Source organism: Oncorhynchus clarkii, chromosome 2, assembly GCF_045791955.1.
Source record: "Oncorhynchus clarkii lewisi isolate Uvic-CL-2024 chromosome 2, UVic_Ocla_1.0, whole genome shotgun sequence".
Classification (NCBI taxonomy): Eukaryota; Metazoa; Chordata; class Actinopteri; order Salmoniformes; family Salmonidae; genus Oncorhynchus; species Oncorhynchus clarkii.
Window position 1 is genome coordinate 26,222,900 of NC_092148.1, and position 71,756 is coordinate 26,294,655.

The 71,756-nt window shown below is 41.1% G+C and overlaps 4 protein-coding genes and 2 long non-coding RNA genes across 10 annotated transcripts; 2 read left to right on the forward strand and 4 right to left on the reverse strand.

Moving 5' to 3' along the window:
* Positions 1 to 20,343: 20,343 nt before the first annotated feature.
* LOC139380582 (protein rapunzel-like) lies at positions 20,344 to 24,221 on the reverse strand. The gene is made up of 3 exons (XM_071123395.1): positions 24,056 to 24,221; positions 22,059 to 22,555; positions 20,344 to 21,871 (listed from the first exon to the last, which is right to left on the reverse strand). Exons 2-3 carry the CDS (start codon positions 22,550 to 22,552, stop codon positions 21,181 to 21,183), a joined length of 1,185 nt encoding a protein of 394 aa, XP_070979496.1. The 5' UTR covers positions 22,553 to 22,555; positions 24,056 to 24,221; the 3' UTR covers positions 20,344 to 21,180.
* A 293-nt stretch (positions 24,222 to 24,514) lies between these two features.
* Positions 24,515 to 41,786, forward strand: LOC139365273 (uncharacterized). Its single transcript, XR_011626569.1, has 4 exons — positions 24,515 to 24,594; positions 25,314 to 25,431; positions 40,666 to 40,733; positions 41,585 to 41,786. It is a non-coding gene; the product is annotated as an uncharacterized lncRNA (long non-coding RNA).
* LOC139365245 (rapunzel) lies at positions 30,627 to 43,489 on the reverse strand. Of its 3 annotated transcripts, none has more exons than XM_071102751.1 (4): positions 43,107 to 43,489; positions 41,992 to 42,136; positions 38,318 to 38,374; positions 30,627 to 34,024 (listed from the first exon to the last, which is right to left on the reverse strand). In XM_071102751.1, exon 4 carries the CDS (start codon positions 33,928 to 33,930, stop codon positions 33,247 to 33,249), a length of 684 nt encoding a protein of 227 aa, XP_070958852.1. In that variant the 5' UTR covers positions 33,931 to 34,024; positions 38,318 to 38,374; positions 41,992 to 42,136; positions 43,107 to 43,489; the 3' UTR covers positions 30,627 to 33,246. The 3 variants fall into 3 exon arrangements, with proteins under 3 accessions (XP_070958852.1, XP_070958861.1, XP_070958869.1); XM_071102760.1 differs by having other exon boundaries at positions 41,992 to 42,071; positions 43,107 to 43,241; XM_071102768.1 differs by lacking the exons at positions 38,318 to 38,374; positions 43,107 to 43,489 and having other exon boundaries at positions 41,992 to 42,059.
* Positions 35,090 to 35,934, reverse strand: LOC139365263 (protein rapunzel-like). The gene has a single exon (XM_071102776.1). It carries the CDS (start codon positions 35,854 to 35,856, stop codon positions 35,182 to 35,184), a length of 675 nt encoding a protein of 224 aa, XP_070958877.1. The 5' UTR covers positions 35,857 to 35,934; the 3' UTR covers positions 35,090 to 35,181.
* LOC139365279 (uncharacterized) lies at positions 42,489 to 44,345 on the forward strand. Its single transcript, XR_011626571.1, has 3 exons — positions 42,489 to 42,625; positions 42,707 to 42,760; positions 44,213 to 44,345. It is a non-coding gene; the product is annotated as an uncharacterized lncRNA (long non-coding RNA).
* Positions 44,346 to 49,744: 5,399 nt separating this feature from the next.
* On the reverse strand, positions 49,745 to 59,543 carry LOC139365210 (uncharacterized). 3 transcript variants are annotated; one of them, XM_071102699.1, is made up of 10 exons: positions 56,959 to 57,682; positions 56,243 to 56,530; positions 55,937 to 56,033; positions 54,060 to 54,981; positions 53,847 to 53,916; positions 53,418 to 53,592; positions 52,410 to 52,559; positions 50,865 to 51,075; positions 50,571 to 50,736; positions 49,745 to 50,122 (listed from the first exon to the last, which is right to left on the reverse strand). In XM_071102699.1, coding segments are annotated over exons 1-8 (2,022 nt in total). In that variant the 5' UTR covers positions 57,278 to 57,682; the 3' UTR covers positions 49,745 to 50,122; positions 50,571 to 50,736; positions 50,865 to 51,074. The 3 variants fall into 3 exon arrangements, with proteins under 3 accessions (XP_070958800.1, XP_070958810.1, XP_070958790.1); XM_071102709.1 differs by lacking the exons at positions 49,745 to 50,122; positions 50,571 to 50,736; positions 50,865 to 51,075 and adding exons at positions 58,334 to 58,397; positions 58,478 to 58,895; positions 58,994 to 59,543 and having other exon boundaries at positions 51,672 to 52,559; positions 57,633 to 58,103; XM_071102689.1 differs by lacking the exons at positions 49,745 to 50,122; positions 50,571 to 50,736; positions 50,865 to 51,075 and having other exon boundaries at positions 51,672 to 52,559.
* Positions 59,544 to 71,756: the final 12,213 nt, after the last annotated feature.

Here is a 71,756-nt window from a genome sequence, read left to right on the forward strand (position 1 = left end):
ACCCTGGGATACAGTTTTATTTTTCAGCAAGACAATTGCACACATTTTAATGCCAAAGGCACACCAGAATGGCTATCCAAGAGGTGCTGCTGAGTGGTCTAGTCTCAGTCTCAGAACTTGAGCAATTTTGACAAAAACAATGGATATATGTTGCCCTAAGAGTTGTGCAAATTTGATGGAATCTTACTCCAAGTGATTCACAGCTGTAATGGCTGCCAAAGGTGCTTCCACCAAGTATTAACTAAGGGGGGGGGGGATGGAGACTTATTCAATTCTAATAATTCAGTTTATTTTGTATTTGTTTTGAAACATTTCTATAACTTTTTTCACTTTGAAAATGTGGAGTAGATTGTGTAGATCTGTAGGGAAAAAAATCAGGTGTGCTTCTAGATACGAATGAAATACTTTATTAGATTTAATTTTAAGGCAGATAAATGTGAACTTCCTATTGCATGTTTCAAATATTTGTAAATTATATTATACTAATACAATTGCTCAGAGAAATACATTTTGTTTAACAAGTCTCAAAAGATATGGAAAGAAATATTGTGAGGATAGCTACACTGATCCTTTTTCAAATTATATTATTGATTGTATAGTTTTTTTTTAAATCAAGGGTACAAATAATATGTATCATCATATCATAATCATCATCATCATCATTATCTTGAGATAAACCAAGTTAAAATGATACTATTGTGAATTCCTCAATATGCATAAAATCAACCTCATACAAGTGATATTTAACGTTCAATCTTTATTGATAGTGCTGCAATACACAACCAGGCAACTAAAGAACAACATAACAAAAAAACAGGCTATGATGTTTAAATGAGTGGCATATATTTTCAGAAAGCCATAAAGTGGTAAATATATTCCCATCTATTCATTTTAACAGTACAGAACTATTTAACAGCCATACATCTCAGTTGTAACAACATGAGAGACAGGGACTGGTACCACAGAAAAGCCATTCCATTGAATATAGGGTTATGAATCACAGATATGGAGAGCTCTCTTGGATCTGTGAGTATAGACATCAGTAACACTGGAAATCTGAGTAGTGGGGTTTATAGCACAGAAGAAAGAGATCAAATCAAACAGCAGTCCTTTAGAGCACAAGAACAAATGAAGTAAAGAACAGGAAACATAACTTTGTGAACCCTTTCTTAGGCAAGACACAGTAAGGGGACACGGAACATAGACCACAGTGTAAGATGAAACAATATTGGTTAGTCATGAGAGGATACTGTTCAAAATCAAAACTACTATGGCAAACTAAGATATATAAAATCCACAAAATCCTCAAATTTACTTTTGGTGTAAATTGCTTCAAAATATGCCAAATATATAATAGATTACGTAAAATAAATATGTGCAGAGCAAAGACAATTCCCCAGAAATCGAATTATGTCGTTATAAGAAACACAAATAATTGTTGTAATACTTCGTCTCTGAGATACAATAAAACACATGAGATAACTTTGGATATTTGTTTTAAGTACACTTTCGGTAAAATTAGATTTTCTAGTGTTTTATTTATCAATACATTTATCCTATTTCCACTCAAATTGTAAATAATAGTTCATTTAGGTGCAGATATTTAGTTACAAATTACCTACAGTAATAAGTAAAGGAATACAGACAGAAATACTCCTCAGTTTCACCAGCTGTCCAGGTGGCTGGTCTCAGACAATCCCGCAGATGAAGAAGCTGGATGTGGATGTCCTATGCTGCCGTTGTTACATGTGGTCTGCAGTTGTGAGGCCGGGTTGGATGTACTGCCAAATTCTCTAAAACGATGTTGCAGGTGGCTCATGCTAGAGAAATTAACATTAAATTCTCTGGCAACAGCTCTGGTGGACATTCCTGAAGTTGGCATGCCAATTGCACACTCCTTCAAAACTTGAGACATCTGAGGCCTTGTGTTGTGTGACAAAACTTCACATTTTAGAGTGGCCTTATATTGTCCCCAGCACATGGTGCACCTGTGTAATGATAATGCTTTGAATCATCTTCTTGATATGCCACACCTGACAGGTGGATGGATAATTTGGGCAAAGGAGAAATTCTCACTAACAGGGATGTAAACAAATTTGTGCACAAAATTTAAGTGAAATAAGATTTTTGTGCATATGGAAATGTCTACTCATGAGAAATGTGAAATGTGACCAACACTTTATAAACAAACACAGATAGGGCTATCTCCTGTATACCCCCTCTACCTTGTCACAATACAACTGATTGGCTCAAACGCATTACGAAGGAAAGAAATTCCACAAATGCACTTTTAACAAGGCACACCTGCATACCAGGTGACTGTCTCATAAAGCTGGTTGAGAGAATGCCAAGAGTTAGCAAAGCTGTCGTCAAGGCAAAGGGTGGCTATTTGAAGAATCTCAAATATAAAATATATTTGGATTTGTCTAACACTTTTTTGGTTACTACATGATTCTATTGATATCTTCACTGTTATTCTACAATGTAGAAAATAGTACAAATAGAGAAAAACCCTTGAATGAGTAGGTGTTCTAACACTTTTGACTGGTAGTGTAGCTGCAATCCAATTTATTCTGAGTGACGCCAACTTCCATGGAAATCTTTCATTAATGTTCTACTGGAATGAGGAGTGACAAAGTGAAAAAATAATGTTGAAATTATGATGCCAGATGATTCAATTGCACACACAAAGAGTTACTGAGATAAGGGTGTTCATGCTTGCTGTTTTAAGACAGCCTCTAAAAACAGTACAACATCTGTTATGCAACTGATTCTCAGCAAAGGGGTGCACAGACGAGGAGTAGCAACAGCCCAAATAATATTGTACACATTGCAGTCGGTGGCAATTTTAGCATATAAATCTTGGTGGGGCAAACTCAACAATTGTTTTCTAGCTGCATGCCAGCAAAGCCACTGCACAACACAACACTGAACAATACATTAATTGCATTATAATGGTGACAAACGGTGCCCACAAACTGTTATGGCCCACATAACGCTGTCCCGACAGCGAAGCTTTCCTTTCAGCACCATGGAATGAATCCTTACCACCGCTACACCTGGCTATCAGCAGAGCCTCATCTGGCAGCAAAGCAGTTTATTCAGCCTCGTTGCTGCCTTTTTAAAACCTAAGCTGATATGACTGACTTGCTTAATCAAATGTGGTTTCTACTGACTCCTTGTGGTTTTGTGTAAGTGGATAAGAACCGCATTCTCCTTCAATAATAATGAACGCCAACATGACTTTTAACTTTTGAACCATACACAAACAATATTAAGTTCATGTTCAGTAAATTCATCATGTTTGTTCTTATATCATTAACACTTAGCCCTATAGTATAAGCTGAGGTAGTATAAGCAAGTACAAACAAACGAGCTGCGACGAGGTAGGCCTATTCTTTCAGGACTTTCAAAATGGACAATGACAGAAATTCAGATAGATGTTAGTTCAGATACAGTGCATTCGGAAAGTATTCAGACCTCTTGACTTTTCCTACATTTTGTTACGTTACAGCCTTATTCTAAAATGGATTAAATGAATTGTTTTCCTCGTCAATCTACACACAATACCCCATGATTACGAAGAAAAAACAGATTTGTAGAAATGTTTGCAAATGTATTAAAAATAAAAAACAGAAATACCTTATTTACATAAGTATTCAGACCCTTTGCTGTGAGACTCGAAATTGACCTCAGGTGCATCCTGTTTCTATTGATCATTCTTGAGATGTTTCTACATGTATTGCCTTACCTCGCCTTCTGGATGGTAACGGGGTGAACAGTCAGTGGCTCGGGTTGTTGTTGTCCTTGTTTGCCCCCGGTGATGCGTTGTGCAGACCGCACCACCCTCTGGAGAGCCTTGCGGTTGTGGGCAGTGCAGTTGACGTACCAGGTGGTGATACAGGCCGACAGGCCACCCTTTGCCTTGATGACAGCTTTGCACACTGTTGGCATTCTCTCAATTGTGCATATGTAAAAGTTTGTGAGGGTTTTAGGTGACAAGCCTAATTTCTTCAGTCTCCTGAGGTTGAAGTGGCGCTGTTGCGCCTTCTTCTCCACACTGTCTATGTGGGTGGACAATTTCTTCAACCTCATGGCTTGGTTTTTGCTCTGACATGCACTGTCAACTGTGGGACCTTATATAGACAGGTGTGTGCCTTTCCAAATCATGTCCAATCAATTGAATTTGCACACAGGTGGACTCCAATCAAGTTGTAGAAACATCTCAAGAATGATCAATGGAAACAGGATGCACCTGAGCTCAATTTCGAGTCTCATAGCAAATACTATCATAGCAAATATAAATAAGGTATTTCTGTTTTTTATATTTAATACATTTCTAAAAAATCTCTAAAAACCTGTTCTCACTTTGTCATTATGAGATATTGTGTGTAGATTGCTGAGGATTTTTATTTATTTAATACATTTTAGAATAAGGCTGTAAAGTAACAAAATGTGGAAATAGTCAAGGGGTCTGAATACTTTCCGACGGCACTGTAACTAAATCGGTTGACCGATATTATCAGCCGATATTAGCCTTTCACATAAATATTTGTAACGGTCTTTATTCCACCAACAAAGCACTGATATTATATATACTGAACAAAAATATAAAAGCAACATGCAACAATTTCTAATATTTTACTGAGTTACGGTTCATATGAGCAAATCAGTCAATTTAAATAAATTAATTAGGGCCTAAGCTAGGGATTTAATTAATTAGGGCCTAATCTAGGGATTTCAAATGGTGTGACCACCATTTGCCTAATGCAGCTCGACACATCCCCTTCACATAGAGTTGTACAGGCTGTTGATTGTGGCCTGTGGATGTTGTTCCACTGCTCTTCAATGGCTGTGCGACGTTGCTGGATATTGGCGGGAACTGGAACACACAGCCGTACATCGCGATCCAGAGCATTCCAAACATGCTCAATGGGTGACTTGTCTGGTGAGTATGCAGGCCATGTAAGGACATTTTCAGCTTCCAGGAATTGTGTACAGATTCTTGCGACATGGGGCAGTGCAATATCATGCTGATTATATGAGATGCGAGATATATGAGACTACTGTAAGTTGGGTCACAGCCAGAAACTGTAGGTGCATCAACATCATATGTCTGCATCATCAACATATGTGGGTGCTAATATGAGCATAAACTGTGATATCACAATATACTATCACTTCATGGCATGGTATACTGAGAACTGCTTAATTATTAGGTCACTTATGCATCACTCTTAGATAAATAAGTATATATTGTTTTCCATATCCAACTCCTCTGAGACACCCTCGGAGGTTTCCTTATTTCCTTAAACGAAAAGTTATCAAAAAACGGTTGTCATAACATTTTGAAGGTTAGAAAGATTAAAAGTGGTCAATAGCATTGATGAAGTCTTCTATTTCCTCAATGCTAATGACCACACTTGATATTTCTGACCTTGGCTTATAGATTCAGTACCTTCAGAAAGTACTGAGAAAAACAGCCTGAATTTAAATGGACTACATTTATATTTTGTGTCACTGATCTATACACAGTACTTTTTTTGTAGATATTAGAAATTAAATTAATACACATAAAATGTCTTGAGTCCAGAAGTATGAATTTCCATTGTTATGGCAAGACTAAATTTGTTAGGGTGCAAAAATGTGCATAAGAAATCGCAAAATAAGATGCATGGACTCATCTCGTGTTCAATAAGGGTCAACATGATTGTTTAATGACTACCCCATCTCTCTACCCAACACATAAAATGATCTGTAAAGTCCCTCAATTGAGTAGTGCATTTCAAGTGCAGATTCAACCACAAAGACCAGGGAGGTTTTTCGATTCCTCGCATAGGAATGGCATCGTTTGTCGATGTGTAAACATTTTAAAAGCAGACGCTGAATATCCCTTTGAGCATGGTGAAGTTATTAATTAGGTTTTGGATGGCAACAAAGGAGTGGCTCAAGAAGAAGCACATTAAGGTCCTGCAGTGGCCTAGCCAGTCTCCAGACCTTAATCCCATAGAAAATCTGTGGAGGGAGCTGAAAATTCGAGTTGCCAAACGTCAGCCTCGAAACCTTAATGACTGATCTGCAAAGAGGAGTGGGACAAAATCCCTCCTGAGATGTGAGCAAACCTGGTGGCCAACTACAAGAAACGTCTGACCTCTGTGATTGCCAATAAGGGTTTTGCCACCAAGTACTAAGTCATGTTTTTCAGAGCGGTCAAATACTTATTTCCCTCATTAAAATGCAAATCAATTTATAACATTTTTGACATGAATTTTTCTGGATTTTTTTGTTGTTATTCTGTCTCTCACTGTTCAAATAAACCTACCATTAAAATTATAGACTGATAATTTCTTTGTCATTGGGCAAACGTACAAAATCAGCAGGGGATCAAATACTTTTTTCCCTCACTGTAGAGTACCCAGAAAGACTCACAGCTGTAATCACCGCCAAAGGTGCTCCTAGAAATGATTGACTTAGGGCTTGGAATACTTATGTCTGTATTTTATTTTCAATAAATTAGCAAACATATCTAAAAACATGTCTTTACTTTGTTGTTATGGGGTATTTTGTGTAGATGGGTGGGGAAAATCCCTTTTTGGGAAAAACCCTTTTGAATTCAGGCTGTAACACAACAAAATGTTGAATAAGTCAAGGTGTATGAATATTTTCCGAAGGCACTGTATAGGGTTTCCTCCTTGCAACAAGATGTCACTTTAGTTCACTGGAGAAAGAAACTGTGAAGAATCCAAAACAGCACGTACCATTTTGCCAGAGGGGGATAAAACTGGTGCTTGGCTGTGTTTGGGCAAGAAATAGACACTATTTTTTGCATAATGTTAATATACATGATGTCCTTGGTCTATAAGGTGTTTGTCTTGAATATGGTTGGGTGAGGAAAAACATTGGAAGTCTTTCATGTCATGATGAGAGTTGTGTGAATTTCAGACTACACCCTGATTGACAGAATAGTCAGGTTTTTGGATTATTGTTGCTACGGACTTCACTGGTAATACATTTGTAGGAAATTTCGAAAGATTACACAGTCTTTTATTAAAAGACTAAACAAACAAAAAGGCATTTGACAAACACATGAAAATACACTTCTAGGTAATAACTGCTTTATTTTGATATAAAAGGAAGCCATACTTTATTCCACATGACCACAGGGTTGAGATACTTGGAATGAGGGATGGTTATTCAAACAAAGCGTTGTTACCGTTCAGAGGACTTTGCATCAGTTATCCCAGATCCCAATGGAGGAGAAATGTGGGTTGGATTGACAGTTCCCGAGAAATAGGGTTGAGCCTTAACAATAAAAGTGCTTCTCAGGCATAGGGGGTGCTATTAGACGTGAGATACATCCAGCTTGGGTCACAGCCAGATACAGTAGGTGCATCAACATCACATGCCTGTATCATCAACATATAGCATGTGAGTGCTAATATGAGCATAAACTATGATATTAGAGTTTAATATTACTTCATGGCATGGTGGACTGAGAGCTGCTTAGTTATTAGGTCAGTTATGCCATGTACAGGTGTGGTATCTTAATTTGATCACTGTTGTCAATGAGAATTTTCCTGCGGTGCATGAAATTCAAATGAGCCTTAATTTACATAAATTCCCTGAAAACCCCAAATGTTTTTCCTCTCTCGCTTGCTCAAACACTACAGTACTTGACAAAATAAATGTCATTTTACTACAACCTTCAAATGTGTAAAAATTTATCCGAAATGCAGCCATATACATTAACTTCTGTCGTTTTTTATAGCTTTGTAAGACAAGATAGATATGACATATATGACATACATGTGTATCTGAAATACAGCTGTAGGCTACACCTAAAGTATAGCTTAGTGTAGTCTATCAAAACCAATTTCCAGTTAGAAATTATCCCTTTCTTTTATGAAAAATCAAACCCACCTGTCGAGGTTTATTTTACTCCTGAGACTAGTCAAATTAAGATGCTACACCTCACTGGGCACAAACATGTTGTTGAATCAATGTTGTTTTTACATAATTTGTTAACATATTGTCAAATCAAATGTTATTCATCACATGAACCGAATTGTTGACTTTATAGTGAAATGCTTACTTACATGCCCTTTCCCAACAATACAAAACTATTGTTTTGAGGGTGAAATTTCAACTACAGGATTATGTCATAATTTTATTAGATACAGTACAGCTAAGCAGCAGGCTGTTAGCCAGGCTGCCAGCCTGCCAGCTTAGTGGAGTCAGCTCCTAGCACAGTCAGTGTAGTCAGCTCATTGAGACTGTGTCTGTGCCTCTATCTAGGTCGGGCAAAACATCACGGTTTTCGCCATAGCAATCTCACTGGATTAAAGACCTCCTCCATTCCTGTCCTGAAAGAGACATCTCAAAATAAGACTACTTAATGTTAGTTCCTTCACTTACAAGGCAGTCATAGTCAATGAACTAATCACATATCAAAACATTGATGTGATTGGACTGACTGAAACATGTCTCAAGCTTGATGAATTTACTGTGTTAAAGGAAGCTTCTCCTGCTGGCTACATTAGTGACCATATCCTCCACGCACCCCGCAAAGGTGGAGGTGTTGCTCACATTTATGACAGCAAATTTAAAGAAAAAAAATGACTGCATTTTCATCTTTTTAGCTTCTAGTCATGAAATCTATGCAGCCTACTCAATCACGTTGTATAGCTACTGTTTACAGGCCACCTGGGCCATCTCATGACGTTGGCCTGGGGGTAGGTTTATGACAGTCATAAATACCTCTTCCCCCCTTTTTCCTCTCTCTACCCTACTGATGTGACATTTGAAAATCCCTTGGTTAACATAGAGATTCTGGGAACATCAGAAGGTGGGGGGAAATGAACTATATTCTGGTAAACTGACCAATTGAACATATGCGGTGGTACTTAATGAATATGATGTCAGTTCGGTTGTCATCTGAGACATTCTCATCAATGATAGCATGACATAAACTCTACAGTGGAAAGTCTGCACATTGCAGTTATCGGTTTCACATGGAATTGTTGTTCAGTTTAAATGTTTGAATATAAAATATTTGGTGAAGAGATGAAATGTAATTTTAGCTTCCAAATGAGAGATTTGGGTTTTCATAAGGTTAGGGCTCTGCTAAATCAGTGGCCCGCCCCTGTGAAGAGAGATGGGTTATAAAACTTTTCAAACACACCCTTCTCGCTCCACTATATAAAGCCTTGACGAAAATGTAACCTCCTGTTCCAAGTATGTGAGGTCTGCAGCCTCTGCGTTAAAAGGGCAAATAACTATCTGTTCCGAGGATGTTAGGATGACGGTCCGATATCAGAATGGTTCAGATGTCAACTACAGAACTAAGCCAACCTCAGCATGAGCTTTGGTTGCGAATGGTATGAACTTTGAACTCTTATTCACTACAGAAGTGATACCTCCTAGCATTTGAGTTAGCAACAGCAGCTGCAAACGTGGGCTAGGAAAGAACAGACAGAATATCACACCTACCACACAACAACGTTACTACAACATATTCAATTTACCAGGAGAGACATTTTTCAAAGGACACAGCCTTTCATCTACCACCAACCTACTGAAGCGCAGAGTAAATATTTATTGCATTTTCCTTTTCCAAATGGGCAGTAATTTAGAATGCATAAGATACTGTATTTACGGTAGAGACATCGCTTCTCCCTTTGTTCCTCAGTCTTCCCACTCTTTCACTCAAACCCAGCCCCTTTTCTTTGTTTAACCAGCTGTCATATCTGTTCCTAGGGACATTTTGCTAGAGACATTTTCCTTTATGAAGTAATTTGTAATCAAGGTATGATTCATTCTGTGTATATGTAATTCTGTGTGATTAGTTAGGTATTGAGTAAATAAATAATTAAACCCAATTTTGTATTGCTGATTCAACTTGTTAGCCAGGGTTCGTGAACATAACCAAGAATTTACAACTTTCAGATGAGACTGAATTAAGGTGACGATTAATATTGACTGGTATTGATGTAAAATATTACTAGGTCTATAGTAGTTTATTCGGAAGATAACAGCTCTATAAATATTATTTTGTGGTGCCCCGACTCTCTAGTTAATTACATTTACATGATTAGCTCAATCAGGTAATATTAATTACGGAGAAAGGATTTTATAGAATAGCATGTCATATCACTTAATCTGGCATAACCAAAGACACGACAGCCATATACAGCGTTCCTCACAGTTCCCTGAATTCCTGTCGGACCTCTTTGTCATTGCAGATATTCACATTTGTGGGGACTTCAACATTCACATTGAGAAGTCCACAGACCCACTCCAAAAGGCCTTAGAAGCCATCATCGACTCAGTGGGTTTTGTCCAACATGTCTCGGGACCTGTGCATTGCCGCAATTATACCCGGTATCTAGTTGTGTCCCGTGGAATAGGTATTGTGGATCTAAATATTTTCGGATCACCATCTTAGCACGTTTGCTATTGCAACAAATAATTTGCTTAGACCCCACACAAGGGTTATCAAAAGCCAAGCTATACATTCTCATACAACCCAAAGATTCCTAAATTCCCTCCCAGACTCCCTCTGCCTACTCAAAGACTTCATGGTACAAAAATATGTTGCCTACCAAACCGAGGATCTAAAGTTAACCTTGTATAATACCCTAGAAGCAGTCGCACCTCTAAAAACCAAAACATTTCTCACAAGAAACCAGCTCCTTGGTATACAGAAAATATCCGCGTCCTGAAGCAAGCTTCCAGAAAATTGGAACAGAAATGGCGCTCCACCAAATTGGAAGTAATCTGACTAGCTTAGAAATAACGTATTGTGAAATATTGAAGAGCCCTCACTGCTGCTTAATCATTCATTTTCCAACCTGACTGAGTATAATTAAAAGCAATCCAAAGCTAACTAAAAACAGCATTCCCCAAGTGAGGATATCCTTCGCTTCAGCAGTGATGAATTAATGAACTTCTGCGACGATAACATCATTCATTAGAAAGCAAATACAGACTCCTCTTTGAATATGCGTTCTTATCTGCCGAAAATATATCAGTATGTCTCTGTGGATGGTTTGTCCTCTAACAAATCAATGGTAAGTTTCGGTGTTCCTCAAGGTTCTGTTTAAGGACCACTGTTGTTTTCACTATATGTATTCTACCTCTTGGTGATGTCATTTAGTAACCCAATGTCAACTTTCACTGCTATGCAGACGACACAGTTGTACAAAACATGGTGAAGCCCCAAAATTGCCTACTCTGGAAGCATGTGTTTCAGACAAGGAAGTGGATGGTGGCAATTGTGGATGGTGGCAAACACCGCTGAAACTGGTGCCCCCCCTGGTTGCAATAGGGACAGAGTCCCAGCTGTCTCTGGCAACGCCACTCTGCCGCAGAGAGGTGTGTGGCCCCTGCCTCCATGGGTTCAGGCTCTGCCTCAGGATAGCCAAAGGAGGGAGGTGAGTGGGTAGGTGCACACTGGCGCTCCCAAATAAGGTTATTCAGACAGATGGCCATCGAGATGAGAGCGTTCAAGGAAATGTTGTCTTCTCGACATGCCAACTCCGTCTTGACCTCCTCGTCAAGGAGGAGAGTGTGGAGCGCCGGCTCATTCCATCCACTGGAAGCTACCACAATCCAAAAGGTGAGAGCGTACTCCGCAGCGGTCTGGGCACCGTGCCAGAGCTGGAAAAGTTGCTCACCTCCCTGTCTGCCCTTCGGATGATGGTCGAAGACCACCCTGAACAAAGCCATGAACCTCTCATAGGAACCCAGCTCCTCCTCTCCTCTCTCCCAGACAGCCGTAGCCCACTCCAATGGCTGTCCGGTCAGCAGGGAAATGACCGTGGCAACCTTGGACCTCTCAGTGGTGGGGGCGCCCATCTGATAGGTGAAATAGAGGAAGCACTGGAGTAGCAAGCCACGGCATTTCGATGGAGTTCCGTCATATTTCTCTGGAAGGGACAGTCGTCATCGCTGACCTGGGCGGACGGCTGGGTATGCTGGGGGGCTGGCTCACTGTGAGGCCCTCTGATAGGGGAATGGGTAACCTCGCTGGTGGTGTCGAAGTGGTGGAAAATGCAGAGGACGTCCTCCATGGCCGTCACCAGTTTCGCCAGCAGGTCTTGGTGCTGATAGAGTAGATGACCCGTCTGGAAGAGGGTTGAATATTCTTCGGCTTCCATATTGTTGAGGTGTTATTCTGTAACGTATACGCCGGGAGTCAGGAAACAGGTGCAGAATGTGAGTTGAATAATGAACCGAAACAGATGAACAAACATGAGACGTGTACTGAACATGACAGAAAACAATAACACCTAGTGACCGATGACAACTGAGGGCTAAATAAAGTGGGAGTAATCAAGGAGAGAATGACAACCAGGTGTGTGTAATGATGGTGAACAGGTGTGCGCAATAATGTAGTCAGGACTGGTGGTTAGTAGACCAGCGATGTCAAGAGCCGGAGGGAGGGAACAGCTCTAGAGCCTGACAGCTCTACACTCTGGCTACCCAGATAAAGTACTAAATAAACTTCAGTTAGATCCAAATACGACTGCAAGAATCTTCACCCAGCAGTGCTATTTGCGGAGTTAGCTCCAGATTCCTTTTGCAATTTTTCAGCCATTCCTGAATTTGCAACCAAAACAAGCTATATATGGACAGTCCCAAAACAAATGATCTAATGATTCTCTTTGAAGCAAAATAGTCTCTTTGAAGCATGCAGAGCTGCAGAGCTGGGATGGTTGTATCCCCCACATACAGTTGAAGTCAGAAGTTTATATACACCTTAGCCAAATACATTTAAACTCAGTTTTTCACAATCTGAGATCTGCATGGAGGAATGGGCCAAAATACCAGCAACAGTGTGTGAAAACCTTGTGAAGACTTACAGAAAACGTTTGACCTCTGTCATTGCCAACAAAGGGTATATAACAAAGTATTGAGATAAACTTTTGTTATTGACCAAATAATTATTTTCCACCATAATTTGCAAATAAATTCGTTAAAAATCCTACAATGTGATTTTCTGGATTTTTTTTCTCATTTTGTCTGTTATAGTTGAAGTGTACCTATGATGAAAATTACAGGCCTCTCTCATCTTTTTAAGTGGGAGAACTTGCACAATTGGTGGCTGACTAAATACTTTTTTGCCCTCTGTAATTATTCAGACCTTTTACTCAGTACTTTGTTGAAGCACCTTCGGCAGGGATTACAGCATTGGGTCTTCTTGGGTATTACGCTACAAGCTTGGCACACCTGTATTTGGGGAGTTTCTCCAATTCTTCTCTGCATATCCTCTCAAGCTCTGGCAGGTTGGATGGGAAGCGTCGCTGCACAGCTATTTTCAGTTCTCTCTGAGACTTGTCCCAAAGCCACTCCTGCACTGTATTGGGTATGTGCATAGGGTTGTTGTCCTGTTGGAAAGTGAACCTTCGCCCCAGTCTGAGGTCCTGAGTGCTCTGGAGGAGGGTTTCATCAAGCTTCTCTCTGTTCTTTGCTCTGTTCATCTTTCCCTCGATCCTGACTAGTCTCCCAGTCCCTACCACTGAAAAACACCCCCACAGCATAATGCTGCCACCATGCTTCCCTGTAGGGACGGTGCCAGGTTTCCTCCAGACGGGACCCTTGGAATTCAGGCCAAAGAGTTCAATCTTGGTTTCATCAGAGAATCTTGTTTCTCATGGTCAGAGTCCTTTAGGTTCCTTATGGCAAACTCCAAGCAGGCTGCCATGTGCCTTTTCCTGAGGAGGGGCTTCCGTCTGGACACTCTACCATAAAGGTCTGATTGGTGGTGTACTGCAGAGATGGTTGTCCTTCTGGAAGATTCTCCCATCTCCACAGAGGAGCTCTGGAGCTCTGTCAGAGTGAAAATCAGGTTCTTGGTCACCTCCCTGACCAAGGCCCTTCTCCCCGGATTGCTCAGTTTGGCCCGGGCAGCCAGCTAGGAAGAGTCTTGGTGGTTCCAAACTTCTTCCATTTAAGAATGATGAAAGCCACTGTGTTCTTGGGGACCTTCAATGCTGCAGACATTTTTTGGTACCCTTCTCCAGATCTGAGACTCGACACAATCCTGTCTCGGAGCTTTACGGTCAATTCCTTCGACCTCCTGGAATTTGCTCTGACATGATGGCACTGGAGAACATGGCTGACGTTTTACTGTTAAGATTATCCTACCAACGGGACTTTAAAAACGGTAACATCTTCTGTTTCACCGAGACGTGTCTGAACGAAGAAACGGACAATATAGGCAGGATTTTCCATACAACGACAGAACAGAGACGCTAAATCTGGTAAGACGAGGGGTGGGGGTGTGTTTCTTTTTGTCAATAACAGCTGGTGCGCGATGTCTAACATCAAAGAAGTCTTGAGGTATTGCTCACCTGAGGTAGAGTACCTTATGATAAGCTGTCGACCACACTATCTACCAAGAATGTTCTCATAGCCGTCTATTTACCACCGCAAAGCGATGCTGGCACTAAGACCGCTCTCAACCAACTCTATAAGGCCATAAGCGAAGAAGAAAATGCTAACCCAGAAGCGGCGCTCCTAGTGGCCAGGGACTTTAATGCAGGCAAACTTACATCAGTTTAACCACATTTTTGGTCGTAGTGAATGGATTACTGTACCGTCATAACAGGGTTGACCTTTGGGTTGCTGAGCCAGCCCCTACTCAGAACCCTGATGGTCATAGGGGTCGTGAGGAGCCAGGGGATAACAGTACGCCCGCTCCCTCGCCCATCAATACTCCCCTCAGACAGTCAGATGACATGCCTGTGCGTGATCCCGCAGTCTTCACAGAAAAGCCCCCTGTCTTTTCACGGTGTGGGCTGCTGTCCCAGCCACCTAAAATACTTTATCTGTAGGTTTCCTCCTATAGATTCCTGACATAATTGTTTTTTAATAAATGGGAAAAGTGAACAGACTATCAAAATGTGTTGTTCATTTTATACCTGAAAAAAAACTAAACTGTTCATGTTGGATATTATTACTAGGTTTGCTTTGTTAGTGAATTGACATCTCCTGTCCTATTTTATAAAAGGGAAGATGTTATGGGTGTAAGTTGGCACGTTTTGCCATCTGTTGGTAAATGTTCATTGCTGCAACAGAAGTGTTTTTACCAGTGTGCTTGATGTACCCGGATGTACTACAATGTGCTGAACAAGACTGGTTACTCGCTTCATTGACTCCTTCTCGTCATTTAACATCCAAACAAATGCTGCTATGGCAATTAACTATTTGATAATGATTAACGTCACTAACAAACACAATTTCTCACTCTCACTTTCCCTCTTTGTCATGTGTTGTTAAGTACAATAGGCTAATCATCCATAAATGCTGCGCTCTAACATAACTTTGACCAATCTGAGTCATAACCCACTGGCCACACACTGGTTGAATCAACGTTGTTTCCAAGCCATTTCAATTAATTTACACTGAACCAATGTGGAATAGATGTTGAATTGATGTCAGAGCCCAGTGAGAAGCCACTGATCTGTATACACACAGCCGCCCTACTGGTGAGGGATGCTTGTTTGTCTCCATCACAGAGACAGGCCCAAGCCTTGAGTCAGTCCCACAGATCGATACAAACTCAGGTTAGATCAGAGGAAACAGATAAAGGATCAGAGGCTGGGATAGGTCAGCTTATTGATTGCATACAAATTCACCCCAGACGTCATCCTTGCCTCTACAAGCCAAGTGAATCACCCACAGACTTTAAGCAAATTGAAAATGTAATTACTCTTACTGTCGAGAATTTTGTTTACCCCCTAATTTCAGCAGAGCGGCTCATACATTAAAATGTCTCTGATGTACGCAGGTAGGAGCACTGTTAGAAAATGTGGACAACAGCTACATTCCAATAATCTGTTTGATTGTAACCAGATTATACTGTCCATCAGTGGTGGAAAAAGTATGCAATTGTCATACGTGAGTAAAATTAGAGAGTAAAAGTAAATGCTACACATCAAATTCCTTATATTTAGCAAACCAGATGGCACAATTTCCTTTTGTATTACTTTTTTTTGACAGCCATGAGCACACCCCAACACTCAGACATAATTTACAACGGAAGCATTTATGTTTAGTGAGTCCAACAGATCAGAGGCAGTAGGGATGACCAGGGACGTTCTCTTGATAAGTGTGTGAATTGGACCTTTTTCCTTTGCTGCTAAGCATTGAAATTGTAACTAGTACTTTTGGGTGTCAGGGATAATGTCTGGAGTGAAAAATGCATCATTTTCTTTAGGAATATAGTGAAGTAAAATGTAAATAGTAAAGTAAAGTACAGATAATAAAAAAAAAGTAGTACTTTAAATAATTTTTACAGAAGTACTTTACACCGTTGCGGTCTATTGTGTCTCAAAACATATTCTGAGGTCTATTTGCTTGATTGAGTTGCACACAACTCAGTGAGGCAGTGAAGCTCTCTTTAGAATCTGGCCTCATCAGTATTTGAGTGGTGTAGGTGGATAGCTAGACAGTCACGTGATTCTTTCACATGCCTCATTGTTCCAGTATCATTGGCCATGGTCCCCTGCTGTGGACCCCAGCCTACCACACACAGGCCCACGCTTTGCCAGCCAAACAACTAATACCATTCATAGGAAGAGAGGAGTGCCACAGTGCTTAGTAGGGAGACCACATAGGGTAACCATGAGTGTCAACCAAAGTCTGCTAAATAGTTAGATACAGTTATACTTGTACCAGAATGTAATTTTGTCTTACAGACAATTTTACACCATTTAAGTTGCACACATGGAACTTGCTATGGTGTCAGTTTCAAAGGACAAGGTAAGAAATCCAAACAATTTCAAGAGTATGTATTGTATTTTATCCATACTGAAGTTCTGGAGTGACTGGTTGTACAGTATATGTGTGAGACGTGAGTGCGTGTGGGAGTGAGGGAGGGTAAAGAAAGAAAGAGAGAGAGAGAGAGAGAGAGAGAGAGAGAGAGAGAGAGAGAGAGAGAGAGAGAGAGAAAAAAAAGAGAGAACAGAGAGAACAGAGAGCACATGTTTTATAGAGCACACTGAATTGTTTAGATGAATATACAGATTGCAACTTTAATTCAGCAATGGTTTTGTGGACATACAAATAACAGCAAGCCTGTGGGACTATTTATAGTCCTGCTACAGGGAACCACTGAGGTTGAAGCTGGTACTTTACTCTAAATGTGACCCTTTCCCTGAAAGTCTACTGTCTATGAAGCCACACAGCCAGTTATGACGTGGATTGTTTAGATGGGGATTCTATGTAGATTCGAAACTATTACTTCCTGTGCGTTGACTATCATAGATCGCTGCTGTGTGGTTTCCTGATTTCCCTTCCTCCATTTCCTCTTTCTCACGCTTTCGCTCACACTCCTTATACTCCCAAGGGGGAAGGCCTCTTAGCCCCCTCCCCACACACACTCCATAGCCCCTAACACCCAGCTCATACAAGGCTACAGTAGATAAATTCTCTAACGAAATTGGTTGATGTACTGGACAGTATAAAAGAGAAACTACTCTGTGTGTAGTTTGGGGAGCAGGGTAAGTGTGGGGGAGGAGAGCAAACAAGAGGTTCTGGATCTTATCTCCAAGATATGAGAGAGAGGGAGAGAGAGAGAGAGGGAGAGAGAGAGAGAGAGAGAGAGAGAGAGAGAGAGAGAGAGAGAGATATGACACATACACATCTGCTGAGATTCTTGGCTGCTGACGTGATGTATAAGAGGAGAGAAATTTTGCTGGGGGAAGTCTAGTCTACAGTATACTGCACAAACTTAGTGGGGCCTTGAGGGGAGAGCACTGAGGGCATGGGGGGAGACCGGAAGTGTTGCCCAACATGAAGGAACTGTTTGAGGCAGTGCACATGGCAAAAACACATGTTTTGTATTCACTGGACACAATTTCTCTATGGTATTTCACCATAAAGATGTGTTCTGTAGACATTCCATACACTATTTCATAGAGTCCCATATACCACTACTCCTAGAGAAGTGCGTAGATGAACACTCACAAGACTACAGCCCCAACCGCAGATCCTCCAGCCAGGAGAGAGACCTTTTAGAGAGTCGATCCTGAGTGCTGGGCTGGACCTGCTGCTGTGTGTCACTGAACAAATGTTTTAATGCTTTTTATCGGATTAGCCCACTTAAAGAGCAGCGGGCTGGTCGATGGTCCATTCCGACTGATGGGTAATAACATTATCCTGGGCTGGGATTGGCAGAGACAGCCAGGCAGAGCCATCCTGCCATTGATCCAGACCCTCCAGGGCCACTCTGATGCTTCCCTCCATCAAATCACTCATTTGTTTATGAAATATTGATATTAGCTGCGATCTCTTCCTGAAGACGGGTAAACGTGGCTAGTAAGGAGAAGAACGTGTCTTTAAACAGGCCTTTGGATCTAATAGATAGGGTTTATTAGAATTCCTGAGCAGGTTAAAATATTAAATCCAACAAACCTGTTGCTGATTGTTCGTTAATGTCTCCTAACATTAGGGGGTTCAGCCATTCTGTGCAAACAACATGATGTGTTTCGTGTCCTGTCTCCTCAATGCTGATTGCCACAGAGTGGAAGTGTATAGGCATAGATTCCAATGGAAATGTCAGCCGTCGCTTCTTTTCTATTTCATCCGTATCTAGGGGCAATTTGAAGATGGAACACAGGGATCAATACTCTGACATTCAGCAGTGCCACTGCTTACATCAGCTACACGTGGTCCTGTTGAATTGTGGGAATCTTTGAATACTTTATGAAAGTGAAAGTAAAAATCAAGATGTTTTGGAAAATGTCTTCAGATTAGGATTATGTTCTAGTTTTGAAAGGTTTACCATTTTACCACATATTGCAAATAATCTGGTATGAAAAATCAAACATGCTCATGCACAATATGTGGTAAAAACCCTCAAATGTTAATCCCTAACTGCTTTGAGACAGCTGCAGATTGTGGAGAATCACCATGCAAAATCTGTCATTCTGAGGGAGTCTTAGAGAAGACCAATGAGAAGACTGTTGATTTGTTTGTTGATAGCGCCCTCTGTCTTCAGAGTAGCACCGGCTCCATGTCACCATACAACCTTTCTCATTCATTATGGAGAAACCCAGATATATTTTTATCCAGATGAACAGAATAACTGTAGCTCCTTCACCACAAAGCAGACTCCCTCAATAGATCAGGCTAGCAAACAGAATCTTTGATCGTTCCATATTGGCAGTTGGAATTGACATGCTATCACAGGGAAAGCTCTTTATGCAGGAGTAGAGCTCCATGGATCAATAGACGTTACCCAGGAAAAGCCCACAGAACCACTAATGAATACAAGACGTTCCATGGGCTTATGCTGTATGGTTTATGTAATAAGAGCTGAACTAACCACCAACCTACAGTGATAAACAGACCATGGAGAGGGACAACATGGCTCCAATCCTGTATTTAAAAAAATAAAACATAAACCCCACCAGCCTATGAATTGAGACGTTGCAATTATTTCCATACTTATATACTATACTATAGCCTACTATGCTAGGCTGCATGAAGAGCAAAATTTAGTCCAGGGATGCCCTGTTAACTCCAATTTCCCGTCCTCCTGGGAAAAAGTTGGCAATGGAATTCAACTTTGTGGCATTGTTTATCCTGTTGTGATGATGCATTTCACCAGTGGTCTGCAGGACAGGTTTTATGGTGTGTTTGAAGAGAAGTGCTCTTTCATGGTGAATATTTGACACCCATCGGTCTGCAGCATTCTATCTCTTTTCAACACCACCTGTTTTTCAATGGTGGTAAATGTATGATCAATGAGACCCTTAACTATGAAACTCAACCTTCAGAGAGGAGAAATGTTACCCTATTATGTCACCCTAGTAAACGGCAAGAAATCTCTTAACCCCTCTTTTCCTCACACATCCCATAGACACATTAAGAGAGGGTGCATGGAAGACAGGAGGATGATTAAAAAAGGTCTATTTCCAACTGCACTGTATATTACAGACTGCACTCAATCAATTTTGACAGGCTTGATTGACGATAGTGTAGCACTGAGGCTAAAGCCCTGGCAGAACCATATAGCTACTCCACCGGCCAAGAAATGATGGCCGTTTCCACCGCTCTCCACCTCCAACACCGATAATGTGTGATTCCATCATGCTGATCCAAGCACTTTGGAGCTCGTCTTCAGGATATTAGCGCAGCCAAAGGTTATTCATAGACTATCAAACCAAAGCTGTGGACAGGAAACGCTGACTTATGTGCAAATATCAATTCAATTAGTAGGGGCCCCGGTGAGTGCGGGTGCACTAGCTTGCTTTAATGGCAATAGACGTCAACATGTTTACTACACAAGACAGGCAAGACACACATACACAGTATACATCCAATAACAGCTAATGTGTTGCCGTTTATTGTCACAAAGCATAATGACATATTTAGAATTTGGATGTTGTTTTTATTATGACTGAATTAGTAGGAATTAGAAAGATTTGTCAATTAAACATCACTTCACATACATGCTGTAACAACTGGCATAAGTAATCTGTTCACAAATAGTCACAGCTCGGGAGGTAATACCATTAAAGTTCTGCTACTGCAGCATGCCTGCTATGGGTTCAGAAGCAATGGGTTTGAGTGTGTTGTGAAGACAAGGCACAGTAGAGAACACTGCCAAGTTGTTTTCACGGATGGCAAAATAGCTTCCATGCTCTCTTTCATTGTAATGTAGGTCAGCCTGTGTCGTAGAGAGACAAAATGAGAGCACAGCTCAGCAGTTGCAATCTCAGCAAAATGATCTCTGTGGAATTGTGGGCAGCAAGGTTATTCCTATTGGCAGTAGGGTAAGATGCATTGAGTTAAGCTATTTAACTACTAGAGAGTATTGAGTAAAATGTGGTCATAAGTTATGGTAGGGGTTTGTCACTTATAATAAAATGCATATACAGTTCATTAAGTACTCTGCGAACACTGGACTATTGTAACACTGCCTCCAATTAGCAAAATATTCAGATTTATATACAGTGAATCTAATTGCCACCAAAGCTACTTGCTATACACAGTGCATAGTATTATGTAACGGCTAAGACTGCATGGCGTATTCACAAAACCTCATCACCATTTACCATAATTTCCCACACATCCTCTTTGAGTCGGTCAATTCAGAATTTAGAATAACCCTTCAGGTTGATTACATAATGGTCCCTATTTGTCTGACTTGTTGCACCTCTATCAGCATCACTCCGAGTGTATGCACAGCGCCACGTTCTTGTGCCTCTCCCAGTAGTGGCAGTCCTCAGGGAAGCTCCAGGTGGCCTCACTCTCCTTGTGGTGACTGACAGCATGCACCACAAACCCTGCAAGCTGCTTCTCTAGGACCCCCACCACGGCCTGGGCATCACCCTTCTTCCCCGGCCCCTCCATCAGTTGCCGGATGCAGTCGCGGGGCACTGGTTGGGGACTGGTGCTGTAGGAAACCACCAGGTTGGTATCGTTCACCTGCAGCACCTCAAACCAGTTCTGACCGGCCATGTGTTGGAAGTGGTCCCCGGCACGCCAGTTCCGATAGCTGCTGCCAGAGTGGTTGACCACTCGGACCGACCAGCTCACCCAGTCGTACTTCCTGGTGAGAAATTCCTGTACTTCCTGAGCCGTGTCCTGAAGATTCCGTTCCTCTTTTTCCTGGAGAAGACGCTGGGCGTCAAGGCAGGCCTGTTCAGGGAAGGCTGCTACGCAGGCCTCAATGCATGCCTTCATCTTTAATTCCACTCTCTCGATTTCTCTGCTCCAGACCTGGATGGTTTCTTGCTCCTCATCTGGGCCCTTGGTGAGGGCACAGTGGCCCAGCAGGGCAATCAGGCCCAGGCAGAAGAGCTCCTTCATCCTCACACAGAAGTCCTCCAGTAGGCGCCTGTTCCTCGCCTCATACCTGAGACAGATGGAGAACCAACCACTCAGTTGTTATGAATAACAATAAAAGTAGTCATCCTATTTACCATAATCACAAGTTAACAATTCAAATTGATAACACAAGTGTTCTCGAACTAAAATACTCAACAAACACCATGCTCCCCAGGTGCATAAAGGTCCATTTAGCATGGTTAAGAACACTTTACCTCTCCACCACCTCCAAGATGGACTCCCCAAAGCTGTTGGTGCCCATCAGAGCATCATACAGCACATACAGGTTCTTCTCCCCTCCGGTCTTGGAGAAGTGCTCCAGAAACAGTCTCTTCTTGACCTCCTGAAACTGTGGCTTGGCCTCCAGAATGTCCATGTATTTCCGGAACTGGTTCCTGATGTTCTCCTCCACCGAGAAGTACTGGGAATCCAGCCGGCCCTTCTTAATCTCACAATCAATGTCCTCTAGCTGGGTGGACAGTACGTCCAGCTTGTTCCTCACGGCCAGGAACTGCTCTTTGACATAGAAGACCTCTTTGCTCTGCACGTTGTCCAGGGCTAGTCGTAGGACAGGGGCGGCTGCCACACAGAGAGGGAAGAGCTCGCCTACTGCGCTGGCCAACACCTCCGCCCCTCGCTCGAAACTCTCCATCACAGCCTCGATGGCCTCTTTCTTCTGGGCCACCACCTTCTCCAGGGGACTTGCCATGCTCTGGAGGGAGAATCAATAGGGAAGGTAAACTATGTGTCAATGCGTGGCATAGGTGTGCCGGTCTTCAGGAATCATGCTCAAAGTCTGGAGGGAAAAGCTGCACAGTAATCTCAAAGAAAGTGGTTGAATGCCCTATAATAACAGTCAACATTCAAATCCTTATTGGGGAGCAGGGTGTGAGTTTTCCATTCCAGAGTAACACACTTGGACATTTACAAATAATATTGAGGACCTTGTTACAGACCAAAACACACATTTATGGGCCACATCGCTATTAAATCTTAAAGGGGCAAGCAGCAGTTCCTACATACATTTTTGGACTTCTAAAGTAATGATATGTACCCATTGATTCCTGAAAAATATAACTTATAAATGCCTCATGAGCTTAGTTCAACTATCGTACTGTATCAGAACCTAAAATATAAGCTTGTTTAACTCCAATGTATGTCAACAAAGTAAATGTAAACAAACATATATATTTTTATTTCATGGACTTTTTATATCATAGCACTGTTTCTGATTATTTATTTTTTCGTTACAAACGTTATCGCAGTGGGTGTTTTTTGTTATGGTTTCTACTGCTGATTGCTCCTAGAATGATTGACAGTCAGTGAAAAGAAATACATAGAATATCATAATTAAATCAATAAAGTACTCTAGTCAGGCAGCAAGTGTAATCACTTGCCATGAATGTTGCTATACCACTATTTACAGACGCGTTTTAGAGATGCTTGTAATCAAGAGCTACATTTTTATATGTCTGATATTGTCAAGGTCAAAGGTAAAAATGTGTATAATATTGAATGAGATGCAACATTTGCATGTAAAACAAATGACAATCTAAAGCCAAAAGGGATGATACATTTATCATGTCATAAAATGACTGAAATGGACAGAGGTGTGAGCAGCCCTTCACTGGGTCTGTTTATGCCTCATTTGGTTTCAGAACCGACCAAATTCAAGCAATATATTTTTAAAATCCCCTAGTATCCCTTGTCTGCAAACTCTAATAGGCTAAATTATTGCGTCCTTGGTCAGACCACAATCCGTAGAGGATGAACGGTCATACAGACACTGCGTCATTTTCAAATACATGATGTCCAATTAACCAAGTCTTAATAAATAAACACCAATTAGATGTGTTTTATTGGAATATCTTAGATTATGTTTTTGCCAACCGTCTGTGTTGTAATTTCCAATGTTTGAGAAAAAAAAAGAATAACAACATATAGCAAATTTTGATACTGACTTTAATTTACTTCTACATTTGTATTACTCCAACTGTAATTAATAACTATTGCAGTTGGGTAGGTCGAATAATATAATAATTCTGTGTTTTCACTCATGCCCATGTATGATGGAGATGCACTGTATGGGTATATTTACGCACGCATTTGGCTAAGCCCCATGAGTAGCATTGGGCACACCTTGCAGTCCTGACCCCTGTCTTGTTGTTCGAGAAACCCATTCCTCTCTTACAACAGCACAGCGTTTCTTTACCTGGTAATGGCTCGACTTGTCCTTCACGCCCGATCAGCCCCAACAGCTGCAGTTAAGATTTTTTTTCTTCAGTTTTCCCACAGCTCTCTTTTCACTGTGATGTTGAGGAGAGGTCCAAAAAGAGAGCAGGATTCACCGCCACGCATTTAATATCTGCAGGTTTATACGTAGAGACAAAGAGAGTGTGGGGGGAGATAGAGAGGGGGGGAGAGAGAGAGAGAGAGAGAGAGAGAGAGAGAGAGAAAGAGAGAGAGAGAGAGAGAAAGGAGCGCACACTATGCGGTGGAATATTTTTGGATTCCCTCTCCCCTGTCTTAACCGTCAGTGCTTACATGAAGAGGATTTTGGTAAGCTCTTATAAGAGAGGGAAAGATAGATGTGACTGTGACTGGCTGTAATTTTCACAGATTCACAGGTACAGGCGTTTGGCTGAAGATCTTGGAAGAGACTATTGCGCACATTGCGTGAAAGAGTCAGCTCTTGGAAATGGGTGCGGGAGGGGCACACATTGTCTATTCTGAAATGGTTAAAACAATTCGGTATGTACAACACTTTTGTATAAATGTGTGATAGTGTGACATGTTTTAGCAGTTAAGACATTGATCGATGGGTGAGACGTCGATACCTTTTACCGAGCGCATCTCCCCTACAGGGAAAGCTTTTATGTACTACCCATAGCAGATCAAATATTTTCTAGCCTAATCTTTTTTGTTTAACCAACATTGAATTCAGGAGTTTTCTTATTGAAATCCAATTAATGAAGTGTTGTATACAATTAGGGCATGTTCATGACTGTTTGAAGCTATTTGACCTTATAATCGAAATAATATTGTGCTACATTGTGCCTCTAATATTGTATAGGCTTATATGACAGTTCAATTACATTGATGAAATTGGTCAATTTTTACAGTTTTTTACAATGAATTGAAACCCTAACCCTAATGTCTAAAACAATTAATTGCATCAGTTTTATTCCCCCCCCCCCCCCTCTCTCTCTCTCTCTCTCTCTCTCTCTGTGCGCGCCATAGACTTGGTGCGCGAGCGCGCCTCGCCTACTCCCCATCCCGCATGATCAGAAACCATTACGCAAATCATTATTTATAAATCATTATAATCTGCATATATATTTGGTTAATGCACAATTATAACTTTCTATTCATTGATATGTTATGAAACGGATGACATAACACAATTGAATTTAACGGCATTTAATTGCCATATAATAAAACACATATCCTATTTTTCGATGTCTTTGAAGCATGCAGCAGCCAGTCTCAAATGACGACTTCTGACTGAAGCATAAAGTTGTGGGAGCTGCACATATAGGCCAACTGCACATGAAACAAGTGAATCCGAAAAGTCATGAAGTTATGCAGGTAAGACAATATCTTATGTGTCAGACAGTTGGCCTACTTGTCTTAATACATCTCAGTGTTGGTCCACCGACTCAGGGGAGGGGAGTGTGGGGGGGAAACCTGTTTTTCTGGCTGGCATGGGGACATACCACAGAGGAGTAGCCTATATCTGTGTGCGCTGTCTCGGTGTCTCTTCTTTAACAGTGCCGTGGCCTAAAACGAAAACAGACATTTAAGTAAGCCTACTCTCATAGTAACATATTTTCCCAAATTAATGTATTTTTCATTTAGACCCATCATGAGGCTTATCAAAACGGTCTATAGGCCAAACATTGACTTTGTAATACAGTCTGGTTTCCACCAAGCCCTCTGGTGGAAATATACAGTACACTCTTAGAAAAAAGGGTTATTTGGCTGTCTCCGTAGGAGAACCCTTTTGGGTTCCATGTAGAATCCTCTGTAGAAAGGGTTCTACATGAAACCCAAATAGGTTCTACCTGGAAACAAGCATCTTCACGCAACAGTATCTGCTGGCAACAAGAAAATGACATTTACTAATGCATCATAGTGATTTATTATAACAATGTTATAACTACTTATGAGTTATGACAGCTAATAGCAAATGTTAAAATGCACTTTATCATTAGGTATTAAATTCACTTATATGGCATCGTGTGTGGGTGCCTACAGTAGCAGTGTTACCAAATGTTTAGTTATCAGGATTCCACGTCTATTCTGACACCTAGAGGTATGAAATTATACTACAGCAGGGGTCTCCTACCCTGTTCCTGGAGAGCTACCCTCCTGTAGGTTTTCACTCAAACCCCAGTTGTAACTTATCAACTAGCTAATTATTAGAATCACGTGTGCTAGATTAGGGTTGCAGTGAAAACCTGCAGGTAGGTAGCTCCCCAGGAACAGGGATGGAGAGCCATGTACTAGTCACTACCCGATTGGCTTTTTGCAACACATGGGCCAATCCCAAAAAGACCCTATACATTTATTTGAATTTTATTTTACCTTTATTTAAATAGGCAAGTCAGCAAGTCACAAATTCTTATTTTCAATGAAGTCCTAGGAGCATGCAGTTGAAGTTGTAAGTTTACATACACTTAGGTTGAAGTCATTAAAACAAGTTTTTCAACCACTCCACAAATGTCTTGTTAAAACAAACTATAGTTTTGGCAAGTCAGTTAGGACATCAACTTTGTGCAGGACACAAGTAATTTCTTTCCAACAATTGTTTACAGACAGATTATTTCACTTATAATTCACTGTATCACAATTCCAGTGGGTCAGAAGTTTACATACACTAAGTTGACTGTGCATTTAAACAGCTTGGAAAATTCCAGAAAATGTCATGGCTTTAGAAGCTTCTGATAGGCTAATTGACATCATTTGAGTCAACTGGAGGTGTACCTGTAGATGTACACTGCTCAAAAAAATAAAGGGAACACTTAAACAACACAATGTAATTCCAAGTCAATCACACTTCTGTGAAATCAAACTGTCCACTTAGGAAGCAACACTGATTGACAATACATTTCACATGCTGTTGTGCAAATGGTATAGACAACAGGTGGAAATTATAGGCAATTAGCAAGACACCCCCAATAAAGGAGTGGTTCTGGAGGTGGTGACCACAGACCACTTCTCAGTTCCTATGCTTCCTGGCTGATGTTTTGGTCACTTTTGAATGCTGGCGGTGCTTTCACTCTAGTGGTAGCATGAGACGGAGTCTACAACCCACACAAGTGGCTCAGGTAGTGCAGCTCATTCAGGATGGCACATCAATGCGAGCTGTGGCAAGAAGGTTTGCTGTGTCTGTCAGCGTAGTGTCCAGAGCATGGAGGCGCTACCAGGAGACAGGCCAGTACATCAGGAGACGTGGAGGAGGCCTTGCACAAAGGCTTCTGTGAGGAGGGCAACAACCCAGCAGCAGGACCGCTACCTCCGCCTTTGTGCAAGGAGGAGCAGGAGGAGCACTGCCAGAGCCCTGCAAAATGACCTCCAGCAGGCCACAAATGTGCATGTGTCTGCTCAAACGGTCAGAAACAGACTCCATGAGGGTGGTATGAGGGCCCGACGTCCACAGGTGGGGGTGGTGCTTACAGCCCAACACCGTGCAGGACGTTTGGTATTTGCCAGAGAACACCAAGATTGGCAAATTCGCCACTGGCGCCCTGTGCTCTTCACAGATGAAAGCAGGTTCACACTGAGCACATGTGACAGACGTGACAGAGTCTGGAGACGCTGTGGAGAACGTTCTGCTGCCTGCAACATCCTCCAGCATGACCGGTTTGGCGGTGGGTCAGTCATGGTGTGGGGTGGCATTTCTTTGGGGGGCCGCAAAGCCCTCCATGTGCTCGCCAGAGGTAGCCTGACTGCCATTAGGTAAGGAGATGAGATCCTCAGACCCCTTGTGAGACCATATGCTGGTGCGGTTGGCCCTGGGTTCCTCCTAATGCAAGACCATGCTAGACATCATGTGGCTGGAGTGTGTCAGCAGTTCCTGCAAGAGGAAGGCATTGATGCTATGGACTGGCCCGCCTGTTCCCCAGACCTGAATCAAGTTGAGCACATCTGGGACATCATGTCTCGCTCCATCCACCAACACCACGTTGTACCACAGACTGTCCAGGAGTTGGCGGATGCTTTAGTCCAGGTCTGGGAGGAGATCCCTCAGGAGACCATCTGCCACCTCATCAGGAGCATGCCCAGGCGTTGTAGGGAGGTCATACAGGCACGTGGAGGCCACACACACTACTGAGCCTCATTTTGACTTGTTTTAAGGACATTACATCAAAGTTGGATCAGCCTGTAGTGTGGTTTTCCACTTTAATTTTGAGTGTGACTCCAAATCCAGACCTCCATGTGTTGATAAATTTGATTTTCATTGATAATTTTTGTGTGATTTTGTTGTCAGCACATTCAACTATGTAAAGAAAAAAGTATTTAATAAGAATATTTCATTCATTCAGATCTAGGATGTGTCATTTTAGTGTTCCCTTTATTTTTTTGAGCAGTGTATTTCAAGGCTACCTTCAAACTCAGTGCCTCTTTGCTTGACATCATGGGAAAATCAAAAGAAATCAGCCAAGACCTCAGAAAAAAAATTGTAGTCTGGTTCATCCTTGGCAGCAATTTCCAAACACCTGAAGGTACCACGTTCATCTGTACAAACAATAGTACGCAAGTATAAACACTATGGGACCACGCAGCCATCATACCGCTCAGGAAGGAGACGTGTTCTGTCTCCTAGAGATGAACCTACTTTGGTGCGAAAAGTGCAAATCAATCCCAGAACAACAGCAAAGGATCTTGTGAAGATGCTGGAGGAAACAGGTACAAAAGTATCTGTATCCACAGTAAAACGAGTCCCATATCGACATAACCTGAAAGGCTGCTCAGCAGGAAGAAGCCACTGCTCCAAAACCGCCATTAAAAAAGCCAAACTATGTTTTGCAACTGCACATGGGGACAAAGATTGTACTTTTTGGAGAGATGTCCTCTGGTCTGATGAAACAAAAATAGAATGGTTTGGCCATAATGACCATCGTTATGATTGGAGTAAAAAGGGGGAGGCTTGCTAGTCGAAGAACACCATCCCAACCGTGAAGCACGGGGGTGGCAGCATCATGTTTTGGCGGTGCTTTGCTGAAGGAGGGACTGGTGCACTTCACAAAATAGATGGCATCATAAAAAATATGAGCAAAAAAGACTGTATAAAATAAATACAAATACTGAGCTACTGTGCCTATAGAAAGTCTACACTCCCTTGAACTTTTTTCCCTAGAGATCTACACAATCTACTCCACATTTTCAAAGTGAAACAAAGTTATACAAAAACATTTTTAAATAATAATAATAATAATATGGAAATGTCATAATTGGATGTGTATTTTGCATTAAAATGTGTGTACTTGTCCTACAGAAAAATAAAATCCCAGGGTTTTCAAAAGACTGAGATTAATTATTTTGATCCTAACAAACTCCCCAGTCTCTGCCGGTGACAACCATACCAATAACATGATGCTGCCGCCACAATATTTGAAAATACAAAGGGATCATTGCATTCACTCCATATTACTGGCCTGTATGACAAAGGGGAAAAAAGAAGCCTGTGTTAAAAAAAATCCACTCCAAATCATCCATTCTGTTTGCAACAAGGCCGTTAAGTAATACTGCAAGACAAAACAGCAAATAAATAAACTTTTTGGCCTAAATTCAAAACTACATTGTGAGCATTACGTTATGGGTGTGCTTGTCATCAGCAGGGACTGGTCAGTATGTCAGGATCAAAATAAATATTAATGGAGCATAACCAAGGTAAAAAGTTCGAGAAAACCCCGCCTCAATCTTCTGAAAACCTAACCCTGGGATAAGGTTTTATTTTTCAGTGAGACAATTAGACACATTTTAATGCCAAAGACACACCAGAATGGCTTTCCAAGAGTTGTACCTGAGTGGTCTAGTCTCAGCCCTGACTTAAATTTGCATGAAAATCAGAGACAATATTTGAATATTGATGTCCATCAATGATTCCCAACCAAATGTAATGAGCTTGAGCAATTTTGATAAAAAAAACAATGGATATATGTTGCTCTAAGAGTTGTGCAAATTTGATGGAATCTTATTCCAAATGATTCACAGCTGTAATGGCTGCCAAAGGTGCTTCCACCAAGTATTAACTAAGGGGTTGGAGACTTATCCAATTATGATATCAGTTTATTTTGTATTTATATAGAAACATTTCTATAACCTTTCACTTTGAAAATGTTGAGTAGGTTGTGCAGATCTGTATAAACAAATCGAATTGAATCCCTTTTTAGTTAAAATTTTAAGGAAGCAAAATTGAAGAGGGTGTAGACTATATTGCATGCTCAAAAACAGTTGTAAATTATTATTTTATACTAATACAATTGCTCAGAGAATGAGATTTTGTTTAACAAGTCTCAAAAGATTGGGTTAAAAATGATATCTTTTTGCACCTGTTATCAATACTCTAGCAGTCTCCCTTTGCGACGGTAACTACACTGAGCCTTTATCTAATTGTATTATTTATTGTATAGACTTTAAATCAAGGGTGCCAAAAATCATGGACCTAACTGTATGTATTGCCCATCATCATCATTTTGAGATAAACCAAGTTAAAATGATAATACTATTGTGAATGCCTTAAGATATTTTAATGCATAAAATCAATCTAATACAAGTGATATTTTACATTCAATCTTTATTGATAGTGCTGCATAGTACAACCAGCCAACAAAGAACATAACAAAAGCAGGCTATGAAGTTTAGATGAGGAGCATATATTTTCAGAAAGCCATAAAGTGGTAAATATATTCCCATCTATTAATTTTAACAGTACATAATTATAACTATTTAACAGCCATACATCTCAGTTGTAACAACATGAGAGACAGGGACTGGTACCACAGAAAAGCCATTCCATTGAATATAGGGTTATGAATCACAGATATGGAGAGCTCTCTTGGATCTGTGAGTATAGACATCAGTAACACTGGAAATCTGAGTAGTGGGGTTTATAGCACAGAAGAAAGAGATCAAATCAAACAGCAGTCCTTTAGAGCACAAGAACAAATGAAGTAAAGAACAGGAAACATAACTTTGTGAACCCTTTCTTAGGCAAGACACAGTAAGGGGACACGGAACATGGACCACAGTGTAAGAGACAATGTTGGTCAGTTATGAGAGGATTCTTATCTAAAGAAAAAACTACTATGGCCATTTAAGATGTATAAAATCCCGAAAACATCTACAAATCACCACCATAATGCATGAGTAAAAAAAAATATCTCTTACATTACTTTTGGTGTAAATTGCTCCAAAATATGAAAATAATATAATAGATTAAGTGAAAAGAAAGGGGGTCACAGAGCAAAAATAATTCCCCAGAAATCAAATTATTTAGGGTGTGTTCGTAATTTGCGCGCTCTGGACCTTCATATATTTGGAGTGTTGTCAGATTCTCTATTTGTATATTCAGAGCCTTTCGCTCTTGGAGCGTTTAGAGGGCACAATGGACGCTCTGGCCGGGGAATAGGGTTGATCTGAGCGTTCTGACCTCACAACGGCAGTCAAGCACCTAAGATAACTGGCTAAAGTTGGCTAGCTTGCTAGCTACTTCAAGACACAAATGAGAGAACACCTCACTCGTGTTGTGTAGATTGTTGGTGACTAACTGTGCTGCTAGCAACAATTTAAATATATTTTCTTTGCAGATGTTTATTGACACAGGTCATATTCACTGGGTGTTGCGTGTTCGAAAATTAATCAGTTATTCTGGGCTGACGACACACTCAGACGAGAGTGCTCTGAAATCGTAGTAGATGGCCAGAGTGAATTTATGAACGCAACCTTGGTAAAAACAAACAAAATGTTTTGCTAATACTTAATTGATCTGTGATACAAGAAAACCCATAAGAGAGAAAGCACTTAAAGCTAATGTATACTTTGACCTTTTGTATTGTTGTGCGATTAGTTGTCACGTATAGTTTAGTGTAGTAACTGCACTTGGTTGGCTTACATCACACCCACCATAATGTGGTGGGTTCATGAAAACAAACAAACACCAAACAATATGGTTGAAAAGGAAACAGTAGTGTTTTTGGACAGTATAGTAGGCCAGTTTTGGTATTAAATTAAAACAGGCTACAAGTGTTTAGTGTTAGTTACAGTATGATTATCATTCCACTGACTTCATTATCCGGGCCAAAGCGCTTTGACAGACAGTCTAGTGTTTTTGTTGAATAATTATGGAAGCAACATAATGCTAGTGTTGTGTGTGGGGGGGGGGGGGGGGGGGGTGCATAATTTATCAATAGTTGTTTATGCTATCTCCAATTAAATGCTAAATAACAGTCAATTTAGCTGCAGATATATAGTTACAAATTACCTACAGTAATCAGTAAAGTAATACTAATTAACCCACTGTAAAGTCAATTGTTTTTGTATTTAGGCAATTGGCATGCTATGTTAATAGTGTCCACAGTATAGATGTTTTTTTTTACTGAAAGTGCTAGGTTGCATCAGTGGCGCTATTAGAATTGCATGGAGTATATATCTGTTCAAATAGATACCCATTATGGTGAATCTTACATTCACGCAACAGAATGAGCCTATTCTCTGTGTCTCCCTCTAAATCACCAGCAAATACCAGCAAGAGAATATATTTTTTCGAAAGTGCTGAGTATTGTCAGACATTAAAACCACTCCATCTTACTCTTTAGAAGATAGGAATGGCATAGTTAAATCTAATTGAGAGCCAGTCCAAATGTTGATCGTCAGGCCGCTGTGTATGCAGGTTTCCATATCAACATTCACGTATATTATATAGGTCTGTTCATTGACTACTGCTGTGGATGAGGCAAGTCACTGACTGTTTTCATTCAATTTACTTACCTCTAACTCATAGATACCAACAGTGAATAGCCATGTGATCATTAAAGAATAATGAATCCACATCACATGAGGCTGATGAGGGGAGAAGGGCTCATTATAATGGCCTGAACTGAGCATATGGAATGGCAAACACCTGGAAACTGTGTTTGATGTATTGGATACCATTCCACTAATTCTGCTCCAGTCATTACCACGAGCCCGTCCTCCCCAGTTAAGGTGCCACCAACCTCCTACGATAATTGATAGTCAATTAACTGGTTGAATAAATAGAGACGTTGTATACACAGCTGTCCTGGAGTAAGGAGAAAAGTGATGGGGGGGGGGGGGGGGGGTGTCCTAGAGGGAATGTGGAGAGAGTCCTGTGTATGGAGGACAAGTAGCAGCCTCTACACCTCCTTCTCCTTCTCTTCACTTGCATTTCTGGAGGGCCTCCTGCATCCTCTCCTGCACGTGCTCCATCTTCTCGGTCCACTCGTCGCTGATGCCCTCCTCGTCGTCTCCGATGACAGCGGCGTAACCCATGAGGGCGATCAGGCCGATGCAGAAGAGGTATGTGAGGCGCGTGCACAGGTTCTCCATGGTGCGGCGGTCGCCCTGCGAGTGCTTCAGGTACACCTCCAGGATGGGCCGGCTGAACAGCTTGGGCTTGCCCACCACACCCTCGTAGAGTGTGTGCAGGTTCTGGTCGCCTAGGTCGTTGGAGTAGCTCTCCTCGAAGTCGACCTTCTTGCGCTCACAGTGCTCGGGCCGTGCCTCCACCATCTCCATAAACTTGCGGAACTGGTTGCGCAGGTTTTCCTCCACACAGCAGTACTGGCCGTCCAGCGTCTCCTTCTTGATCTGTAGCAGGGCGCCGCGGTTCTGCTGGGACAGCTGGTCCAGGGCACGGTTGACAGAGCCAAACTCGCGCTTCAGTGTCTGGATGTCCTCATCGTCCACGTGGTGCAGCACCACTCGGATTAGAGAGCCGGCCACGCCAAAAATGGGGTTGACCACAGCCGCAGCAGATGAGATGGTGGCCACACACTGCAGCACCTTCACCAGGCCCTGTTTCAGCTTGGCCCGGTCCTCCACGATCTCCATCTCCGACATGATGGCAAGCAGGGGGTCACGACACAGAAGTCCAAACCAAGTAGTGCTTGAAAGGGTTGGGGAGGATGGTAGCTTCTGATTGAGAGACAGGAGTCTAAGAGAAAGAGAGAGAGTAGAGCAATCTATTGACAAGTTCTTAAAAAAAGAAAAGTGAATGTTTTAAACTCTAATAGTGTTACACTTAAGACAAAAAAGTATCTATATTGTTCCACACTACACAGAGTTAATGTTACACTTTCGAATGTGTTTTTAGCTTTTTTAGGGCCGGCAGGTAGCCCAGTGCTTATAGCGTTGGGCAAGTAACCGAAAGGTTGCTGGATCGAATCCCAAAGCTGACAAGGTAAAATAAATCTGTTGTTCTGCCCCTGAACAAGGCAGTTCCCCGGTAGGCCATAATTGTAAAAAAAGAATGTGTTCTTTACCAACTTGCCTAGTTAAATTTCAAAAATGTAAAATTAACACTCACTGAGTTTCTGTAACTCTGTAAATAGTTTTAAATGAACACTGGCCAACACTGTTGAAAATCAACTTCATCAGTGTGTACGCTTTGTAACATTCTCTGTGTAAGTGTTTTGAACCTAATAAAGTGGACTAGGTTTTATCACCATTGGTGTCATTTACATAACTCCATGTAAGAGCATAAAAATGAATAACAAGTGCAAAAAAGCATTTATTTAGAAAAAGTCAAGAAGCAAAAGTACACTTAATCGAAGGAAGAAAAAACAATGATATACAAGGTTACCATAAAGTATGCATTCCGACTCATTTCTGAAAATAAACGACAGAGTCGGCAGTGGTAAATTGAAAACATGAGGGCTGAAGTGCAACACCGATCATAGCAAAATATTATACAATCTAGATTTATTCCATTCCATTCATTGACAAAGAATATCGCCCACCACCCAAAAGGAAATTACTTTTCTTTTTAAATTTAGGGAAGAGGACTAGTCTCCAAACAGCTTTTAACCTTACAGGGATACTTCTGGATTTTGCCAATGAGGCCCTTTATCTACTTTCCCCAGAGTTAGATGACTCGAAGGTACCCATAGACTTCCAGTCATTGCGCTAATGCTAGTTAGCAGTAACTCACAAAACTACCTCTAACTTCCTTCATACTGGACACAGACATAAAAATGGTACCCATGAGTTCATCGGACTCTGGTGAAGTAGTTGAAGGGCCTCATTGCCAAAATCCCAAAGTATCCCTTTAAAGCCCTCATATGCCCACCCGACCCTGGGAGTGGATGAGGATCAGTTCCCCTCACACTGGGCCAGCGCCTCATCCATCTTGGCCTGAATCTTCTTCACCCTGGGGGCCCATTTCTCCCTGACTTCAACCTCATCATCCTCTGTGACCACCGTATATGCCATTAGTGTCATCAGGCCCATGCGAAAGACATGAGCCAGTTGGGAACACTTTTTCTCCATGACGTCTCGGTTTTGCTTGTAGTGCTCTAGGTACACCTCCAGGAAACCCCTTTGTTCAAAAGTTGTATTCTCTTTTATGACACTGCGGTAGTATGTGTCTAGAGCAAGGGTATCCTTGTCTCTCTCATAGACTTCCTGGAAATCTTTCATGTAGCGCTCTCTTCCCTCAGGGTCGTTATTGAACTGTTTCACCATGGTGTTGAGAGCAGGGTACTGGTGCTTGATATACTCCTCATACTTGCTGTACTTCTCATTGACCTCGTTCAGGTGAATCTGCTTCAGAATCTGCTGGTTTGTCTTGGAGATGCTTTCCAGCTTGGCGTGGATGTGGCCCAATTGTTGGGTGTCCAGGTCTTGGGTGAGGTCTTTGGCGACCAGGTCCTTTGTCACCTTCACCACTGCAGTGACTATGTCGAAGAAGAGTGGGTTGATGGTGGCGGCGAAGGAGGAGACTTTCTCCATGCCTTGTAGGATTATGACCACTGTCTCCTTGTCCATAGCTGCTGCTACACATACGACTTCACTGTCGTCCTAGAGAGAGAAGAGAGTATTTTAGTATTTACATCGCTCATGTCTGCAAGTAGTGCCAACTTTATTGCATTTCAATCATGTGGGGTGATTTGCTTTGACTTGTATTCAGAATATCCACAAAGCAGCCTCATGAATCTTTGACAAACATTTGAGTGTGTACGCACATTCTGCAACTGCATCTGGAATTTAGCTGAATAATAATAGAATTTTGTCGTACAGCTGAAGAACAGATTAGTCTGCTCTTTGAACATCGGCTGACTACAGTATTCTGCTGCAGCCAGTGGCAGATGGTTGCTGTCCAGTTCTGAAACTGGAGTTTAAAAAACCTTATATGTCACACATTAGATGGAAATGTTAGTTAAATAAATACTCTTCTCAGAGTATTGATGAATGTACCATTTTTTATGCAATCATTGGAAGGGATTACGTCTTTTGATATCAGTGCGTTCTACAACTAGCACTATTCAATCTGAAATTGTGACCAAAAAAATATGCTATTGTGCTTGATAAATTCAATGTCCATTGATTTAATCTAAAATTATGATTAGTAATCGAATCTTACCTGAGACAAGTCGGAAGCTGTTCCCCTCCTGGTTCTGTAGTAGTGCTCTTGGTAGTTGTGGTTCTGTTGTTGTAGTAGTAGTAATAGTTGTAGTGGTCTTAGTATTGTGGCCCTGTTGTCTCTGAACTAGCAGCCTTTACATCCATCTGTAGACCTTGGCCAGGCCTCCGTGCCATGTAAGGGCAGGGTGTGGGAGTGGCTCATGCATACACAATGCTGATTGGGTTACGGGGAAAAGGCTACTCTTCAATCCACTTTTGATTGGTTCACTATCCCATGGCTGCAGTGTCGAGTGATGCCAACTTCCATGGAAATCTTTCATTAATGTGAATGGAACTAGAGAACTGAGGAGTGACAATGTGCTAAAAGATTTGAAATATTTTGTGTTTTCTTTGGCTGTGTCTTCAGAAGGTTTACATGGAAATTATCTAGAAAGTTATGATGCAACTGCACACACAAAGAGCTACTGAGATGAGGGTGTCCATGGTTGCTGTTTCAAGACAGCTTCTAATGTAGCACATGGGGGATATGTAAAACTTACTCCTCACCCTGAAGTCTCCCCACTTTGTGCCACCGTATAGCTAGCTTTTTGTGTGGCGTGACTGGTAAGACGCTTCGGGAGGGCGGTCACATGTGCTAGAAAACAAGAGATCCTGGGTTTGAGCCTCTGTGCGAGCCGAATCAGGAAGTGGTACTCGCTAAGCAAGAAGCGTGACATCCATTATACTAACACCAGTACCACAGCTGTCGTGCAACCGATACCCATTGTCAGCTAAGGAGTTCATAGAGGTATAGTAACAGCTAAAACAAAACTGTACACATTGCAGTAAGTTTACATAAAACAGAAACATAGGTAAAATTGTGAACGCTTTAATCAAAGTGTCAGAGTCTTTGTATCATTGTTGTGAATAAATATCTAAGTAAAATTCTGTATCTTTAAAATTCTGTATTTGTATCTGTTGACAGGTGAGTGGAGGAATTGTAATGGCTAACTCCTGGTCTGTGACTCAGATGCCTATAGTGTCCTTTCAATTTCCAGTTGATATTGGACAGCAGTGAAGGTGTTAACAGCCATCTCTGTCAGTGAAACCTAAACCAGTGTGCTGCTAACAGCTTTGCTTCCTCCACTGTCCCTGTGTCCCCTTACTGGGCTCAAACCAGTGGCGCTCTAATCGCAAACACACGCGACCGCCCTCCTTGACAACTTACCAACCAGTTGCTCTATAGAAAATGATCGGATACGATAGCACCATTGGCGACATTTAAGATAGTTATGTGGAGTAAGCGTATGTCACTTTCTTACCTCCATTACATTAGCATAGCAGCCCTCCTTTCAGTATTTCAGCACAAGGCCGATGTGAATGTGCCTTTATGGAGGGGACTGGTAGCTCCAGTGAGGAAGTCATACCTTTTGAGTGGTAGTTAGAAGCAATGGATGCTAACAGCCACTGGGCGGGACACAGTCATACAGAGAAGCAGAGATGACAGAATATCTGAGCTCGGTCTTGGTGAAAGAGAAACCTGTTGTGGGGCAGCACGGTTGACTTAAACTGTAGTGTACTACATCAAAGACACTATATGATGCCAGATGATACAAGTGCACACAAAAAACTACTGGGATGAGGGTGTTCACTGCTGCCCTCAACCGTACCACAGCTATTGAGCAACTGACACCCAGAGTTGTAGCAACAAACAAAATAATGTTATACACATTGCAATAAGTTTCCATATGTAGGCTATACTAAAAAGTGTCAGACAGAGCCTTTGTATTATCCCAGTGAGTAAAATATCTAAGTAAAATGATCTGAGTAAAATTTGTAAAGAAGTATTTGTAGCCGTTGACAAGTGAGTGGAGGAATTGCTTACGTTGGAGGGTTTGACAAGCTCCTGGACTGCGACTTCGGGCTCTGATCGATGTGACGCCTAAAGAAAAGACAACATCCATCAAGATTTGGGGAAAATATGAACTGCATCTGTGCCCAGCGAATAGTGTTCTTTCTATTTCTAGATGAGATTAGACAGCATTTCTCTCTACAGCCTTTCATGCAGTTTTTAAAAGGGGATCACATTGCCTACTATACAGAGACATTGTATTTGTCAGTGAAGGAGTTAACAGCTATCTCTGTTAGCATAGCAGCCCTCCGTTCAACACTTCAGCACCACGCTGCTTTGAATGTGCCTCTATGGAAAAGACTGATCGCTCCAGTGTAGCCGTGATATCAGCGCTAGCAGGCGAAATGTGGAAGTCGTGCCCCTCAAGTAGTGGTCAGATACAATGGAAGCTAACATACACTGGGCAGGACTGAGTCATACAAAGAAGCAGCGACGACAACAGACTGAGCTTAATCTTGGTGGGAGAGAAACCTGTACTATGGCAACACAGTTGCTTAAACTGTTGTGTACCACATCAAAGACACTACTTTACATGAAGTGAAATAATTTCACGGTGCTAATTTAACCTGCATGAGTTGAGTGAGAGTGATGGACGTTTTCAAAGATCGGCAGTTGTTTCCAAAGGTGTACCTAGATCACTGCGACTGAAACTGAGGTGGCTTAAAGGTCAAATGCTGGGTCATCTCTTCCACATGTTTGAAATACAAATACAAAAGATGCTGTTGTTGGTTTTTTAGCTGTGTTTGTCTTCAGGTGTGGGTTTACATGGACATGATCTTGAAAGTTATTATATGATGCCACATGATGCACACAAAGACCTACTGAGATGAGGGTGTCCATGGTTGCGTTTCTGTTTTTCAGCTGCTAACAACAGTCACACAGCTGTCGTGCAACTGACTCCCATTGTCAGCTGTTTCTAAGGAGTGCACAGACGAGATGTAGCCAAAATAATAGGGGGGGCGGGGGGGGCTACTCTTCAATCCACTTTTTGTGGCTCATATGGCTACTGCTGCAGTAGAACATACAGTAGCTACAAACCAAAACAGAAGTCTAAAATCTGGAGTAGCAGTGGCATTTGGCAGTGAAGGAGTTAACCATTTTCTCTTTAAGCGTAGCAGCCCTCTGTTCAGCACTTCAGCACCAGGCCGATTATGAATGTGCCTCTATGGAAGAGACTGATAGCTCCAGTGTTGCTGCGATAGCAACGCTAGCAGGCTAATTGAGGAAATCATGCCCTTCGAGTGGTAATTAGAAGCAATGTGCGCTAACAGCCACTGGGTGGGACACTGAGTCATACAGAGAAGCAGAGACGACAGACTGAGCTCAATATTGGTGGAAGAGAAACCTGTTGTAGGGCAGCACGGTTGACATAACTATAGTACTACATCAAAGACACTACTGTACATGAAGTTAAATCATTTCACTGTGTTCTAGTGGAGGAATTCAGAGGCTAATTTAATTTATATGAGTTGAGGATTAATGTCTGAGAAGTGATTTCTCATTCTTCACAATGGTACTTGTGCTCATGTTCAACTATGTTACAGAAACGCGTAATTGTAGACTAAGGTGTTTTTGAAAAAGCACAGCCTTAATGTACCTAAGTCACGAGTTGAATTCGACAGATATCAGACTGAGAGCGGTGTCAAAGTGAGAGCCTGCTCATAATCTCATTTTTAGTCACTCACCTCATTGAGTGCAAATGTCAGGATAGGAATGCCTGCTGAGACCACGGCCACTACAAACATACACCCCAGTTGTGGCATTACAACAGTGGCTAAATGTACATGGGTTCTGGCAGAGGTTCACCCACATGTACAGGCGGAGACAAGGGTTTATCAAGAGTTGAGGCACTGCACACTATATAGTGTGAGGAACACCCAGGTTGCCTGTTTGTCTTTGGTCAAATTCACTCTTTTCTGCCTGAATCTACCAGAGGGGGCAGTAAATGTACATATTTTTATGTGGGGAAAAAAACTCAGTCAGATTTCAGCACCAACTATATGGACTGCGTAGCAATGTCTCTCCAGAGCATGTTTTAACCCTTTACATTCAGGCAAATATTGGTTAGTGGGATTGGATAGGATGGTATTTCAATTAATATGGGGGAAAGAAGGCACTTGAAAAGAAGCAAATGGGGAGATAGTAGCTTAAAGAAATCTGATTAAAAGCCCAGTTTTCATGAGAATATGATCTGGCTTTCGGTGCTCCTTACCACACCGGTGAGACAACATGTCACTTTCTGAGATCTGAAATATATCTATGGATACAATTTCTAATTCATTTGTGTAATTATTTCTCTTTTTGTGTCTTTCCCTTTACAGATAACACCGCATCTGAGAAAGAACTTGTTACCCATCACCCCCGACTCAACCCAATACAGCTTTGAAAAGTAGGTCATGAAAGGGTTAATTGTTCTCTTTAACCTGGGGGCCATTTATTTTTTTTACTACAAAAACATCAAGGAATTAAGTAAATTAAAAAACATAAAGCACTATTACAGACATTTTCACATTAATACTCTGTCTATCATCATCACAGAAATGCAAGCAAGCGGCAGTGTAATTTAACCCTTTGTGCAAATGAAGCCTGTGTTTAACTGTTCCTCCCAATCAAATGCTTTATAACTGGTGGTTTCAATTCTACCCATCCCATAGTAAACTGTGTTTGTACACAGTAGAAAAGTGTATGTATGGAAAAGTTTATGTATATGGGCCGTCAACCCAATATGTTATTTCAGGGAAACAGCTGACCAGGCCCCAAGGCCCGTTAAACTAACGTCTCACTTTCAGGTTAACCGATCACCACTGTGCTACTGTATAGCTGAGCCTTCAGAGATTCAGAACACTGCAGCACTCCCTGTTTGAAGCAGTTAGTCTAGGCCCATGTCCTGTAACCTCAAATACCACCATTATTTCCAAAATAATTAACTTAATTCTAAGTTAAAGCTGGTCATTTGTATTCAAACAACACATTTTGCCTGAGCATGAATGCAAACAAAGCAGTTGCGATGGTGCTTCAATCAGGAAGTGGGCAGTTACTCTCACCACTCTCCCTACAGTGGAGCGGCCATCTTTACAGCACTCTAAAAAAAAGCACATAGCAGAGCAAGCTAACTAAATTCTACATGTTATCTCACACTAAAATCTTTGCAAAGTTTACCATTTGCATGTTTGCTCTTTATTTGAATAATTTTCTGTCTCTTATTGTTCAATCATAACATCTTCCCATCTTTCTTTACAGAGCACAGCCTGTGAGGCAGTTTGGGCACTTCCCTTTGGACAACAGCCCTGAGACCAATATAAATCTGACAATAACTGACTAATTAACACAATAGACAACAATACAGTTTCTTCCGGAGTTTTACTGACTTTGTGAGTACTAAATCCAACCAACTTCTCCTCTGCAGTAGCATAGAGCCAGCAAGCTCCCTTCCCTTCCCAGCTATGGCTCCCCCTAGCCGTGCTTCCATATTTCCTTGTTTATGCACAGCATAATGGCCTGACCCTCCCTTCTCTATAACATTATACAGACACCACCTAGCACCTGAAAACCTAAATTTTTCTGGATGTATTTTGAGATTAGAGTCTCTATATACCCCATATTCATCCAATGGCACCCTAACCATAGTGGAACAGAGCTTTTCTTACCTTTACAAAGTGCCTCTCTCTATACCTCTCTCTCTCCAAAGTCCCAACCTCGATAGCCTCCTTCTTCTTCCCAGAAATCCCTGCAAAAGGGGCACTTCCATGTAAGTTGAATGTGTAGGGGTGCTCATTTTGGACTCAACCATTACTGTAAAATACAGAAGGCCCCAGACGCTCAGTAAGGGCCTATTTGGGTACATAGTCCCACAGGCGCCAACATGTCCCTTTCAAACGGTATGACACTGGCCCTATAGTAAATAACCCTCCCCTAACTCCCTCTGTCCTCCCCCCCAATGGCTTTCACATCATATGGCCCATCCACCAGTCATACAGCCAATGCTGAGAAGCAATTGTAACGTGCTGCACAAATGAGATCTCAGAGAGTTTCCACTGGGTTTTTGTGGATTCACCAAGCCTTGGGGCCTCTTAGAGCTGCCCAAAATCATTGCTAGAGGATATTTTGGACACACAGAGACCCCTTTTTATTGAAACAGACCATTTGAATGCAGAGGAAAATATTATGGTGTGAATATGATGCAATCAAGCAAAAAGAGAGCACTGTCTCCAAGTGTCCCTCTCCAAAAGTGCAGAGATGTATCCACTGGGACAAGGAGCTTTCCACTCACACAATGAGAAGGTAATTAAGCTCCTGAAGTTTAAAATGTAATTTTTAAGAATGTTTTTCTTCATATATTACTAAACAAATTATCATTTTAAGGGGTGGCGGATGACAAATGCCAATTTTGGGGTCCGCGCTTTGAAAGCCCAACAGGTAAGCTCACTAATTGACAGGACACATTGCAGTGCATAAGGTAAGGACTTCATTCTTGTTCAAAACTATATGTATATACTTAAATCAAATATATTTTAAAAATATTTTAAGATGTAATATATCATCTCAAACTGAAATTATACATATTTACCATATATTCTACAATATACACCTACCACTTTATTATAATATTTTATTCAGCACTAGCCTATACTGGACTACAGTTGAGAGCATGGTCCTGAAACAAGATAACATGCTAATGTTTTTAAAATAAACTTATCAGAAAATGAACAAAACATAGCCTAGCAGTTTAAGACTTGACTGAACCCAATTTGATATAGCCTACCTGAATAAGCAGCTATATATCAGGATCTGACAGTAGGCATCATCAAGACATGAAATGAGTATGCTTTCAAAATTGCCAAGGTAGAAGTGGTGAGAAAAACAAATGCCAGTACTTGGTTTCCTGCGAGGCCAGACTTGAGATGATCTTTGTCCTAAAACAATAATCCCCCAAACCAGTCGTCAACTGCCCAAAGCAACAGCAGATCAATCCAAACCTTCAGTATCAAAATAGAGCGTTAAAACGTAGTCTTCATTTTAAAACCTTGAATAACAAACGCCTAAACACCTGCCCAGAACGAATATCGGCACTACAGCACAGATATGCTATTTAAAATGAATCATGTATTCGTAAACAGCTTCAGCGCAGGATTGGAGATGTCAGCTGCTGGCGCGCGCCTGTCGCTTTTGTTCACGAGAACAGCCGCAGCTGTCTGACTAGAATAGAGCACATTTGTGAGCGGAATAAGAACAAATAACAGAAATGAACTGGTCATTTATCTGAACAGTAGCCAATAGCCATGGTGGTAGTAAGCTTCATATTTTAGTTGTCTGTCGGCGGTTTGAATGCGTAAATATTTACATGTAGGCCTACACAAACCTGGACGTTGCGAAAGATGGACGCCCTTGTTGATGGGGGTTTGTTTGCAGACAGGCAGACCATTGCATGGGCTACAAGGGAAAAGCTAACCTAAATACCGGTGCATACTATTCGACAAATTAGGCCTCTTGTAAGAGCATATGATTTGAGCATTTTACATTTTAAACCATTCCTTCTAGCTACCTAAAGTTGAATTATACATAAGGGATTAATGCAAGGCTAAATGTCGCCTTTCACTACAAGTCGTAACACATATCAATAAAATCCATCAATATCTGCAGTGTAACAGTATCGCACTCCCATAATGATATGAGGCAGTGCAGAGCAGGCTATGTGGCTACGCTATGTTCTGCGTGCGTAAAACACGCGCCAACGTCACAACGCTTCTACATAGGAACAGAGCATGTGGATGAAATACAGTAATACAGTAATGAATTAATGCCTTCACTTTTGTTTCATTAATGTTCTTTATAATGTTGTAATTTTTTAATATCTGTATTATTTATCAGGGGCATCATGAACTCCAAAAATCTGAGGGGGCACAAAGTATGTGAGGATGGCTTGGGGGTGGTCAGGAGGTGGGCTTGGCTCCTGTTCTTTAGTTGGAGAATTTTGCATTTTTCAAACACATGAAACATATTTGTCTTGCTATCTACAGCCATAATCATTACGCTTAATTATATGTTAAACACTTTTGTTTTTCTGCATATCTAAGCATACCTTTTGAGCTGTCTGTATACTCCTGATTAGTGGTTATTCTTTAAAGAAACTAAATATGCTTCTCTGCATCTCTGCTAAAATCTGGGTAAAATATTGAAAGGAATGTGAGTCTTATTCAGTACATTTAGTTATTGCTTGCTTTTCTAAAGTCTACCAATCTTGCCAGCAGGCATGCCAGCGAAGATGATAGTTAGACAAGCTAGCTACTCTAACTTGATTGATTGCCTCAACCTATCTGGGATAGCTAAAGCCAACATCAAATTGCTAGGTGGCTAGTAGTTTTGAATTTAATTGTTTTATTAAATTCAGATTGTGTGTCACTTATCTACACAGAATACCCCATAATGTCAAAGTGGAATTGTGTTTTTAGAAATGTTAACAAATTAATTGAAAAAATAAACTTGAGTCAATAAAAGTATGCAATCTTTTTGTAATGGCAAGCCTAAATAAGTTGAGAGGTAAAAATGTGCTTAACAAGTCACATAATAAGTTGCCTGGACTCGCTCTGTATACAATGATACTGTTTAACATGACTACCCAATCTCTGTACCTCACACATACAATTATCTGTAAGGTGCCTAAGTCGAGCAGTGAATTTCAAGCACAGCTTCAACTACAAAGACAAGGGGGGTTTTCTATGTTTTGCAAAGAAGGGCACATATTGGAAGAAGGGTAAAAAACTAAAATTTAAAAAAGCAGACATTGAGCATTGTGCAGTTATTAATTGTACACATTAGATGGTGTATCAATACACCCAGTCACTACAAAGATACAGGCATCCTTCTTAAATCAGTTGCCGAAGAGGAAGGACACCACTCTTGGATTTCACCATGAGGCCAATGGTGACTTAAAAACAGTAACAGAGTTTAATGGCTGTGATAGGAGATAACTGAGGATGGATCAACAACATCGTTACTCGGCAACAGTAACATAAATTACAGAGTGAAAAGAAGGAAGTCTGTACAGAATAACAAATATTCCGAAACATGCAACCTGTTTGCACTAAAGTAATACTGCAAAAAATGTGGCAAATACATACACTTTTTGTCCTGAATAAAAAGTGTTATGTTTGGGCAAACCCAACACATCACTGAGTACCACTCTTCATATTTTCAAGAATGGTGGTAGCTGCGTCATGTTATGGGTTGGAAAGAACTAGGGAGGTTTTTTTTTTGATAAAAGAAACGAAATAGAGCTAAGCACAGGCAAAATCCTTGAGGAAAACCTGGTTCAGTCTGCTTTCCAACAGACACTGGGAGACAAATTAACATTTCTACAGGACAATAATCTTAAACACAAGGTCAAATATGTACTGGAGTTGCTTACCAAGACGTCATTGAATGTTCCTGAGTGGCTTAGTTACAGTTTTGACTTAAATCATCAGCTTGAAAATCTATGGCAAGACTTGAAAATCGCAGTCTAGCAGTGATCAATAACCAACTTGACAGAGCTTGACACATTTTTTAAAGAATAATGGGCAAGTATTGTACAATCCAGGTGTGCAAATCTCTTAGAGGCTTTCCCAGAAAGACTCACAGCTGTAATCCCTGCCCAAGGTGATTCTAACATGTATTGACTCAGGGAGTTTAATACTTATCTAATCAAGATATATTAGTGTTTTATTTTCCATTAATACAAAATATAAATACTTTTTCTTCCACTGACATAACAGGGTATTTTGTGTATATCATTGACCAAAAAATGACAATGAAATCAATTTGAATCCCACTTTGTAACAAAACAAAATGTGGAAAAAGTTGAGTGTGAATACCATCTGAAGGTACTGTATATACTGTATATAATGTAAATATCTTTAAACAGGACAAATCTGAGGGGAGCATGTTCCCCTGTGACCCATTTGGGCATGACACCTCTGCTATTTATATTTGTGTTATTGTTATAATAAACAATGGGAAAATAAATACACAAGAGCAATATTTCAGGTTAAGGTTCTTCTGTCCATGATATGCCATACATGTTGATGTTTCTATGTTCATTTTGATGTTTTCTATAAGCACTAGGGCTAGGCAACGGAAGATGGATCCTACATGCAATAGATTATTACAAATGACATACACTGGCGATACTCTATGCTGCTTTAGTGACGATATTCAATGCAACATTGTACAGAGATTTTTTTTTGTCAATAAAATTTAATATTTCAAGATGTTGAAGTGTAAAGTGTTAGATTGTTACTATAACCTCTTCTCATATACATTGTTTATAATTCAGAGACACGTGGTGGCGTATTTAGGTATTAGGCGACATGGGCAGCTGCCCAGGGCGGCATCGTGCCGGGGGTGGCACGGGGCCACCACACAATTGTTTTTGGAATGGTGACATTTGCACAATAGGTTTTCTATCGTTCATTTGCACGTCACGTCAATGATATCATGTCACCGTGTGGGACTGTGGGTCAATTAACCTTGTCGGAGTGGGCGCCCTGATTCTAGTTTGTGAGCTAGACAGGCTACTGCCTGGGAAGGTCTCACACTCAGAAGTACTAGATGGGGAGGGGGGAGGGGGTAGGTTGACCTCAGGTATCACCACTGGAAGCCAGAGGTAGGGGGAGAGGAGGAATCTACCAAATAGTGCACCTCTAACTTTGTACAGCACTAATGCAATTAGTAAAACCAGTCACACTACGAAATGCTACCAAATAAACCACAATTCATTCAAAATACTGTGAATATATAGTTTCACAGACATTTTCTGGTTTGTGCGAAATCATTAAGAATAATATATAACCAGTCTGCACACCACCAAGGTGAATTGGTTTAGTCTTGACTCTTGGTTGACAGTGTTTGGGAGATGGGTAATGTATTGGTGCTTGAGTGCCAAATCAACACAAATGGATAAGAAAAGGTCTAAGCCATCAGTGCCCAGTTAAAGAAGAGGAGAAACGCGCAAAAGATAAAGGTATGCAACTATGTCATCTCTTTATGAGTATAATATTATGCATGTAATGAAATAGGCTAGTATAACACTTGTGTTTGTTAGCCTGTGTTGCTTGCTATGCTATTACACATAGGGTGACAATATTCCGTTTTCTGTCCAACTAGTTTACATAACATTGGATATAATTTCACACAGTTTCATCATGATAATGTGTGTAGCCTGCAGCAAAAAGATTACAACCTAACTAGCACATTATTGATGTGGTTAACTTTCATTGAGGAGACATCATAAAGGTTTTCTGTGATTACATTGACTAGGTCCCAAGCTCAGTAAGGTGAATTTCCAATGCTGTAGGCTAACTTAGCAGACGTCTAAATTATGCTGATATTTTTTATATTTTGTGATATATTGAGTATAAAAATAAAAATGACAGTTAGTGCAAAATTGTGTTTTTTTTGGGGGGGGGGGGGGGGGGGGGGGGGGCATACAAGCTAGAACCGCCACCGAGTCTGTAGAATACAATCTAATACAACCTATCATAATCAACATCTCATATCTCACAACCTGCCTTATTTCTGCTTGTGGTCCAAAAGGGGTTACTGTATTGCCTGTTTGACTACACTGGTGCAACCTCTTGAGTTACTCTGCATGCACATTTCCTATCTACAGTTAGAATCACTCCACACATAAGGTTTGTCAAGATAGTTCATATTCTCAACGTTATATCAAGCTGCATTTAGTCAAGATAAAGGATTCATAATTAAGTAATTTGTGCTTATTTTTTCTGTGACGTGTAGAGAGTAGAGTAGTACTTTATTGATCCCGACTTGGGAAATGGTTTTAGCACTAAGCATCATCAATAAATTACAAGGACAAGAGAAGACATGTAACAAACACATGATGAAAACAGATACACATACAGTATGAAGGCACCTGCACCTTAGAGGCCATAAAACATAGAGTTCAATTCAAAGGAGTTAAGAAATGCAGTTGTCTATCCTACTCTGGGGAAACAAGCAGAAACAACATTAACCATAAATCAGTCGTTATTACACTCATTAAGAAGCCTGGGGGCCCCCATGTTTGTACATATCCGATCTGATACTGCCTGGTTCAGTCTTACGAACAGTGGTCTATTGGTCAGATCACAATCCATTTGATTATGTGTGGGTTGAGATTAATGTCCGTTAGCTTTTGGGCCAGTAGGTGGGGTTGTATGGTATTGAATGCACTGGAGAAGTCAAAGAATATTGTGCTCTGTGGGGGAGATAGAGAAGAGCATCTTCAACAGCAGTTTTAGGGCAGTCTGCAAATAGCAAAGGATCCAGGGAGGCTGCCACCTAGGCTCTTAATGAGGGTATTCAAACTTGTTCGATCATAAGGTAATAAAGATATAAATAAGTCATATTCTTCCAAAATCAAGGGATTTATGTTGGTCATAATTCTATAACAACTATTCAATTGTTTCCAATCAGGACCATTTGAAATACAAAAAAAATACTTCAGTTTGTTAAATGTTATTCATTTGCAAAAGATGGACAGTATGTTTAAATGAAAAAGGAAAAACATTTATTGCTATTGTCTCACTTTATTGCTATTACAAACTGTACAATATTTTATGCTAAATTGAAGATGATAGAATAACGCCGCAAGTATGGATGACAAGGTACACCTGTAAGTTCCACCTGTCAGGAAACTCCTGAACATGCACAAACAGTGCCTCCTGTTGATAGGCTCAATGACATCAATTAAAGAGATGAACCATGTATCTATTCAGTCCTGAAATTGTTAAAGCCCATGCTCAAGATTTCATTTTAAGTAAGTGGTCTGTATAGAATGTCAAAAGAAGACTGTCCAGTAGCTATCCAAACTTTCCACCCTACTGCCTGCCCCTGTGGCGTGCCCTAGTCCCCCCAGGTGTCTCTGTGTTCTGGGGGAGGTGGCAGGGCTGTGTGGGGTTCGTCTGAAGGGAGGACAATTCGCGGGCACGACGGCGTCTGGATGCTTCTCTCCATGCCTCCCTCTGCCGTCTCTGAGTCTCTTCAGGTAGATCTGATATCAGCACCCTCTTCTGATAATACCTGAAGAGAGAATGAGTATGAACACAGGCTCCACAACACAGATACACACACTAGGGCTGTCGTAGTAGAACCGCCCAACCTTTGCTTTTGGATGATGTGCTTAATGTTTTCTAGCTATTATCACTGCACTGCTGGAGATAGAAACACAAGCAATTCGCTCCACCTGCGATAACATCTGCAAATAAACTTTGATTTGATAACCAGTCATAAATACAGACCGTGCGCCAATTGAAGTAAGCCTAAACCTTGGTGGACTGTCATTGTTTTACATTTCAGTAGATGTATGTATTTTGTCTGGATTGGTACATTTCAACAAGGAGATTAAAATAATGAATGATGCTGTTTTTCTGCCTTAAGTCGTTTATTTATCGGGCCTCTCACATAGACAGATAGTTGATAGAAAACAGGAACATGCATACAACATTTAAAAAAAATACTATTATGGCTAAATAGAGTTTGGAGAGCACACCTCTGTGGTGTAGTGCAGCTCACTCTACTTTGTCTTCTTGGCAGGTGGCCGGTAGTCAGGTTCCATGTCCTCTTCATCTCCCTCAGTTCTATCTCCATCGTCTTCTCCCACTTCCACATCTGCAGCCCTTTTGTCCACTCCTTCCCCAGTGCTAACGTCACCCACGTCTCCATCCTGTCCCTCTTGTCCTTCCAGGGCACTACCACTGCTGGCTTTTGTGGAGTTGGTGGGGGACTGGTTGTCAGGCATATCTGTTTGAAGAAAAATGGCAGGTATTTTTTATAAATAATGTAGCATACATTCTGCAATCTTCAACTTAATATGTTGTTACACAGAGGGGAGTTGTTGGTATATGCTGTTGTATGTATGCTGTTGAACGTATACTGAGTATACAAAACATTAAGGACACCTACTACCATTGAAAGGCACATATTTTGTCTTGCCCGTTAAACCTCTGAATGTTACACATACACAATCCACTTCTCAATTGTTTGCAAGGCCTACAAATCCTTCTTTAACCTGCCTCCTCCCCTTCATCTACACTGATTGAAGTCGATTTAACAAGTAACATCAATAAGGGATCTTAGCTTTCACCTGGATTCACCTGGTCAGTTTATGTAATGGAAAGAGCGGGTGTCCTTAATGTTTTGTACACTCAGTGTATGTTGTGTATGCTGTAGAGAGAGCATAGTAACTTACGCTTCAGTAAAGATTCATAGTATTTGAGCAGCTCCTGGAGGCAGTCCTCCTCCAGACCTGGCTGAGGGTTGATGGGCATCATGATTTCTACTCCCCAGCAGCCTCCGCGGGACTGCTTCCCTATGAGGAGGATGGGCCTAAAGCCCAGAGCATGTACTTTACGGAGCTGAAGAAGACAAAGAGTTTACAGAATTATAATTTCAATCAGATGGCTGCTAATCAGAAATAAAATGGGAATTAGTTAAATTCAAATGGAATAAAGCTAAGAATGTGTCCAGAAATGTAGAGGGTTACCATTATAAAAAGTGAGTCCAGGAACCTGGCAACGTTGTTGTGCAGGATGGTCTTTCTTGCCCATTCCATCAGTGTCTTGTCCATTGCTTTATTGCGTAATTTGTGGTACTTCTTGAAAGGCTGCACAGCTTTGCAGCTCTCACATATTTTAGAAGCACAATTTAACAACTTTTTGCAGTTGTCACACACCTTCTTCGTTGAGCCATGAGTTCTATTGGTTAAATTTGATGAAGAATGAACAAAGAAACAAACAGAAACATGTCAAGGAGAGCACATTAGTACATTTGATTTGACAAACAGTAGATGCAGTCAAAATGACCCCTTGAACAGGTACCCCGAGTGTCGCCTATTACAATCAACTAGATTGGGTGAGTTTTGAGCATAGCCTCCCCACTCACTATTAATCCCATTCAAGTGCAATTTTTTTGAAATAACCTACTCAGCAGCAGAGCACACACATCAAATACAGGTTGAATGAATTGGGGATTAATGGAGATTTTATTGATTTAAGGCCAATTGTATTTAAACTTGAACATTTTACTGTATTTAAGGTGCGAAATTGATTGGCTACCAGTCAGAGAAAAACACTGCACTGTAAGTAGACCAATTCCATTCCTCAAGCTAGATTGGCAATGGCAAAATGCAGTTGAATCCAAAAGAGGATGTTTTATCACAAATAAATAATATTGAAAAAGATAACAGCTTAAGCCCCCATGCAGTCTTTGTAATTCTATTTTTAAATCATCACCATATGTATAACAAATCACTGTGTTTATTTAATGAAAATAACTTCCAACATATTCAACGTATGTTTAACCATTTATTTCCCTGAGCCTCCTTCGGCCCTTAAAATGCTCAGTTTGATCATGTGGGCGTTAGGAAACACATTTGAATATACATTATTTACATATACAGATCTGATTGGCTGACAGAATGGTCTAGAGCCAACCCCCTTACCCATATGAACAATCATTGGTCTATTATAATCAGATCACATTGCGACATAATGAGGTGGGCCAAAAGTTCCATCCCAACTGAACAGGCTGAAATTCCAGCCAATTTTCAAACAGCTCTTACACAACAAAGGGCATCATTTTCACAATTTCTCAGTTTTATTACAACCTCATTGTGTGGAAATATATATTTTTTTAAATGCAGGAAAATCAAGTTCATCTGCACTGCCCCTTTCACACTGTAGTGAAATGGAAACTCGTTCCGAACAAAATAGAATTTATCACACTGATTTGGTTTACAATAAGTCTACAAAACATCTTAAATCTGTCAACAAAAAAAACACTTCCGGTAATCATTTAGAACATCATTATAACAAAAGTTATACAATCACATTTCCCCATCACAGACAGGGCCAGCCAACAGAAACATAGGACAAATATTCCAAGATGCATATCATGATAGATCTCAATTGCAATCTGTCGTGGTGATTGATTGATACTAAACAAGAGCAACATTACAACATTTGAAGCTATGCATCATGTATGTGCGTCCTTGTTTGTGTGTTTGCATCTCCTATGAAACTGTTTCTACCATTCAAATTCAGTCAGGTCTTTGAGGAAGGTGGCAACTGCATCGGTCTTCCTTTGCACAACTCTTCCAGTCCTGCGGCTCACCCCGGCTTCTGAATCAAGGTATGAAAAGCATTTGGTTCCTTCATTTGGGTTGATCCCTACTAGAAACCTAAACAGTCAACATGGAAGAGTTAGTGAATCCAGGCATTGCTTTCACAATTCTTTAAATTTGGGTTGCAAAGCTACCGGTAATTTACTAATCTACCGGAATCTTCAGTAGTTTTGGTAATTAAGAGAAAATGTATGGCAATCTACTGCAACTTTGGTAATTTATATTTGAATAACTTAAACAACATGTATTCATATATAGCATTATTTTTTTATATTTTTTTTTACATCTGTGTCCATATTGTCCATGAGTTTCTAGTAGATAGACTATAAGGTTCAAGAGAAAATAGCCTAATTAATGAAAAAAAATCGAATTAACGTTGGCATTATTTTCAATTAACTCTTCCAACTATTTACTTTTTTTTTTTTTTACAACTGCCAGCAGTTTGACACCAAAACATGGACAACAAATGCATACTGACATAGTAAAATAAATAAGTGAAAAAGATAAAGGATACTTCATGCTGAAACCCATTAAAAATGGTATTCACTAAATTGATGGATTATATTTAGGATGCTTTACAACTGTGTTTTTCTATTTTAAAATCATCTTCTTGAATTATTTCATATATGTACATGTGATAAGGCCACACAGAGGGCCAAAGATAATTACAGACACCTGTGATAATCTGAGGTACCCAAAAGGGCCACTGTATGTATTGTAATAGATTATATAAAATCCTTGAAAGATACAAAAAATCTGGTAGTTTACTGGTAAACTAAAGTTTCCAGTAATATACCCTTCCTTTGCAACACTAAGTAAGTCTCTCAAAACTGAGATAAGCAAAAACTAAATGAAATTTAACTGCAAGGCATGCAAGACTGTAAGTGCTGGATTAATAAATGCTCAATTACTTGCCTCTGAATAAGCTCCAGTGTTGCTGAGGCTGTCTCCTGGTACTCTGTATTGAACACGTAGAAACAGCCGAAGAACACAGAGAGGGCAGCAGCAAAGTCGGACTGATTTTCCAAAACACAGACCACTCTCCCCTCGAGCGACACCATCCATTTAGATGAAGCCAGCAGGGAACTCCCTGAAGTATACAGCAATAATGATTGTGTTACAAAATATATTTCCTAACATAGGCCTACACAATATATTACTGTTCCACCACAATTCAATATTACTGTATTTAGGCTAGAATTCATCCTATTGTTCTATTCAGCGTTAACATTATGTAGTTAAGTACCAGTATGTATTTCTGGTGGTTTATCTAGCCCCACCATGGACATAATCTGAGTTATGAATATGATCATCTCCAGTCCATACACAAAATGTTGTCATTACCAAGCATGATAAGTCTTGGAGTGGCCGGCAAATGCAACTGAGCCTCTACATCCATCTGGGTGTCATTCACCTACATTAAACACAAAAAGGTTGTTGAAACCTGATATGATCAATCATGTGTGTAAAAGCACAGTATAATGTATATAGTCCCAGTATGAAACAATCAGAATACAATGTTTTTTTATTTGAATAAAATCACACACAATAACTTACATCAGCCAAGAGGAAGAGAGAGTCCTCTTTCTCTCTGAAGTGGGACAGCACCAGAAGAATGGCAGCACAGGCTGTGAGGTCCTTGTTGTTTCCACTGAGGTCACCTTCAATGTCATTGAGGAGACTTTGGGTGCCTCTCCTCCAGTTGGGTTTCTGACTTCGGAAGAAATTGACAATGGTCTTTCCCTTGCTCAGCAGAGCGCCACTGAGGCAGCTGTCGATCTCAACTCCAGTGAGCATGTGGAAGTGGGCACAGAGCCATCTCTTGGTAAAAAGAAAAGGCCATTGTTCCTTGACGTCACCGATGCTTGGGGCTGGCCATGCATTTATCACGTGGCGTTGGTTAATGTACGTAAGCCTCATGAATTCATCCACATCTCCCCTGTCCACACCTCTGGGGCCTGCACTGTTGAAAATGGTGGCCATAATCTGTCTCTTGTTTTCCAGGGACTCAGGAGTCTCTCCTTCCGGAAGGTCCTGTGGGTGCCAGTTGATGCACCCATAACTGTCCACTTTTGTTCTTGCTGTTTTGGCTTGTCTGTTGCTGTGTTCCCCTTTTTTGCTCGTCTTGGGTCTCCGTATTCTATTTTCAGTGTTCCGGTTCACATGCTCCACTCTTGTCTTTATTTGGGTGAGCAAGGAGGAGTACCTTCTGCTAAGCAGTTCCCCTTCTTTTGACAGGTCTGCAAAGCTCTCTGGATATTCTGCAACTATGGCTTTGGCTATTTCTGCACATACTTTCTTGTTGGGGTTGAGGCAGTGTACACGCATTGCATCAACGGTGATTCTCACCATCAGCCGCCTATCTGCCGCCTCGACTCTTCGTCCCTCTGCAATGGCTCGCCTGAGGCTTTCAGGCGTCTGCTGCCAAGGGACATGAAAGTTGCTGATCCAATCCTCATCATCATCCTCCTCCTCCTCCCTAAAAAGCAATACCAATTGCATGGGATAAATTGATGGTTGCTTGTGTGGCAAGTGTTCACAGTGCTATACAAAGCCAATATGTTATTATATGTTTATTTTTTGTCTGGGCCAAGATGATTTGGTACCTCCAATGCATCCTGGTAGAGAATTATTGACAATGATGATGGGAGGTTCTTGTAACAGTCCATTTTCTTTCAAATTTGACCATTTGTCATGTCCTCATTAGCAACAAGGTGGATCATTTTGTACTGGTCTTTCACTGTTGACAGTCCAAGAATAGGTGTCAGAGTCTCTTTGATAGGAATCTACTGACAGAAGCGTATCCTGCCTGTAGCATCGGAACCAAGACATCTGAGCTGAATTGGCTCAACATAGTGTCCGGTTAGACCATAAACCTTTTCCATTTATACTTTACACAGACCTTTCGTGATAATCAATGATATTTTAAAATATTCTCCCGACAGTGAAGAACTATTGATTTTAACACAATTGTTGTCATTTAGCAGACGCTCTTATCCAGAGCGACTTAAATCAACAGATTTTTCACCTAGTCAGCTCGGGGATTTGAACCAGCGACCTTTTGGTTAGTGGCCCAACGCTCTTAACTGTAAATATGTCTTTATGTGAAGTACAGTAATATAACAGGAAGCTTTATATTACGGAAGATTACTGTACTGTTTTCCCACCTTGAATTTTTTTTTCCAAAATTGTAATGTAATCTGTGTTACACTGCAAAACACATTGAGAGTATTTTACTATGGATTTGTCTTTCACAGCACAGATAAATAAAAAAATAACCGACAACCCAAAATCCAGACCAGTCAAAGCACTAAAATATGCTAAACATGTCAGAAATATTGCATGCTCCATGTTTTGCAAGACAACTTAACTAAATTGAATTGCCATTTAAGTGAAATTGTGGACACCCAGACTGTGTGGATGAAAGGTCATACCGGCATTTTGCTCTCTCCTTGTAGGCCCGCAACTTCTCAGGGTCAGCATGGATTCTCTCTCTGTATTGCCGCTGTGTCTCTGCGCTTGACAGCCTCCCTGATGTCAAGAGACAATAGAACCGTATTGTTATTGGCATGATCCTCTTAAACCTGATTTTAACTTGGATTTTACCATGAACTGCATAGCAGACTGTTGTTTTTAAACCCATAAGACCCCTTACAACTTTACAATCCCCTCACCACTCCACTATAAAAAACACAACATCAACAAACAGAAAAGGACAGAGACAAGACACACAAGCATACTTTTCACATGCTCTGTCAATGTCTCCTCAGACTGTTCTGAACGTCTATCGCCTGGACTCTGGCTACCAGCAACAGAAGACATTCCATCAGACTCTTTCCCCAAGACGTGCATCGGGCCTAAGCCCTCCTGTTGTTCTGCAATACTTTCCTCACTCATCTCCCATTTGATGTAGAAGGACCCAGTGTCAGCAGGCTCCTCTTTTATCACTGGGCTAGTGACTGGAATGGCTGATGGGGACTGGCCTCTGGCTCGCTCTGCTGAAAGCCCAGGAGTCCCTGCATTGAGACCTGGGATTGCAACAAATACATGATATCTAAAGCACAAACTGGTCACAAACTAGCCAGGTTTGAGCATAGACATGTTCAAGTTGCCTTTACCAGCAGGGCGGTTAAAATGAACAAGATTACAAAAAGATGTCTCATCATAGGCGTTGCCATGTTAAATGGGGCAGTACCCAGTACACAATGATAATCTGCAGAGCATATACTGAGGCAAATTGGATAGTTAGCTACATGACCTCATGTACCAGATTTGTCTCAGTACTGGTAACAGCATTACTTTAGCATATGGGGAATATCAACTACGAATACACTCATCCTCATAACATAGTGTCTATAATGATGTACACACTGACATTTATGCACCAGTGACTTGAGTGGGAATGTACAGTATTATGAACTACTGATAACCAAGCAATCGGGAGAGAGCTACTTACTGGGGAAATCCATTCTCCAATCATTTTCGTTTGCCACCTCGTTCTCATTGCACATGGGTTTCCCAAAATCTCTTTCTGGTGAAAGTGCAGACAGTTCAAAGGATAGGCCTACTCGAAATGTTGTTAATTCGTCTTCAGCTTTTTTAAGCTTATATTTAAGGGTTTCATTTTCTTTGTCCCTCTCTGCCACCTTCCTTTCATATTCCAGTATTTTGGTACTGTTCATATTGTAAATAACATCCATGACAGTATTTACCGCTGTTCTGATAGCATTTTCCACTGCACGAGCGTTTTCTTCGTTATGTAAACAGGAATTCATTGCTCTACTTGGGAGATTATTATTATTTATTTTTTAACTCACCCGCACAACCTAACGTTGTCAAGTTTGCTAAATTGGCCAAGTCACAGAGTGAAGCAGGTGATAACTAGCTAACCCTTTTGTCTGTGGCACTGTAACGTAACATTACTAGCTAGCTCAGCTGGCTAAACAGTCAGCAGCCAACAACTTTACCGATGCGTGCGTCAGTTTGTAACCCTTCAGTGACAATTTTATCAAAAAGAGAAAGCGAACGAAAACGTGGTATTTCAAAGGCACTCACACTTGTATAAAATATTCAGAAGAAAATTAATTTGACATGTTTTAGAGAGCAACTGTATTACGTCTCAACGTTTACCTCGCAGTTCACTTCCGCCGCGCCAATCGCGCGCGTCACGTGTCAAATGTGCTTGGGGTGGCTCAATCACAGCACCGTCTAGTGGTAAATCAGTGAACAAAAGCAAATGCTGTACAATGTGAATTAATTTACCGACATTTCCAAATAAAAAAAACATAGAACATTAACAGCCCGAACCAATTCATTGAATAACTGGATCATTACAATATGATACAGAAATCTTCCTCTCAAACAACAAAGGAAATATCAACAAATATGATCCCAAATCCCAATCTTTGTTCGGCAGCCTAAACTCATCTGTGCAGACCTAATCCCCCCCCCTCTACTGTCTGTGGTGTCTCCTAGTCTCCCCAGGTGTCTCTGTGGGAGGTGGCAGGGTTAGTTGGGAAAAAGGACATTTGCAGGCACGACAGCGTCTGGATGCTTCTCTCTTCAGGTAAATCTGATATCGACACTTTCCTCTGCTGATTCCTGAAAAAAAAGTGTGAGTATGAACACAGATTCTTCAACAAATGCACATACACATGATCAAAGATAAACATATTGCATGCTCTGTTTTCAAATGTCTGAAATGAACGTGTCCATGTAGGACAATGGAATTAAGATTAATTTAATTCAAGTTAACGTCAATATTCTCATCAAGACAATATTGAAGGTGGACACCCAGACTGTGGTAGTGAAAGGTACAGTAACATATTTACCTGCGTCGTTCCTTCTCCTTGTAGGCCCGGAACTTCTCAGGGTCAGCATGGACTCTCTCTCTCCCTGAGACAATGGAACCATATTGTCATTGGCATGATCCTCTTAAACTTGAATTCTTTTTAATCATCAATTCACATGCATACTTTTCAGATGCCTGGTCGGTCTCTCCCCATACTCATGTCCACTCTGGCTACCAGCAACAGGGTGAGTTCCGTCTCTTTGCCTGGTTGGAGTTCCACCCGTCTGCTGGGCTTCGTACTCTTTTCCCAGGATGTGTATCAGGCCTAGGCCCTCCCGTTCCTCCCCAATACCCTCCTCACTCATCTCTTATTTAATGAAGAATGTCTCAATGTCAGAGGGTTCCTCTTTTATCACTGGTCTGGTGACTGGACTGGGTGATGGGGACTGGCCTCTGGTTAGCTCTGCTAAAAACCGTGAATCTTCTGCAGAATGTGAAGTAGGGTTCTGGTGATGGGACATATAAATAGTTGATGCCCCAGTGGGAAGAGATGTGTCTTTGCACTGGGAAAAAAACCTGGGGAGGAGTCCTTCCACCGAGACCTGTGATCAAAACAAAGATATTTGGACAAAAGTAGGGGTTGGTAAGTGCATGTCAAAGAGCTAAACATTGGAATAAAAACAATCAGGACAATACTCACAGGGGAAATCTATTCTCCATTCAGCTTTGCTTGACACCTCGTTTTCATTGCAAATTGGTTTCCCTCTTTGCATTTCTGGTGAAAGTGCATAAGTGCTTGACCTGACTTGATGACATTCATTTCCAGAAAATTCAAAGGAGCCTCGCAATGCTGTGACCTCACGTTCTGCAGTTGTAACTTTTCGTTTCAGCGTTTCGTTTTCTTTGTCCTTCTTAGCCAACTTACTTTGATATTCCTGTATTTTGGCACTGTTGATACTAGAAATAACACTCACAATAGTATGTATGTATCTCTGTTCTAACTGCATGTTCGACTGCTCGAGCGTCGTCTTCATTTTGTAAAACAGAGAACATTGCTATACTATGGAAATATATTTTTTGAAACCCGGGCACTAAAGACTAGTGCTAGCCGACAGCTTCTAACACAGGTGATGAGAGAACAACAAATTGGTAAGAGAACGAACCGGCGGTATTTCAAAGGAACACGTTAATACCAGAGAAAATAACACATTAAAGAGAACAGACACAGTTCATGTTAATTATCTCCAAACACCATTCACTTCCGCATGTATTAGGTATGTTAAAGGTGATTAGCGAAGTCACAGCGTCGGCTAGTGGTAGCTAACTCAATTAAGAATGATTTTGTTTCAAGTTTTAATGTCACATGCACAAGTACAGTGCCTTTCTTGCCAACTCAAACCCCAACAATGCAATATTTAATAACAATGTATCACTAGAAAGGAACACACGATAAATAATAAGAAATATGAAATACACAATAAAGTAAGTAAGTAGGCATACTATATACAGGAAATATTTTAAAAGTCAGTTCCAATACCATGCATGTGCAGGGACACTGGAGTGATGGAGGTAGATATGTAAAGGGGGGCTAGGCAACGGGATATAAGATAGACAGAGTAGCAGCAGCTTGCATGTGAGTTGGTGTGCAGGTTGTGTAGAGTCAGTATAAATGTATGTGCATATTGTGTGTGTGTGTGTGTGTGTTGGGCTCTGTGAGTGTGCAAAGAGACAGTGCAAATGTTGAAATAAAAGGGCCAACTTGCAGTAGCAGCTTTGCTCCACATGATGGTAGTATACAGCAAATAATATGGACATAAGGGAAGAAAGTTGCCCATTGCTCCAATGCTGTATGTACCGGCCTTTGAGGGATGGTCACAGTCGATCATATACGCACAGGTGCGTTATATCTTCAAAATAAAGCCAGAACGTTTTATGGGAACATCTTTACAAATTGATGTTGATATATCCATATAATGTGGTTTGCTGGCTCATAACATTTCAGGTTGTGGAGATGCATGGAAATCTAAATCAATTGTTGTGAGCAGAAAGTATGGGAAAGATTGGGGTTGTCTAAAAATAGACAAATAGACAACCTAAAATATAACATTAAAAACTATAGCTTTGGACATCTCTTCATCATTAGAAGGATGGTCCAATATGAGGTAAAGTCAGGTATGCTGTATACATATCTTGCTTAGTTCTTACTCTCTGACTGAAATAGAAAAAAACATGGAGTCATCACAAGTGCAAACACAGTCAAAGCATGTTCTTTTTAGCCTTTTTGTGACTTTGGTGTTAGGGGAAGCGTTCTTTTCATTAGAAGTGGCTGAAATGTCTCTCCCAGGTCTAGGGGTTTTAACGCTCTTGAGGCTGTTCTGTGACCCGGATACTAAAGCAAAGTGGTGGTGTCTTATCATGGGGGGTGGAGGGATTATATGTTGAGAGTAGGTGGTGGTGAAGTGGAGGTAGTAGGGGGGGAGATATGCAGTCTTGCAGCTGTGCGTGTGCATGTGTGTCTGTGTGTTTGAATAAGGGGGGCAAAAAAGGTTCAGAAGTGCTGGAGCAGAAAATCTCTCTCTCCCTCCTCTTTTCTCTCACTCCCTTTCTCTTTCTCTCCCTCTGTCGCTGGGCCAGACGTAAAGCAACAGCAATTTGTGCGATTTCACAGTTCACTGGGTCCCTAAAACTCTGACTGCCCTGCAATGACAGAGGGAGAGGAGGAGGAGAAGGGAGAGGAGGGAATGATGAAGAGGGCAGAGATAAAGGGATGGAGAGGCAGGGTGGTGGTGAGGATAAATAGAGGAGGAGGATTAAGAAAAGCACATGAAAAAGAACAGAGAACATTGAAGAGAGATGGAGGAAGATTGATAATAATACATACATATACATACATATTTGGCTGAATGTGAAGGCAGGTGGTCAAGATGTGTACTTTATTGTGATGAAAACATGCATGTGTATAGTAGTACTGATCCAACACTGAAACTGTCAAACCTTGATGAAGACATGGGGCTATTATATTCCCATTTGCAAAAGACTCCATCGTACTTAAAACAGTGTAAACATATGGTATCTCAGGTCTATAAGGAAATACTTGGGCATTTCATGAAAATACTTTGGACCTTTCTCGGAATATGTTTAAGAAATAAGAGCCATTTTGAATGCTAATCCCAGCATCTGACCCGGACAGAGTCCTATTCCGTTCATCTCTCCATGCCCTCTTAGATATCAATAGCCTTCCCTCTGGGTGGTCATTACCCTGCCAAGTGTCTGTCCTTTGGAGCAGGGTCACCCTCGAGACCCCTCAAGGACCACCACCAACTTCTGAAGACCTGCACAGTACGAGGTTAGCGAGGTCACAGACAGATTCTTTAACAGAGCCACAGACCGTGGTATACATACAGACCAACTTTTCCTTTCTTCACTTCATTTCATACAGATAGCGTAGTCTTTGTCAGTGGCTTTCGACCTTGGTTGGCTATTAAACACCTTGCAGCAGGCATGCAGCAGAGGATTGAGACCAAGAGACTAATTTCCATCCTTAAGTCATTCAGAACCCCAGACCGCGAGTCCAGTCGAGGGATAGCCGACACTACGAACAGCCCCTCTCAAGACCAGAGGGCAGGGAAAGCCGTTAAGAGGCAGAGCAAGAGAGAGAGAAAAGAGCGAGCCCTTGAGATAAGAGGTGTCACCTGAGTGCTTTGTCTTGAAAGAGTTAAGAGTGGGTTCAGGGGGGGTTCCGGACATATGGGCAGGGTTTGAAGGGTCAGCCAAGGGACAGGAAACCCTCCTAATCCCCCAGCTGGGCCTGGAGGAGAGGATTTGGCCCCACTCGGCCCCCAGCCTCCGGCCCCAATCCCAATACCCACAACAGTAGCTAATTGAGCCCCACTCTGATCACAGCACTCCCATCTAAAGCCTGAATGCTTTCACTGGCTTTTGGAGCGCAGCCTGGAAATCTGTACTACTGTATCTGCTATGGTAGATAGAGGTTGTCAATATGCACAGCATATAGGAAGCCTGCAAATTGAATTCGAAGCACTTCACACAGATGTACAGAAAGATGCAAAGGCTTTGAATATGTTCTGCCTGCCTGTATGCATACAGTTAGACACTGTTGGCAGGGATGTAAAGAATATTGATAACTAGATAGGCGGATGGATGGACTTAGAGTTCAATGAAGGAATAGAAGGCAGTAGTTTGTATACAAAGTTGTTTAAACATAGCTAAGGCGGGTTGGTACATAGTTAGAGGGCACTGGCCTTGAGCTCATGTTGTGTGGCCTCTCTCCTCTCAAATAACTGCCCCTCCCACTTCATGGCATTACCATACAGGCCGAAGCGTCAAGTGAACGTGCTGTCCTCAACCAGCCAACTGAAAAACTAAAGAGTTCAGAGGTCATGGATAAGCAGCCCAGTTGGCTGGTTGATCAGACAAATCAAATTAACATCATATTGTGATCCCCTCTTAAATCACGGCACATATGGAATAAGACCGCACATTTAATTTTGTTTATCCTGGTACTTGACCAAAATAGTTGTGGCAAGATGGCGCCAACAGAGGGTGGCCTCTCTTCTAGTCCTTAGGAAACTATGCAGTAATTTGTTTTTTTATGTATTATTTCTTACATTGTTAGCCCAGAAAATCTTAAGTGTTATTACATACAGCCGAAAATAACTATTGGATATCAGAGCAACTTCAACTTACCAACATATTGACCAGGAATACAACTTTCCCAAAGCGGATCCTTTGTTCACACCACCACCCAGGGCATTTGATCTGATTCCAGAGGCTGACCCAAAACAACATCACCGCAGAAGAGGTAGACGAAGCGGCCTTCTGGTCAGACTTCAGAGGCATGCATACCACCCACCGCTTCCAAGTATATTACTCGCAAAATTCCAGTCTTTAGATAACAAGGTAGACGAAATTAGGCCAAGGGTTGCTTTCCAGAGAGACATCAGGGATTGTAACATACTCTGTTTCACGGAAACATGGCTCTCTCGGGTTATGTTGTCGAAGTCAGTACAGCCGTTGGGATTCTTTATGCGTCATGCCGACAGAAATAAACATCTCTCTGGAAATAAAAAGGGTGAGGGTGTATGCTTCATGATTAACGACTCATGGAGTAATCGTAACAACAGTTAGTGGCGGACTGCGATAGCATCGAATAGTCCCCGTAATATGCAACTGTTCAGGGAAGTCAGGAACAAATACACACAGTTAGTTAGGAAAGCAAATGCTAGCTTTTTCAAACAGAAATTTGTATCCTGTAGCTCTAACTCCAAAAAGTTTTGGGACACTGTAAAGTCCATGGAGAACAAGAGCACCTCCTCCCAGCTGCCCACTGCACTGAGGCTAGGCGACGCAGTCACCACCAATAAATCCATGATAATCTAACATTTCAATAAGCATTTCTCTACGGCTGGCCATGCGTTCCTCCTGGCTACCCCAACCCCGGCCAACAGCTCCGCACCCCTCGCAGCTACTTGCCCGAGCCTCCCCAGTTCTCCTTCACCCAAATCCAGATTGCAGATGTTCTGAAAGAGCTGCAAAACCTGGACCCGTACAAATCAGCTGGGCTAGACAATCTGGATCCTCTCTTTCTAAAATGATCCGCTGCCATTGTTGCAACCCCTATTACCAGTCTGTTCAACCTCTCTTTCGTTTAGTCTGAGATCCCTAAAGATTGGAAAGCTGCCACGGTCATCCCCCTCTTCAAAGGGGGATCACTGACCATTTCGAATCCCACAGTACCTTCACCCCGGTTTCCGAGCTGGTCATGGGTGCACCTCAGCCACGCTCAAGGTACTAAACGATATCATAACCACCATTGATAAAATACAGTACTGTGCAGCCGTCTTCATCGACCTGGCCAAGGCATTCGACTCTGTCAATCACTGTATTCTTATCGGCAGACTCAATAGCCTTCGTTTCTCAAATGACTGCCTCGCCTGGTTCACCAACTACTTCGTAGACAGAGTTCAGTGTGTCAAATTGGTGGGCCTGTTGTCTGGACCTCTAGCAGTCTCTATGGGGGTACCACAGGGTTCAATTTTTGGGCCGTCTCTTTTCTCTGTATATATCAACGATGTCGCGCTTGCTGCGGGTGATTCCCTGATCCACCTCTATGCAGACGACACCATTCTGTATACATCTGGCCCTTCTTTGGACACTGTGTTAACTAACCTGTGCTAACCAAATGCTAATACTGTGCATTCTGAAAATATTCAGACCCCTTAACTTTTTCCACATTTTGTTACGTTCTAAAATGGATGAAATATTTTTTCCCCCACATCAATCTACACAATATCCCACAATGACAAAGCGAAAAGAGGTTTTTAGACATTTTTGCAAATGTATTCCATCTGTGGAGTTCAGCTCATTCTTAAATGGAAGAAGTCTGGAACCACCAATCAGGCCTGTATGGTAGAGTGGCCAGACGGAAGCCACTCTTTAGTAAAAGGCACATGACAGCCCACTTGGAGTTGGCCAAAAGGCACCTAAAGGACTCTCAGACCATGATAAACAAGATTCTCTTGTCTGATGAAATCAAGATTGCACTATTTGTCCTGAATGCCAAACATCACATTTGGAGGAAACCAGGCACCGCTCATCACCTGTCCAATACCATTCCTACGGTGAAGCATGGTGGTGGTGGCAGCAACATGCTGTGGGGATGTTTTTCAGCGGCAGAGACTGGGAGACTAGTCAGGGTCAAGACAAAGATGAACGGAGCAAAGTAAGGAGAGATCCTTGATGAAAACCTGCTCCAGAGCGCTCAGGATCTCAGACTGAGGTGAAGGTTCACCTTCCAACAGGACAATGACCCTAAGCACACAGCCAAGACAACACAGGAGTGGCTTCGGGACAAGTCTCTGAATGTCCTTGAGTGGCCCAGCCAGAGCCCGGACTTGAACCCAATCGAACATCTCTGGAGAGACTTGGAAATAGCTGTGCAGTGATGCTCCCCATCCAACCTGACAGAGCTTGAGAGGATCTGAAGAGAAGAATGGGAGAAACTCCCCAAGTACAGGTGTGCCAAGCTTGTAGCATCATACCAAAGAAGACTCAAGGCTGTAATCGCTGCCAAAGGTGCTTCAACAAAGTACTGAGTAAAGGGTCTAAATACTTATGTATGTAAAAAAAAATGTTTTGTGTGAATTTGCAAACATTTCTAAAAACGTGTTTTTGCTTTGTCATTATGGGGTATTGTGTGTAGATTGATGAGGGGGAAAAATAATTTAATATATTTTAGAATGAGGCTGTAACGTAACAGAATTGTTGGTCAGGTCATGTCATAGTTCTTTGTCCCTGCTCTTTTGAACAATGTTGAATAGACTGTTGAACAGCCATCACTAGCCGTCTACCGGGTGATGCACACTCACACACACACCTCATACTCACAAACACATGCACATACACATGCAAGCACACACACAGTCAACGCTGCTGTCCCATGTTAGAGACATTGAACCACTGGTCACTTCCCGTTTCAAAATGTGTATTTAAATACTGTATCCCCAATGTAGCTCATCATAATATTTCTACTACTGTACATTGTATTTTAGTTACACTGTTTATACACACAACATATGTATATACAGTATACACTGGATTATTGACAGAGCTTTCTCTAATATATCCCCTGCTCTTTGGGTTGTTAATCAGATTTGTCCCACCATTTATTTTTGTATTTTATTTCCTTACATTTGAATTGTTTGACATTTTACTGCAATGTTAGGTGATAGTAACATAAGCATTTTGCTGCACCAGCTATAACACCTGCTAAACTGTACGCGACCAATAAACTTTCAATACATTTTTATTTGAATAAGTTATTCAGTCCGTTTCATGTACAGTACACAGAATAAGAAAAAAGTGAAGGGGTTTGGGTCCAGTTTGCCACCACCACCTACAGGGAGATGTGCATTACATGCTACATTGGTGTTGGCACCTCTCATCTGAACTCACCATCTCTGTAATTTCCTTTTTATCCCTTCCATGACTTTGACCTTCTCTGCTCTGCGAGCATTTGGTAAGCAGTGATTTATCTGCCAAATAAATTTATTGGCTCCATTGAAATGAGTTTAAGGTGGGGGTCATTCTCCAGGCCACTGATGGCAGCTAATAAATCCAAGTTGGGGTGAGGGGCAAGAGGAGAGGTAGAGAGAAAGAGAGAGATGGAGATGGACCCGGAGATAAAAGGGGAGAGTTTACAATTTGGTGAAAAATGGAGGGGGCAGGGCATTTTAAGGAGGAATAGGGTGTTTTAAAGAGGCTTGAATGCTAAATGTCTCGGTACAGTGCAGCGTGGGAGACCTCACCTTGAGTAAGATCCGGCAATAAGACGGCGCATCATTCATGTTGACAGTTTGAGGTTGAGCAGGCAGGTTAGAGGGCTCATCTAAAGAGTAAAGGGCAGTGTCCCTCCCTCCCAGCTCTCTGGGTTTAGAATGCTTTAGTTACAACACCTGCCTGAAAAATGACTGGCCTCATTCACATTATTACCCACAAACACTTCTCTACTCCTAGCCTGTATCACTGGCATTATACATTACTTTTGATGATCTGACTCTTTTAATGAGCATTTCATTTATGAACGTTTATATGATTTTATAAAGAAGGTCAAGGTTCGAATCTAGTTTGTCCCATATACACCATATACACAAAAAAGGTGCTACCTAGAACCTAAAAGTTATTTTGCTGTCCCCATAGGATAACCCTTTGAATAACCTTTTGGTTCCAGGTAGAACCCTTTTGGGTTCCATGTAGAACCCTTTCCACAGAGGGTTCTACATAGAACTCTAACGGGTTCTACCTGGAACCAAAAACAGTTCCCCTTTGGGGACAGTCGAAGAACCCTTTTGGAACCCTTTTTTCTAAGAGTGTGCATGATTACTTTATGTTGTGTGTATTATGTTAGGGCACAGGACCATACCTGCAGCTATGGCAGTCGCAAATTACATCATAATGCACTTGATAGAAAAACAACATTGTGCTGCAATGCTTGTTGATTTATCAAATGCGTTTGATTCAGTTGACCATGAACTGTTGCTAGCCAGACTCAATGAAGGAGCTGTCAATTGGTTTGAAAATGATCTTGCAGACAGAACACAATGTGTCTATGCTAAGAATCACAAGTCAAGCTTTCTTGAGATCACTAGAGGTGTACCCCAGGGGAAATGGGATGCAACCAGACAAAGTGCAGGTGATATGGTCATCTATGCAAATGCTCCTTCTCTGATTCAGGCCGTTGAAGAGCTCCAGACTGCCTTTAAGTCACTGCTGACCTCCTTATATTGTCTCAAACTAATCTAGACTGCTCAAAAAACTAAATTCATAACCTTCACCAGAGCTCGCTCTCAGCCAGAGATGGTTAGTATATTGACATCTGGGGGCACACCCATTGAAAAGGTGTCATTCTACAAATACCCTTGGTTTTTGGTTGGACAATAAGCTGTCCTACAAAGTTCAAGTAGATAAACTAGATAATTAGTAGATAAGCTTAAACTCAAATTGGGTTTTTATTTTTGTGACAAGGCTTGCTTCCTGTTTGAGACTAGAAAGGAGACACTTTTTTGTTCAAGACACTTCTTCCTGTAATTGAATATGGTGACTTCGCTGCAGCGAAATGCTTATGTTTATAGATTCAACAGTGTAGTATAGCTAATAATACACAAACATCCAAAACATTTTAAAATATAAATTAAGAAAAATCAGAAAGAGCAATGTCAGAGCCCGAATATATATTTTTATTTATTTTTATTTAACTATATATACAGTTGAAGTCTGAGAAAAAAACTTGTTTTTCTAACACTTCACAAATTTCTTGTTGAGAAACTATAGTTTTGGCAAGTCGGTTAGGACATCTACTTTGTGCATGACACAAGTAATTTCTCCAACAATTGTTTACAGACAGATTATTTCACTTATCATTCACTGTATCACAATTGCAGTTGGTCAGAAGTTTACATACACTCAATTGACTGTGCCTTTAAACAGCTTGGAAAATTCCAGAAAATGACGTCATGGCTTTAGAAGCTTCTGATAGGCGAATTGACATAATTTGAGTCAATTGAAGGTGTACCTGTGGGATGTATTTCAAGGCCTACTTTCAAACTCAGTGCCTCTTTGCTTGACATCATGGGAAAATCAAAAGAAATCAGCCAAGACCTCAGAAAAAAAATTGTAGACCTCCACAAGTCTGGTTCATCCTTGGGTGCAATTTCCAAACGCCTGAAGGTACCACAGTCATCTATACAAACAATAGTACGCAAGTATAAACACCATGGGACCACGCAGCCGTCATACCGCTCAGAAAGGAGACGCGTTCTGTCTCCTAGAGATGAATGTACTTTGATGCGAAAAGTGCAAATCAATCCCAGAACAACAGCAAAGTCCCTTGTGAAAATGATGGAGGAAACGGGTACAAAAGTATCAATATCCACAGTAAAACAAGTCCTATATCGACATAACCTGAAAGGCCGCTCAACAAGGAAGAAGCCACTGCTCCAAAACCGCCATAAAAATGCAAGACTACGGTTTGCAACTTCACATAGGGACAACGATCGTACTTTTTGGAAAAATGTCCTCTGGTCTGATGAAACAAAAATATAACTGTTTGGCCATAATGACCCTCATTATGTTTGGAGGAAAAAGGGGAGGCTTGCAAGCCGAAGAACACCATCCCAACCGTGAAGCACGGGGTTGGCAGCATCATGTTGTGGCGGTGCTTTGCTGCAGGAGGGACTGGTGCACTTCACAAAATAGATGGCATCATGAGGTAGGAAAATTATGTGGATATGTTGAAGAAACATTTCAAGACATCAAAATTGTTAAACAAAGCAAATGGGTCTTCCAAATGGACAATGACCCCAAGCATACTTCCAAAGTTGTGGCAAAATGGCTTAAGGACAACAATCAAGGTGTTCGAGTGGCAATCACAAAGCCCTGACCTCAATCCTATGGAAAATCTGTTGGCAGAACTGAAAAAGCGTGTTCGAGCAAGGAGGCCTACAAACCTGACTCAGTTACACCAGCTCTGTCAGGAGGAATGGACCCAACTTATTCTGGGACGCTTGTGGAAGGCTACCAGAAAAGTTTGATGCAAGTTAAACAATTTAAAGGCAATGCTACCAAATACTAATTGAGTGTATGTAAAATTCTGACCCACTGGGAATGTGATGAAAGAAACAAAAACTGAAATAAATCATTCTCTCTACTATTATTCTGACATTTCACATTCTTAAAATAAAGTGGTGATCCTAACTGACCTAAAACAGGGGATTTTTACTAGGATTAAATGTCAGGAATTGTGAAAAACTGAGTTTAAATGTATTTGGCTAAGGTGTATGTAAACTTCCAACTTCAACTGTATATATATATATATATATATAGTGGCAAGAAAAAGTATGTGAACACTTTGGAAATACCTGGATTTATGCATAAATTGGCCATAAAATTTAATCTGATCTTCATCTAGGTCACAACAATAGACAAACACAGTCTGCTTAAACTAATAACACACAAACAATTATACGTTTTGATGTCTTTATTGAACACCCTGTGTAAACATTCACAGTGCAGGATGGAAAAAGTATGTGAACCCTTGGATTTAATAAATGGTTGACCCTCCTTTGGAGCAATAACCTCAACCAAACGTTTTCTGTAGCTGTAGATCAGACCTGCACAATGGTGATGAGGAATTTTGGACCATTCCTCTTTACAAAACTGTTTCAGTTCAGCAGTATTCTTGGGATGTCTGGTGTGAACTGCTCTTTTGAGGTCATGCCACAGCATCTCAATCGGGTTGAGGTCAGGACTCTGACTGGGCCACTCCAGAAGGTGTTTTCTTCTGCTGTTGATTTACTTCTGTGTTTTGGTTCGTTGTCCTGTTGCATCACCCAACTTCTGTTGAGCTTCAATTAGTGGACAAGTAGCCTAACATTCTCCTGCAAAATGTCTTGATAAACTTGGGAATACATTTTTCTGTCAATGATAGAAGGCTGTCCAGACCCTGAGGCAGCAAAGCATCCCCAAACCATGATGCTCCCTCCACTATAATTTACAGTTGGGATGAGGTTTTGATGTTGTCGTGCTGTGCCTTTTTTCTCCACACATAGTGTTGTGTGTTCCTTCCAACAACTCAACTGTAGTTTAATCTCTCCACAGAATATTTTGCCAGTAGCGCTGTGGAACATCCAGGTGCACTTTTGCAAACTTCAGACGTGCAGCAATGCTTTTTTTTGGACAGCAGTGGCTTCTTCTGTGGTGTCCTCCCATTAACACCATTCTTGTTTAGTGTTTTACGTATCGAAGATTCATCAACAGAGATGTTAGCATGTTCCAGAGATTTCTGAAAGTCTTTAGCTGACACTCTAGGATCCTTCTTAACCTCATTGAGCATTCTGCGATTTGCTCTTTCAATCATCTTTGCAGAATGGCCACAGTGCTGAACTTCCTCAATTTTTAGACAATTTGTCTTTCCGTGAACTGATGAACATCAAGGCCTTTAGAGATACTTTTGTAACCCTTTCCAGCTTTATGTAAGTCCATCTTAATCTTAGGTCTACTGAGATCTCTTTTGTTCGAGGCATGGTTCACATCAGGCAATGCTTCTTGTGAACAGTAAACTCAAATTATGTGAGTGTTTTTTATAGGTCAAGGCAGCTCTAACCAACATCTCCAATCTCACCTCATTGATTGGACTCCAGGTTAGCTGACTCCTTCTCCTTGGAGAAGTCATTAGCCTAGGGGTTCACATACTTTTTCCAATCTACACTGTGAATCTTTAAATTATGTATTCAATATAGACAAGAAAAATACAATAATTTGTGTGTTATTAGTTTAAGGACACTATGTTTGTCTATTATTGTGACTTAGATGAAGATTAGATCAAATTTGATGACCAATTTATGCCGAAATACGGGTAATTCCAAAAGGTTCACATACCTTTTCTTGCCACTGTTTCTTGCCACTTAGATCTTCATCTAAGTCATACAGTAGAGGTCAAAAGTTTGGACACAGTTACTCATTCAAGGGATTTTCTTTATTTTTACTATTTTCTACATTGTAGAATAATAGTGAAGACATCAAAAACTATGGCATTACACATATGGAATCATGTATTAACCAATAAATTGTTAAACAAATCAAAATGTATTTTATTTTTGAGATTCTTCAAAGTAGCCACCCTTGCCTTGATGACAGCTTTGCACACTCTTGGCATCCTCTCAACCAGCTTCATTAGGTAGTCACCTGGAATGGATTTCAATAAACAGGTGTGCCTTGTTAAAAGTTAATTTGTGGAAAGATCCTTCTTTATGCGTTTGAGTCACTCAGTTGTGTTGTGACGAGGTAGGGGTGGTTATACAGAAGATAGCCCTATTTGGTAAAAGACCAAGTCCATATTATGGCAGGAACAGCTCAAATAAGCAAAGAGAAACGACAGTCCATCATTA

Coding starts and splice junctions, on each gene's coding strand:
- LOC139380582 (XM_071123395.1), bottom strand. CDS start 22,552: ATGGCAAGTCCCCTGGAGAAGGTGGTGGCCCAGAAGAAAGAGGCCATC. Junction 21,872..22,058: donor ATCTTGGAGGTGGTGGAGAG/GTAAAGTGTTCT, acceptor CATCTGTCTCAG/GTATGAGGCGAGGAACAGGC.
- LOC139365245 (XM_071102751.1), bottom strand. CDS start 33,930: ATGTCGGAGATGGAGATCGTGGAGGACCGGGCCAAGCTGAAACAGGGC.
- LOC139365263 (XM_071102776.1), bottom strand. CDS start 35,856: ATGGACAAGGAGACAGTGGTCATAATCCTACAAGGCATGGAGAAAGTC.
- LOC139365210 (XM_071102689.1), bottom strand. CDS start 57,277: ATGAATTCCTGTTTACATAACGAAGAAAACGCTCGTGCAGTGGAAAAT. Junction 56,531..56,958: donor TTGGAGAATGGATTTCCCCA/GTAAGTAGCTCT, acceptor TTGCAATCCCAG/GTCTCAATGCAGGGACTCCT. Junction 53,917..54,059: donor CTCTCTTCCTCTTGGCTGAT/GTAAGTTATTGT, acceptor TGTTTAATGTAG/GTGAATGACACCCAGATGGA.